Here is a 72,089-nt window from a genome sequence, read left to right as displayed (position 1 = left end):
TCTGTCACGGGATGTGCGTGCTTTTGTGCAGTCCTGTGGAATTTGTGCTAGGGCTAAGCCCTGCTGTTCACGTGCCAGTGGGTTGCTTTTGCCCTTGCCGGTCCCGAAGAGGCCTTGGACACATATTTCGATGGATTTCATTTCTGACCTTCCCGTTTCTCAAAAAATGTCGGTCATTTGGGTGGTCTGTGATCGCTTTTCTAAAATGGTCCATCTGGTGCCCTTGGTTAAATTGCCTTCCTCCTCTGATTTGGTGCCTTTGTTCTTCCAGCATGTGGTTCGTTTACATGGCATTCCTGAGAATATTGTTTCTGACAGAGGTTCCCAGTTTGTCTCGAGGTTCTGGCGAGCCTTTTGTGGTAGGATGGGCATTGACCTATCTTTCTCCTCGGCCTTCCATCCTCAGACTAATGGCCAGACCGAACGAACCAATCAGACCTTGGAAACATATCTGAGATGTTTTGTTTCCGCTGACCAGGATGATTGGGTGTCATTTTTGCCGTTGGCTGAGTTCGCCCTTAATAATCGGGCCAGCTCGGCTACCTTGGTCTCTCCATTTTTCTGCAATTCTGGGTTCCATCCTCGTTTCTCTTCAGGACAGGTTGAGTCTTCGGACTGTCCTGGTGTGGATTCTGTGGTGGACAGGTTGCAGCAGATCTGGACTCAGGTACTGGACAATTTGACCTTGTCCCAGGAGAAGGCTCAGCTTTTCGCTAATCGCAGACGCCGTGTGGGACCCCGACTTCGTGTTGGGGATCTGGTTTGGTTATCTTCTCGTCATATTCCTATGAAGGTTTCCTCTCCTAAATTTAAACCTCGTTTTATTGGTCCATATAGGATTTCTGAGATTCTCAATCCGGTGTCTTTTCGTCTGACCCTCCCAGACTCCTTTTCCATACATAATGTATTCCATAGGTCGTTGTTGAGGAGATACGTGGCACCTATGGTTCCATCTGTGGAGCCTCCTGCCCCTGTTTTGGTGGAGGGGGAATTGGAGTATATTGTGGAGAAGATTTTGGATTCTCGTGTCTCTAGACGGAAACTCCAGTATCTGGTCAAATGGAAGGGTTATGCTCAGGAAGATAATTCCTGGGTTTTTGCCTCTGATGTCCATGCCCCAGATCTTGTTCGTGCCTTTCATGTGGCTCATCCTGGTCGGCCTGGGGGTTGTGGTGAGGGTTCGGTGACCCCTCCTCAAGGGGGGGGTACTGTTGTGAATTCTGTGGCTGAGTTCACTTCTGTGGTCACAAGTGGTATTGCAGTCTCTGGGCTTCCTCCCTCAGGTGTTTTGGTGAGCTCGTTGGCTGCCTTGCTATTTAGCTCCACCTGAGTCTGTCTTCCTTGCTCCTTGTCAATGTTCCAGTGTTGGATCTGAGCTACTGCATCTTTCCTTGGGCCTGCTGCTCTGCTAGATAAGTGCTTCTAGTTTGTTTTCTGTTTTTTCTGTCCAGCTTGCTATTAACTTTTGCTGGAGGCTCTGGGAGGCAAAGGGGTGCACCGCCGTGCTGTTAGTTCGGCACGGTGGGTCTTTTTGCCCCTTTGCGTGGTTTTCGTTTTGGGGTTTTTTGTAGACTGCATGGTTCTCTTTGCTATCCTCGCTCTGTCTAGAATATCGGGCCTCACTTTGCTGAATCTATTTCATTCCTACGTTTGTCTTTTCATCTTGCTAACAGTCATTATATGTGGGGGGCTGCCTATTCCTTTGGGGTATTTCTCTGAGGTAAGTCAGGCTTGTATTTCTATCTTCGGGCTGGTCGGCTCCTCAGGCAGTGCCGAGTTGCGTAGGTAGTGATAGGCGCAATCCACTGCTGCTTATAGTTGTGTGAGGATAGATCAGGTACTGCGGTCTACAGAGATTCCACGTCTCAGAGCTCGTCCTATTGTTTTTGGTTGTTGCCAGATCTCTGTATGTGCGCTGATTACTGCACGCTGTGTTGCCTGATTGCCAGCCATAACAGAGGACACAGGGTTGCAGTGTCTTTACCTCTTTACTGAAGGGTTCAGGCATCCACAGTCCAGGGTACCGGATCACAGATGCTGGTATGGTCCGGCTGGCTTGGAAGCGAATCTGGAGTCCCCATTACCAGGTGGGGTTGGAAGCCTTCCCTCTAGCACTGTGGGGTAGTCCCTTGCTGCCTTAGGCCTCACACAAGGTCCTCACATTTTCTCTCTGTCCCCGTTTAAGTAGGACACTAACTCGTATGACAGGTAACTCGAACCTTTTTGCAGGATCTCTATCACGACCCGGGCTCTATCTCTCTATCTGCTACTGTGTCCTTGGGTGTTAATTGTGGACAGGTAACTTGCAATCTGCTGTCCGCTGGTTTCTGCTGTGAGGCATAAAGTACTGCACAAACTCTGTCTTCTGGCTACCGGTATCCACGCTCAGTGTGGAGGAAGCTCACTAACAGCTTCTCTCTCCAGCTCTTTCACTTCGCCATTGCTCCTTCCTCCTTTCAGTATCTTTACAAGTTGCTCTGCTCTCTTTTTCCTTCCCTGGAGCTGCAGAATCACTCGTCTGCACGACCCCAGCTTTCCTTCCTCACCCCTCGCTCTCCTCTCACCACCTGTCTAACAATCCCCAAATGCCTAGCAACTGACTTCTCCCAACCAGAGAGAGCAGCTCCCCTGAAGTTGGGTGTAGAGCTCCCCCTTCTGTCCTTGAGTCAGAACAGTGTTGTATGTGCTGAATACCTGTCAAAGAGATCCTTCCTTGCTTCCAAGCGTGACATCACTCTCCCAGTGAGGAAAGCAATGCCACTGCAACAACCGGTTACCTGGGGTGTTACAAGTATGCAGGAGAGGTTTTCTTCTGTTGACTCTTCCATAAAGGCCATGTTTGTGCAGGTGTTTTTGAACAGTAGAGCAATGTACCACAACTCCACAGTTTCCTAAAGTTTTCTAAATGTCTTTTGTAGTCAAGCGGGAGTTCTGATTTGCCTCTTTAGCAATCCTATGAGCAGCTCTCACTGAAATTTTTGTTTGGTCTTCCAAACCTTATCTTGACCTCTACTTTTCCTGTAAACTACTATTTCTTAATTATATTTCAAACTGAGGAAATTGAACTTGAAAATGCTTTGCTATCTTCTTATAGCCTTCTCCTGCTTTGTAGGCCTTCACCATTTTCATTTTTAGACTGCTAGGCAGCTGCTTAGAAGAACCTATGGCTGCTGTTTTTTGGCACAAGGTGTCACAGGTTTACTGTGACAGAGAGGAGCCAGAAGACCTCAGCATCTGATTTCTCCTACTTCTGCATGGATTAGAAGCACTTCACCTTCTTATTAAATGGTGTAAATTTCTTTGGGCAGTGCAGGCGTTAATGTGCTCTGTTGAGAGCTCCTGGAGCTAAGTCTCTTAGCTGTGCACGGTTAGCCACTCCCATCTCCTATATAAATTGAGCCATAGATGACTTTCCTTCATTAACCATCTGAACACAATAAAAAGCTAGTTATTTGAGATGGTTTAGATAGTCGTTAGAATTATTTTCCTAGCTGGATGTATCCTCCAAGAAAAGATACAGAAATTAATGCATGCTTATACAGATTATTAGAATTTATTATATTCATATTTCTATAATGGAATTCTTTATTTCTCCAACTATAGAATTCTAACTGAATAATATGATATAAAAAGTCTACTTCCTTCTTTTGTGTTTTAGAACATCTCAGTTTTTATACTACAATGTAGCTCAGTATTGCTTCATTATTATAGCATTCATATTTTTATTCCAAATTCATCTGAAAACAAATAAAATTTAAAACTTACAAAATGTGCTTTGATCAAAAGAGCATAAAAAGCCATCAACCACTGAATATTTAAACTTATCTCTCTATGGGTTCATCTAGACCTCAAACTGGGAAGGAGAGAGGATCCGGCTAAGTTCTAATTACAACCTGTCAAGATGGGTGAATAAGGACCACAATGGGGAACAACCCCAAAAAATCAATGGAAAAAACTAAAACAAGGCCCGTACTCCTATTGTATTAAATTCATATGCAGGTGCACAAGGCCTCAAATAAACTGGAAAAGAGTTAAGATCAGGCTTAGCTCTAATTAAAACCTGTCTGGCAAGGCTGGGTGGTTAACACTGCACATCCCCATGTCACTTTCCATTACTCGTGCACTGGCTACCGGTCTCCCAACCAGAACTCATCAGCCTCATAGGTATCCATATGAGTAAGTCTAATTCGGATAAGGAAACGCGTGGCCAGTCTGTGCTTTGTGGCCATGCTTAGACCGCAATATATGGATGTGTGAATCTGGCCTAAAGATGCACGGCCAACAATGGGGGACACTCCACAATGTTCAATACAGAAAAAAGGGCAAGGCCAGCACTCTATAAATTAGATTAACGTCCAGGTACACATACTGCGCAGCCAACATAACACAATAAAAGCTTTGTTAAGCACATAGAGAGGGTAATAAAAGATTCACGGACAATCCGTATCAAGGTCACTTTGTCATGGCCCAGTGGCTTATACTCTTTTTGATAAAAAAAATGTTAACTAATAACCTTAAGTTCTTCTATCTATAGCAATAGCAGAATTCATGTATTCATTAATCACAATGTGCTGACACATAGTGTGTATTTACAGTACATATACAGACAAATATATATATTCATATGTATATCTATATATATAATTGTCTAAGGGTTTTTCCGTCTGTCTGCCTGTCTGTCCTGGAAACCCCGCGTCTCTGATTGGTCGAGGCCGCCAGGCCTCGACCAATCAGCGACGGGCACAGCATGGCGACGATGATGTCATAAAGGTTGCCTCGACCAATCAGCGACGGGCACAGTCTGCCGCGAATTCGCCTCGACCAATCAGCGACGGGCACAGTATCGACGTAGATGTCATAATGGTTGCCATGGCAACGATGATGTCATAAAGGTTGCCTCGACCAATCAGCGACGGGCACAGTCTGCCGCGAATTCTGGAATCATCATTGCCCATATACTATGGGGACATGCATATTCTAGAATACCCGATGCGTTAGAATCGGGCCACAATCTAGTATATATATATATATATATATATATATATATATATATATAAATATATATGTACATATCTATATATATAAACACTATTGTTCATAAATGTTAATTAAATACGGAGCATTGTATGACTCTAATAGTGACGACTCTAGATACTTCAGTACTGTCCAGAATCTGCCTAAAAAGATATTATGTGCACATGCCCTAAATATTTTATGAAAAGAAACCTTTGTTTGAGACAAATGTCATTCAACATGATACAATAAGGCTAGGTTCACATTCGCACGCCTGCAGAGGTATGACATGTCCAAGTGTGTGCCATAGCTTGAACTATAGTTGCACTCTGTAACGCTATAGCATGTAAACATGAAACATATGAAATTTGAATTGTATTTCTGCTCTAGACTATAAGAAAAAATGGAGATGCTTGGCACATAATTTGGCCAATACATGCTCAGCAGCCAACAACAAGGAGATCTCCTGTTGGTGGGAACCTATCAAATGTGAATCCTCTCCTATGAGCCTGCATTTATTCGTAGGTAGGTCCCTGCTGAATTAAAACTGCCATATGCTGATGGGTGGAGTGTCGGTCAGAGAGCCAATATACAAATAAAAGACTGACCATCACTTCCAAGCAGAAAGCTAGTATGTACAGGTGCGAACTAAGAGTAGCCATCTTTATACATAACAAACAAAGCAACAGGAGATCACCTTGTCGTTGGCTGCTGGGCACGTATGAATTGGCCAAATTATGTGCTAAGCATCTCCATTTTTTCCTATTATCTACTGCAATAATACAATTCAAATTTCATATATTTCATGTTTACATGCTACAGCTCTACAGAGTGCAACTTTATTTGTTATGTACATAGATGGCTACTCTTAGTTTGCACCAGTACACACTAGCTTTCCGTTTGGAATTGACAGTCAGTCTTTTCTTATAATTAATATGATCTATGTCTGTTTGAATTCTGACAAATATGTCTATATACATTAAAAAATGTTTTAATTCTTTTCTCAACAAGCTTTGAAAGGACAGGAAAACTTATACATTTAGACATATTAAAATATAATGCTATAGGTTTTAATTTATCTCCCACTTAGAATAATGGAGAAAAAAACAGATACGTCTTAAATAATTTTTTGGGAGAACCAAAAACGTAGTCAACTATGTCATTGCACATTAAAGTTTTGGCCTATATGAAGTAAGGCCACCACCTTTCGGGGCTGATATACAGCATTCTATAATGCTGTATATCGGCCCCCAACCCGACCTGTAAGAGAAGAAAAATAACTTTTATTATACTCACCTGCGGGGCTGTCCGAGGGGTGTTGAAGGTCTTGGTCCTGCCCCTCCCATCTTCTTGTGGCCGTCCTCTTTCTTGGTTCTTGTGGATGATGGGTCCCTCCATCATCCACAGTGTTTCCTCGACATCATGCTCCTGGTCAATCGTACTTCTCTGTCCTGTTGAGGGCAGATCAAGGTGCTGCAGTGCGCAGGTGCTGGGGCTCTTTGACCTTTTCCAGCACCTGCGCACTACAATACTTTTCTCTGCAGTCAACAGGGCAGATATGTACACCTGTGCAGTAGCGCAACGCCGGGGAGATTGTGTGGATGATGCAGAGACGTGTCATGCACATGAAGCAAGCAGAACGGCGATCGTAAGAAGATGGGAGGTGCGGAAACTAAGAAGAGCGACACCCCTCGTAGCGGACCGCCCCGCAAGTGAGTATAATTTATTTTTCTTCTTCCCCCAGGTCGGGTTGGGGGCAGATATACAACATTATAGAATGCTGTATATCAGCCCTGAAAGGTGGTGACCTTACTGCATATCAGCCATAACTGGTGACAAGTTCCCTTTAAAAATAAAACACAATATGATGTAAACCTGATAAAACTTTACACATACCTTAGCCATACAGTACACATACTGTATGTATACAGTTTTTTGCAATGCATGAGTATAGATCCAGCTGAATGACCTGTACAAATGTGAAGCTAACGTATGGAATCTATGGAATGCTTCTGGAAATTAAAGGGAATCTGTCACCCCATGAACGATTTTGAGCTATTATTATGGGCATACAGGTAATAGAATGGTTAAGCCTGTTTTACCTGTATGCCTCAAAGCTGCGGTGTAGATCTTGAGAAATGCAGTTATAATGGTTTATGTTAATGATTTCTTTCAGGCTCCGGGGCGTGCGGTGCCTGGAAGAAATGCCTGCCTCCTCTCTTGATTATAACGGCATCCCCCGCACATGCACGTCACACTTCATCTTCACTGTTCTTCTGCGCAGGCGAGTCTCTGCGCAATAGCCTGCGCAGAAGATCAACGAAGAGCGGAAAATTTTCACATAACCGCACGAGTGGATGGGGCATGTGAGGGATTACAGCGCCACAGCTGCACGTCACAGGTCTGTATGACATGCATGGGAGGGGGGTGCCATTATAATGAACAGAGAAGGCAGGAATTTCTTCCAGGCACCGCACGCCCCAGAGACTGGAAGAAATCATTAACATATAACATTAACCCCTTAGTGACCGAGCCACTTTTGACCTTAATGACCAAGCCAAATTTTACAATTCTGACCAGTGTCAATTTATGTGGCAGTAACTCTAGAACACTTCATCGTATCCCACTGATTCTGAGACTGTTTTTTTGTGACATATTGTTCTTCATAATAGTGGTAACATTTCTTTAATATGACTTGTGAAATTGTGTTTATTTGTGAAAAAAATAGAAATTTGGCAAAAATATGGAAAATTTTGCCATTTTCAAACTTTTAATTTTTGTGCCCTTAAACCAGAGTTATGTCACACAAAATGGTTCATAAGTAACATTTCCCACATGTCTACTTTACATCAGTACAATTTTGGAAACATAATTTTTTTTGTTAGTAAGTTGTAAGCATTAAAAGTTGACCAGCGATTTCTCATTTTTCCAACAAAATTTACAGAACCATTTTTTTAGGCACCACATTACATTTGAAGTGACTTTGAGGGGTCTATATGACAGAAAATGCCCAAACGTTACACCAATTCTAAAAACTGCACCCCTTAAGGTGCTCAAAACCACATTCAAGAAGTTTATTAACCCTCCAGGTGCTTCATGAGAACTGAAGCAATGTGGAAAGAAAATGATAACATTTAACTTTTTTCACAAAAAAATTACTTTAGACCCAAACTTTTTTATTTTCACAAGGGTAACGACCTTAATGGACCATGTGGTAATGGACCACAAAATTATTGTGCAATTTCTAACGAGTACTCATATACCCCATGTGTGGGGAAAAACCACTGGGCACACGGCAGGGAAGGAGCACCTTTTGAGTTTTTGAACGCAAAATTGGAATCGACGGCGGGCACCATGCGTTAGGCGTCGGGATTCTCCCGCCGCGCGGGATAGATCTCAAGCATTATCTGCTTCTGCAGTCTCCCATTCAGGTCTGGTCACTGCGAGTGCTGCTCAGCACAGACATTTGTCCCAGCGTCTAGCTCAGGCTCATAGTATACGTTTGGTTACTGCTGCCTCTCCAGTCAGGTCTATGGTAACCAGTGGTATACAGGTGCAGCCTTGCACTCTGGAGTCTAAGTCCAGAGATCACCCTACTGAACATGTCCGTGATGTGGCGTCTTCTCATTGGTGGTCGGACGTTAGCTGTTCGGATGATGAGGCAGCTCCGGATTGGCCAGAGGGCGATATCTCGGCAGACTGGGCATGAGTGTTTGGGGTGGAGCCTAGCGTATAAAAGGCTCTCAGTGGTGCACGCGGGCGTGCTAGTGTCATTTATACTTGGTGTGTGTGGGTGGATACTCTACCACTCTGATTCCACGTGTGTGTCTTTGCTCAGAGACTGTACACGTTGGCAGGCTGAGAGGCGTTAATTCAGTGTTCAAGGTAACGCGCGCTGTTTTTTTCGTCATTGTTTACACTAGAAGCAGAGTTAATCTCTGCACGGTGGACGCTGGTTTGCGATTGCACTTTATTTTATACTTTATTTAGTGCAATCCGCCAACCCTAACACCAGGTTGTGTTTGGAGAGCGCCCTGGATGTGCCTAAACAGTGGAAATCCCCCCACAAGTGACACCATTTTGGAAACCACACCCTTCAAGGATTTTATCCAGTGGTACAGTGAGCATTTTGAATCCACAGGTATGACACAGAATTAGATAACATTAGGTTGTCATATTGAATATCGCAGGTTTTTTTTTACTTTTGAAAAAAAACCTATTCTAACTGTAACCCTAACCCTAACATAACCCTAACTCCAACCCTAACATAACCCTAACCCCAACCCTAACATAACCCTAACCCCAACCCCAACTGTAAAGAATGGAAAAAATACAAAAAAAATAATTCTAGAATTTTTATTTAACTATGGGGGTGACAAAGGGAGATTTGATTTACTTTTTTTTTTTTTATTGTGATCACTGTGGTGGGGTCTATCACAGTGATCAAAAGGAACCAGGAAAAATGCCCTATTGTTGCTGGGTACCGGCCAGCAGATCTCAGGGGGTGCAATGCCCTTGCGCCCGCCATTTTCTTCCAGGAAGATGACGCGGAGGGCCAGGGGATGGAGCAGGACAAGAGGGCGGAGGTACCGGAGGCACGGGGGACCCCATTTCTCTATTCTCTGATATGCTAGGTCATATTAGAGGAGAGAGAAATGAATTGTAAATTGGCCTTTTTTGTGATTGCAATTATTCAGTAAATAATGGCGATCATGTGACAGGGGACCTTAAAAAACAGCCGTAATCATATTCTCCAGGGTCTCAGCTATCCCAGAGATTTTCCAATGCTGGAGGGTGCTATACCCTTATTTCTTAGCACCATTAAAAAGTGGCGCTGCTGAATGAGTACTCTTAACTGCTGCGATTAAAAGGAGTATCAATGGTGGTTAGGGGTTAAAACTGCATTTCTTAACATCTACACCGCACCTATGAGACATACAGGTAAGACTGGTTTAACCATTCTGTTACCTGAATGCCCATAGTAATCGTCCAGGGGTGATAGATTCCCTTTAATTTCACTTGCTGCTTTGCATACCATAAAGATAGTCTATGTAACTTTCACTCTACTCCCACCTAGTGGCTATGGTCCATTATCACAACTAAGGAAAAGTTTGACCTTGTTTAAACCTGAAATTTACTGTTCAACCAAGGACAAAAACTGCTTGGAGTTTGCATGATTCCTTTATGCTAAGATCGGTTTCTGTACAGAGCTGGGGAAGCTGCTGGTGCATGTTCCACAAAAAAACCACTGAAAACTTTTTTTTAACTGCAAATGTGTTGAAAAATTAGACTATTCACATACACCTTTAGGCTATGTTTCCATGATGAGTTTTTGGTGTTGCCGAATTTCTGCACCATTTCCAAACCTATTATTTAAATGAACTTATTTGCGTCTTTTCGTTGCTTTTTAACATGCCTTTTTATCACGTTTTTGACGCTGCGGTTTTTGTCTCTGGTGTGTCATGCTTTAACCCCTTAGCGACCGCCGATACGCCTTTTATCGGCGGCCGCTAAGGGTACTTAAACCACAGCGCCGTTAATTAACGGCGCTGTGGAAAAAGTGAATAGCGCCCCACAGTCGGATTTTCTCCGGGGTCTCGGCTGCCGGGGGTAGCCGAGACCCCAGAGAACATGATTCGGGGGGTTATGTACCGACCCCGCATTTGCGATCGCCGGTAATTAACCGTTTACCGGCGATCGCAAAAAAAAACAAACCGCGATTTCTTTTTCATTTCTCTGTCCTCCGATGTGATCGCACATCAGAGGACAGAGAAAAGGGGTCCCCGATCGCCCCCCGACACTCACCTGTCTCCCCCGGTGCTCCTCGTGGCTCCCGATGGGCGCCGCCATCATCAAAATGGCGGGCGCATGTGCAGTGCGCCCGCCGGCCGGCCCCGGGAGCATGATCCGGGTCGGTTTTACCGACCCCTGTTTTGCGATCGCCGGTAATTAACTGTTTACCGGCGACCGCAAAAAAAAAAAAAAAAAAAAAGCAAAGTGTAATTCTCTGTCCTCTGATGTGATCGCACATCAGAGGACAGAGAAAGAGGGGGATTCGGGGACCCTATCATACTCACCGGTGTCCCTGGGTCCTCCTGCAGCTCCTCCTGGCCGCCGGGGAAAAGAAAATGGCGGGCGCATGCGCAGTGCGCCCGCCATCTGTCTCCATCTGCCGGCCGGCAGGAGAAGAGCAGTTGGGGCTAAAATTAGGGTTAGGGATAGGGTTAGGGCTAGGGTTAGGGTTAGGGCTAGGCTTAGGGCTGTTGTGAATTCTGTGGCTGAATTCACTCCTGTGGTCACAAGTGGTACTGCAGCTTCTGAGCTTCCTCCCTCAGGTGTTCTGGTGAGCTCGTTAACTGCTTCATTACTTAACTCCGCCTGATGCTGCTATCCTTGCTCCTTGTCAATGTTTCAGTGTTGGATCTGAGCTTCTCCTGATTGTTCCTGTGACCTGCTGCTCTGTATAGCTAAGTGCTTTTTGCTTTTTTGTTGCTTTTTTTCTGTCCAGCTTGTCTTTTGTTTTGCTGGAAGCTCTGAGACGCAAAGGGTGTACCGCCGTGCCGTTAGTTCGGCACGGTGGTTTTTTTTTGCCCCCTTTGCGTGGTTTTGCTTTAGGGTTTTTTGTAGACTGCAAAGTTCGCTTTACTGTCCTCGCTCTGTCCTAAAATATCGGGCCCCACTTTGCTGAATCTATTTCATCCCTACGTTTTGTCTTTTCATCTTACTCACAGTCATTATATGTGGGGGGCTGCCTTTTCCTTTGGGGAATTTCTCTGGGGCAAGTCAGGCCTATTTTTCTATCTTCAGGCTAGCTAGTTTCTTAGGCTGTGCCGAGTTGCCTAGGTAGTTGTTAGGCGCAATCCACAGCCGCTTTTAGTTGTGTTTAGGTTAGGATCAGGTGTGCAGTCTACAGAGTTTCCACGTCTCAGAGCTCGTTCTTGTATTTTTGGGTATTTGTCAGATCACTGAGTGCGCTCTGATCGCTAAGCACACTGTGTTTCTGGATTGCCTTCATAACACCTGTCATTAGCAAACATAACAGTACAAGGAGCCCTAACTAATGATTCTCAATAGAGGGAAAGAAAAAGTTCTGACATCATTTTTTTTTTTTCTGCTCTGTGTTCATTTTTTTTTTTTCCCCTAGACATTTGGGTGATTCTGGACACAGGTGTGGACATGGATATTCAGGGTCTGTGCTCTTCAATGGATAATCTCGTTATAAATGTACAAAAAATTCAAGATACTATTGATCAGAAATCTATGTTAGAACCAAGAATTCCTATTCCTGATTTGTTTTTTGGAGATAGAACTAAGTTTCTAAGTTTCAAAAATAATTGTAAGCTATTTCTGGCCTTGAAACCTCATTCTTCTGGTAATCCTATTCAACAGGTTTTGATTATTATTTCTTTTTTGCGCGGCGACCCTCAAGACTGGGCATTTTCTCTTGCACCAGGAGACCCTGCATTGAGTAGTGTCGATGCGTTTTTCCTGGCGCTCGGATTGCTGTACGATAAGCCTAATTCAGTGGATCAGGCTGAGAAAAATTTGCTGGCTTTGTGCCAGGGTCAGGATGATATAGAAGTATATTGTCAGAAATTTAGGAAATGGTCAGTACTCACTCAGTGGAATGAATCTGCGCTGGCAGCTTTGTTCAGAAAGGGTCTCTCTGAGGCTCTTAAGGATGTCATGGTGGGATTTCCTATGCCTGCTGGTTTGAATGAGTCTTTGTCTTTGGCCATTCAGATCGGTCGACGCTTGCGCGAGCGTAAATCTGTGCACCATTTGGCGGTACTGCCTGAGGTTAAACCTGAGCCTATGCAGTGCGATAGGACTATGACTAGAGTTGAACGGCAGGAATACAGACGTCTGAATGGTCTGTGTTTCTACTGTGGTGATTCCACTCATGCTATTTCTGATTGTCCTAAGCGCACTAAGCGGTCCGCTAGGTCTGCCGTCATTGGTACTGTACAGTCCAAATTCCTTCTGTCCATTACCTTGATATGCTCTTTGTCGTCGTTTTCTGTCATGGCGTTTGTGGATTCGGGCGCTGCCCTGAATCTGATGGATTTGGATTATGCTAAACGTTGTGGGTTTTTCTTGGAGCCTTTGCGGTGTCCTATTCCATTGAGAGGAATTGATGCTACACCTTTGGCCAAGAATAAACCTCAATACTGGGCCCAGCTGACCATGTGCATGGCTCCTGCACATCAGGAAGTTATTCGCTTTCTGGTATTGCATAATCTGCATGATGTGGTCGTGTTGGGGTTGCCATGGCTACAAACCCATAATCCAGTATTGGATTGGAATTCCATGTCGGTATCCAGCTGGGGTTGTCAGGGGGTACATGGTGATGTTCCATTTTTGTCGATTTCGTCATCCACCCCTTCTGAGGTCCCAGAGTTCTTGTCTGATTATCAGGATGTATTTGAAGAGCCCAAGTCCGATGCTCTACCTCCGCATAGGGATTGTGATTGTGCTATCAATTTGATTCCTGGTAGTAAATTCCCTAAAGGTCGATTATTTAATTTATCCGTGCCCGAACACGCCGCTATGCGCAGTTATGTGAAGGAATCCCTGGAGAAGGGACATATTCGCCCATCGTCATCACCACTGGGAGCAGGGTTCTTCTTTGTAGCCAAGAAGGATGGTTCGCTGAGACCGTGTATTGATTACCGCCTTCTTAATAAGATCACTGTTAAATTTCAGTATCCCTTGCCATTGTTATCTGACTTGTTTGCTCGGATTAAGGGGGCTAGTTGGTTCACTAAGATAGATCTTCGTGGTGCGTATAATCTGGTGAGAATCAGGCAAGGAGATGAATGGAAAACTGCATTCAATACGCCCGAGGGTCATTTTGAGTATCTAGTGATGCCGTTCGGACTTGCCAATGCTCCATCTGTGTTTCAGTCTTTTATGCATGACATCTTCCGTGAGTATCTGGATAAATTCCTGATTGTTTACTTGGATGACATTTTGATCTTCTCAGATGATTGGGAGTCTCATGTGAAGCAGGTCAGAATGGTTTTTCAGGTCCTGCGTGCTAACTCTTTGTTTGTGAAGGGATCAAAGTGTCTCTTCGGTGTGCAGAAAGTTTCATTTTTGGGGTTCATCTTTACCCCTTTTACTATCGAGATGGATCCAGTTAAGGTCCAAGCCATCCAGGATTGGATTCAGCCGACATCTCTGAAAAGTCTGCAAAAGTTCCTGGGCTTTGCTAATTTTTATCGTCGCTTCATCTGTAATTTTTCTAGCATTGCCAAACCATTGACCGATTTGACCAAGAAGGGTGCTGATTTGCTTAATTGGTCTTCTGCTGCTGTGGAAGCTTTTCAGGAGTTGAAGCGTCGTTTTTGTTCTGCCCCTGTGTTGTGTCAGCCAGATGTTTCTCTTCCGTTCCAGGTCGAGGTTGATGCTTCTGAGATTGGAGCAGGGGCGGTTTTGTCACAGAGAGGTTCTGATTGCTCAGTGATGAAACCATGTGCTTTCTTTTCCAGGAAGTTTTCGCCCGCTGAGCGTAATTATGATGTGGGCAATCGAGAGTTGCTGGCCATGAAGTGGGCATTCGAGGAGTGGCGTCATTGGCTTGAAGGAGCTAAGCATCGCGTGGTGGTATTGACTGATCATAAGAACTTGACTTATCTCGAGTCTGCCAAGCGCTTGAATCCTAGACAGGCCCGTTGGTCGTTATTTTTTGCCCGCTTCGACTTTGTGATTTCGTACCTTCCGGGCTCTAAAAATGTGAAGGCGGATGCTCTGTCTAGGAGTTTTGTGCCCGACTCTCCGGGTTTATCTGAGCCAGCGGGTATCCTCAAGGAAGGAGTCATTGTGTCTGCCATCTCCCCTGATTTGCGGCGGGTGCTGCAAAAATTTCAGGCGAATAAACCTGATCGTTGTCCAGCAGAGAAACTGTTCGTCCCTGATAGGTGGACTAATAAACTTATCTCTGAACTTCATTGTTCGGTGTTGGCTGGTCATCCTGGAATCTTTGGTACCAGAGAGTTAGTGGCTAGATCCTTCTGGTGGCCATCTCTGTCACGGGATGTACGTACTTTTGTGCAGTCCTGTGGGATTTGTGCTAGGGCTAAGCCCTGCTGTTCTCGTGCCAGTGGGTTGCTTTTGCCCTTGCCGGTCCCAAAGAGGCCTTGGACACATATTTCGATGGATTTCATTTCTGACCTTCCCGTTTCTCAAAAAATGTCAGTCATTTGGGTGGTCTGTGATCGCTTTTCTAAAATGGTCCATCTGGTGCCCTTGGCTAAATTGCCTTCCTCCTCTGATTTGGTACCTTTGTTCTTTCAGCATGTGGTTCGGTTGCATGGCATTCCTGAGAATATTGTTTCTGACAGAGGTTCCCAGTTTGTTTCAAGGTTCTGGCGAGCCTTTTGTGGTAGGATGGGCATTGACCTATCCTTTTCCTCGGCTTTCCATCCTCAGACTAATTGGCCAGACCGAACGAACCAATCAGACCTTGGAAACATATCTGAGATGTTTTGTTTCTGCAGACCAGGATGATTGGGTGTCCTTTTTGCCGTTGGCTGAGTTCGCCCTTAATAATCGGGCCAGCTCGGCTACCTTGGTTTCTCCATTTTTTTGCAATTCTGGGTTCCATCCTCGTTTCTCTTCAGGACAGGTTGAGTCTTCGGACTGTCCTGGTGTGGATTCTGTGGTGGATAGGTTGCAGCAGATCTGGACTCAGGTAGTGGACAATTTGATCTTGTCCCAGGAGAAAGCTCAACTTTTCGCTAATCGCAGACGCCGTGTGGGTCCCCGACTTCGTGTTGGGGATCTGGTTTGGTTATCTTCTCGTCATATTCCTATGAAGGTTTCCTCTCCTAAATTTAAACCTCGTTTTATTGGTCCGTATAGGATTTCTGAGGTTCTCAATCCTGTGTCTTTTCGTTTGACCCTCCCAGACTCCTTTTCCATACATAATGTATTCCATAGGTCGTTGTTGCGGAGATACGTGGCACCTATGGTTCCATCTGTTGAGCCTCCTGCCCCGGTTTTGGTGGAGGGGGAATTGGAGTATATTGTGGAGAAGATTTTGGATTCTCGTGTTTCTAGACGGAAACTCCAGTATCTGGTTAAATGGAAGGGTTATGCTCAGGAAGATAATTCCTGGGTTTTTGCCTCTGATGTTCATGCTTCCGATCTTGTTCGTGCCTTTCATGCGGCTCATCCTGGTCGGCCTGGGGGCTCTGGTGAGGGTTCGGTGACCCCTCCTCAAGGGGGGGGTACTGTTGTGAATTCTGTGGCTGAATTCACTCCTGTGGTCACAAGTGGTACTGCAGCTTCTGAGCTTCCTCCCTCAGGTGTTCTGGTGAGCTCGTTAACTGCTTCATTACTTAACTCCGCCTGATGCTGCTATCCTTGCTCCTTGTCAATGTTTCAGTGTTGGATCTGAGCTTCTCCTGATTGTTCCTGTGACCTGCTGCTCTGTATAGCTAAGTGCTTTTTGCTTTTTTGTTGCTTTTTTTCTGTCCAGCTTGTCTTTTGTTTTGCTGGAAGCTCTGAGACGCAAAGGGTGTACCGCCGTGCCGTTAGTTCGGCACGGTGGGTTTTTTTTGCCCCCTTTGCGTGGTTTTGCTTTAGGGTTTTTTGTAGACTGCAAAGTTCGCTGTACTGTCCTCGCTCTGTCCTAAAATATCGGGCCCCACTTTGCTGAATCTATTTCATCCCTACGTTTTGTCTTTTCATCTTACTCACAGTCATTATATGTGGGGGGCTGCCTTTTCCTTTGGGGAATTTCTCTGGGGCAAGTCAGGCCTATTTTTCTATCTTCAGGCTAGCTAGTTTCTTAGGCTGTGCCGAGTTGCCTAGGTAGTTGTTAGGCGCAATCCACAGCCGCTTTTAGTTGTGTTTAGGTTAGGATCAGGTGTGCAGTCTACAGAGTTTCCACGTCTCAGAGCTCGTTCTTGTATTTTTGGGTATTTGTCAGATCACTGAGTGCGCTCTGATCGCTAAGCACACTGTGTTTCTGGATTGCCTTCATAACACCTGTCATTAGCAAACATAACATAGGGCTAGGGTTAGGGCTAGGGTTAGGGCTAGGATTAGGGTTAGGGCTAGGGTTAGGGCTAAATTTAGGGTTAGGGTTGGGGCTAAATTTAGGGTTAGGGTTGAGGCTAAATTTAGGGTTAGGGTTGGCGCTAAATTTAGGGTTAGGCTTCTTTCACACTTACGTCGGTACGGGGCCGTCACAATGCATCGGCCCGACATACCGACGCACGTTGTGAAAATTGTGCACAACGTGGGCAGCGGATGTAGTTTTTCAACGCATCCGCTGCCCAATCTATGTCCTGGGGAGGAGGGGGCGGAGTTACGGCCACGCATGTGCGGTCAGAAATGGCGGATGCGACGTACAAAAAAAGGTTACATTGAACTTTTTTTGTGCTGACGGTCCGCCAAAACACTGATTCAGTGCACGACGGACGCGACATGTGGCCATCCGTCACGATCCGTCGGCAATACAAGTCTATGGGCAAAAAACGCATCCTGCGGGTACATTTGCAGGATCCGTTTCTTGTCCAAAACGACGGATTGCGACGGATGCCAAACAACGCAAGTGTGAAAGTAGCCTTAGGGCTAGGGTTAGGGCTAACGTTAGGGCTAGGGTTGGGGCAAAAGTTAGGGTTAGAGTTGGGATTAGGGTTAGGGTTTGTATTAGGGTTAGTGTTGGCATTAGGGTTACCCTTGGGATTAGGGTTAGGTTTGGGATTAGGGTTAAGGTTAGGGTTGTGATTAGGGGTGTATTGGGATTAGGGTTAGGTTTGAGGTTAGGGTTGAGATTAGGATTAGGGGTGTGTTGGATTTAGGGTTTTGATTAGGGTTATGGTTAGGGTTGACATTAGGGTTGTTTTGGGTTGTGATTATCGTTAGGGTTAGTGATTAGGATTATGGATCGGGTTGGGATTAGGGTTAGGGGTGTGTTGGGGTTAGGGTTGGAGCTAGAATTGGGGGGTTTCCACTGTTTAGGTACATCAGGGGGTCTCCAAACACGACAGCCAATTTTGCGCTCAAAACGTCAAATGGTGCTCCCTCCCTTCTGAGCTCTGCCGTGCGCCCAAACAGTGGTTTACCCCCACATATGGGGCATCAGCGTACTCAGGATAAATTGAACAACAACTTTAGTGGTCCAATTTCTCCTGTTACCCTTGTGAAAATAAAAACTTGGGGGCTACAATATCTTTTTTGTGGAAAAAAAAATATTTTTTATTTTCACGACTCTGCATTCTAAACTTCTGTGAAGCACTTGGGCATTCAAAGTTCTCACCACACATCTGGATAAGTTCCTTGGGGGGTCTAGTTTCCAAAATGGGGTCACTTGTGGGGGGTTACTACTGTTTAGGCATCAGGGGCTCTGCAATCGCAACATAACGCCCACAGACCATTCTATCAAAGTCTGCATTCCAAAACGGCGCTCCTTCCCTTTCCGAGCTCTGAGCAAACAGTGGTTTACCCCCACATATTGGGTATCAACGTACTCAGGAGAAATCGCACAACAACTTTTGTGGTCTAATTTCTCCTGATACCCTTGTGAAAATAAAAATTTTGGGGCAAAAAGATCATTTTTGTAGAAAAAATGCGAGTTTTTTTTTTCACGGCTCTACGTTATAAAAGTCTGTGAAGCACATGGGGGTTCAAAGTGCTCACCACACATCTAGATAAGTTCCTTAAGGGGTCTAGTTTCCAAAATGGTGTCACTTGTGGGGGGTTTCCACTGTTTAGGCACATCAGGGGCTCTCCAAACGCGACATGGCGTCCAATCTCAATTCCAGCCAATCTTACATTAAAAAAGTAAAACGGCACTCCTTCTCTTCCAAGCTCTGCGGTGCGCCCAAACAGTGGTTTACCCCCACATATTGGGTATCGACGTACTCAGGAGAAATTGCACAACAACTTTTGTGGTCTAATTTCTCCTGTTACCCTTGTGAAAATAAAAATTTGGGGGCAAAAAGATCATTTTTGTAGAAAAAATGTGATTTTTTATTTTCACGGCTCTACGTTATAAACTTCTGTGAAGCACATGGGGGTTCAAAGTGCTCACCACACATCTAGATAAGTTCCTTAAGGGGTCTGGTTTCCAAAATGGTGTCACTTGTGGGGGGTTTCCACTGTTTAGGCACACCAGGGGCTCTGCAAACGCAACATGGCGTCCGATCTCAATTCCAGACAATTCTACATTGAAAAAGTAAAACGGCACTCCTTCCCTTCCAAGCTCTGCAGTGCGCCCAAACAGTGGTTTACCCTCACATATGGGGTATCGACGTATTCAGGAGAAATCGCACAACAACTTTTGTGGTCTAATTTCTCCTGTTACCCTTGTAAAAATAAGAATTTGTGGGTGAAAAGATCATTTTTGTGTAAACAAAAGCGATTTTTTATTTTCACGGCTCTACGTTATAAACTTCCGTGAAGCACTTGGGGGTTCAAAGTGCTCACCACACATCTAGATAAGTTCCTTAAGGGGTCTAGTTTCCAAAATGGTGTCACTTGTGGGGAGTTTCCACTGTTTAGGCACATCAGGGGCTCTCTAAATGTGAAATGGCGTCCGATCTCAATTCCAGCCAATTCTGCATTGAAAAAGTCAAACGGCGCTCCTTCACTTCCAAGCTCTGCGGTGCGCCCAAACAGTGGTTTACCCCCACATATGGGGTATTGGCGTATTCAGGAGAAATTGCATAACAAAATTTATGGTTACATTTCTGTTTTTACACATGTGAAAATAAAAAAAATGGTTCTGAATTAAGATGTTTGCAAAAAAAAGTTAAATGTTAATTTTTTCCTTCCACATTGTTTCAGTTCCTGTGAAGCAAGTAAAGGGTTAATAAACTTCTTGAATGTGGTTTTGAGAACCTTGAGGGGTGTAGTTTTTAGAATGGTGTCACACTTCATTATTTTCTATCATATAGACCCCTCAAAATGACTTCAAATGTGATGTGGTCCCTAAAAAAAATGGTGTTGTAAAAATGAGAAATTGCTGGTCAACTTTTAACCCTTATAACTCCCTAACAAAAAAAAATTTTGTTTCCAAAATTGTGCTGATGTAAAGTAGACATGTGGGAAATGTTATTTATTAACTATTTTTCGTGACATATCTCTCTGATTTAAGGGCATAAAAATACAAAGTTTGAAAATTGCAAAATTTTAAAAATTTTCGCCATATTTCCGTTTTTTTCATAAATAATCGCAAGTAATATCGAAGAAATGTTACCACTAACATGAAGTACAATATGTCACGAAAAAACAATCTCAGAATCAGCGGGATCCGTTAAAGCGTTCCAGAGTTATAACCTCATAAAGTGACAGTGGTCAGAATTGTAAAAATTGGCCCGGTCATTAAGTACCAAATTGGCTCTGTCACTAAGGGATACACATATATATAACAGTAAACATATGGCGTGCATTACAGAATAATACTAAACCTATAAGAATGATGCACAACTCACAAAATCATGATAAACATAATTTTATTAATCATAAAATTTAAAAAAAATAATAAATAATCACATAACATATATGAAAGGGAAAACGAAAAACCGGGTGGAAAAAAGGTACGGGGTAACACAGAGACCAATAAGGTATATATTGTGGCTCAAGAAATCATATGGTAAGTATGGGAAAAACCCCAATAAATACAGAATATATGCACACCATAATTTCCATACTAGTATCCACAGAATATAGGAATAACAATCACGTCTGTAGTGGAGTCACCAGCTATAAAAAACAGTATGATGTTACAAAAATAAATCTAAATATAGATATGACTGTAGCAGCATAATGCAATTTTCTATATGGCAACACAGCATAGACAATGCAATTGCATTATGCTGCTACAGTCATTTGTGCACACAGCTTGAGATTTTTAGACAGTGTATCTTGGTTCTATTTATATCCTTTAGTATTGAATAGCATTTTTTGGCACTTTTTTCTATGTATTATACACCTTATGGCATCATATTTATATTTATGAATGGTTTACGGGCTCTAGGTGTATTGGTATCGTTGTAACTGTACTTGTTGATATACTAATGACCATATTGTGCTGCTATTTATATTTTGCTGCTATATAAATGTTTATTATGTGCTGTTAGATAGATTCAATATACGCTGTCTATGCTATGTTGCCATATAGAAAATTGCATTATGCTGCTACAGTCATTTGTGCACACAGCTTGAGAGATTTTTAGACAGAGTATCTTGTTTCTGTTTACATCTTTTTTGTATTGAATAGCATTTTGGCACTTTTCGATCTTTTATTAATTATACACCTCACGGCACCATATCTATATTTAGATTTATTTTTGTAACATCATACTGTTTTTTATAGCTGGTGACTCCACTACAGACGTGATTGTTATTCCTATATTCTGTGGATACTAGTATGGAAATTATGGTGTGCATATATTCTGTATTTATTGGGGTTTTTCCCATACTTACCATATGATTTCTTGAGCCACAATATATACCTTATTGGTCTCTGTGTTACCCCGTACCTTTTTTCCACCCGGTTTTTCGTTTTCCCTTTCATATATGTTATGTGATTATTTATTATTTTTTTAAATTTTATGATTAATTAATGATTAATGAGTTGTGCATCATTCTTATAGGTTTAGTCTGTCACTAAGGGGTTAAATAAAGTTACTTTGTTGTTTAAACTTCCTGGTATTTTGATTTAATTAAGCTTTATTGACATACTTGCGGTGCGGATTACATGAGTAATGGGTGGGGTGGAATTTATACAGTGCTCATGAATATGGAGGACTACATGGCAGCAGGTTCACTAGTTCTCTAGTGATAATCTCCTGCTGATTAAACTGCGGTTTTATGAAACCTGCGGCAAGTAGCACATTAAGTGACACATCGCTGGGGTCAGGGGCTCTGTCTCTGCATTATGCCAGTCTCAGATTAGGTGAGGCACCTCAGGAGAAAAAATGTTCATTTTCTCTCATGGATTTAAGAATGTAATCTCACAGACAGCAACGGGGAGGTGAAGGCTGTTGTCCATGGTAGATCACAGTTTACATAGTGGGGAAAGAAACTTTATACTAAAGGAGGGCAGAGAAAACAGGCTATGGCAGGAAGGTACATGAAGAGAAATGAATCTGTGGCGATACATGAGCGCACTGGCAGACATAGACCAAAAAGGCCCGGTGCAAGAACACCATTTGGCCCTTTGCAGTTTGATAGCTCATCATAGTGCAAAATCCCACCTGCTTTGAAGGTGGAAATGGGCCCCTTTACTTTTTGGGCATCTGTGCTGTTGCACCAATGATTTGTCCGCCCCTGCATGAGAGCAGCATCCTGGACACACCAAACACATATCTAGTATATATTTTTGGCAGACACAACATACCCTCAAGAAAAAAATCTGAAACTAGGAGTGGGTTGCAAATTTCATATTGGGGGCTGAAATGAATGGATGAATAACGTTTACCACTTGAAAATTTAAAGGAACCTGTCAGCTGACCTATCACCCTAAACACCCATCATGTCTCTACTGCACCCTATTTCTACAGTCTATTAAGCACCTTCTGATAGTTTAGCAATTGGTATATGATTATCAAATCAAATTGCTAGTGCAAATCTGTGAGGACTAGTATTGCAGGGCATTGTTTCCCCTAGACTAATTCTCCTTTCCATTTTGTTAGCAAGACCCCCGTTATGTGAGAGAAATGAATTGCAAGAGCGCTAACATTTTAGGCTCTTTGCAATTAACAATAAATAATAATAATCTTTATATAGCGCCAACATATTCCGCAGCACTTTACAGTTTAACATTATCAAACACAACAGTCATAGGTAACAACGTTAACAATACAATAATTAAAGCAAAATAAGATGACCCTGCTCGTGAGAGCTTACAATCTACAATGAGGTGAGGGAGATACAAAGCACAGGTGTATTTACAATGATGTATTTACAATGATGGTCCAGCCATTTTCAGAGGGTGGGGGATAGATGGAAGTAGTGGATCGGCTACACACACACACAAACCTAAAATGACTTTGATTAGTGAACGTGGTAGGCCGCTCTGAACAAATGTGTTTTGAAAGAACACCTAAAATTATGCAAATTGTGGATGGTCCTAATATCTTGGGGTAGAGCATTCCAGAGAATTGGCGCAGCACGGGAGAAGTCTTGGAGTGCGGATTAGTGCAGAGGTTAGTTGCAAGTCGTTTGCAGAGCGCAGTGGTCAGGCCGGTAGACAGAAATGAGGGAGATGTAAGGGGTTGCCGCACTCTGGAGAGCTTTGTGGGTGAGAACAAGTACTTTGAATTGGATTCTATAATGAATGGGCAGCCAGTGTAACGACTGGCGAAGAGCGGACACGTCTGAATACCGATTAGCTAGATCAGGGGTCCCCAACTCCAGGCCTCGAGGGCCGCCAACAGTGCAGGTTTTCAGGATTTCCTTAGTATTGCATCGGTGGTAATGTGATCATCTGCACAGGTGATGATTCCAACCCCTGTGCAATACTAAGGAAATCCTGAAAACCTGCACTGTTGGCGGCCCTCGAGGCCTGGAGTTGGGGACCACTGAGCTAGATAGACAACCCTGGCTGCTGCATTAAGGATAGACTGGAGAGGGGAAGTCGAGTAAGGGAGAGGCCAATTAATAGAGCATTGCAGTAGTCCAGGCGTGAGTGGATCAGGGCGACAGTGAGGGTTTTTGTTGTTTCCATGGTGAGAAAAGGGCGGATTCTAGAGATGTTCTTTAGGTGTAAGCGGCATGAGCGGGCAAGAGATTGTATATGGGATGTGAAGGAGAGATTGGAGTCAAACATAACACCGAGACAGCGCGCCTGCTGCCGGGGTGTTATTATGGTGCCACCCACAGAGAGGGAAATGTCAGATTTAGGGAGGTTAGTAGATGGCTGGAGCAGAAGAAGTTCAGTTTTGGAGAGGTTGAGTTTCAGATAGAGGGCAGATATGATGTTGGAGACTGCGGACAGACAGTCACTGGTGTTCTGTAGTACAGCTGGGGTAAGGTCAGGGGACTACGTGTATAGTTGTGTGTCATCAGCATAAAGATGGTACTGAAAGTCAAATCTCCTGATGGTCTGTCCAATTGGGGCCAAGTAGAGAGAGAAGAGAAGGGGGCCAAGGGCTGAGCCCTGAGGTACCCCGACAGTGAGAGGAAGAGGAGATGAAGTGGAGCCAGCAAACAAACCACTGAAGGAGCGATCAGAAAGGTAGGAAGAGAACCAGGAGAGAGCAGTGTCCATAATGCCTAGTGACTGGAGCCTAGAGAGTAGGAGAGGGTGGTCAACAGTGTCGAAAGCTGCAGAAAGGTCAAAAAGAATGAGTTGTCACCGTTACATTTTGCTGTCAGAAGGTCATTGGTCACCTTGTCGAATGTAGGGGGCGGAAGCCGAACTGTGTAGGGTCTAGGAGGGAGTGAGAAGAGAGGTAACAGGTAAGGCGGGAGTAGACTAGGCGCTCCAAGAGTTGAGATGAAGGGGAGATTGGAGACTGGTCTGTAGTTATTTGTGCAGGATGGATCGAGAGAGGGTTTCTTTAATAATGGAGTAATGATATAGTGTTTGAAGGAGGATGGGAAAATGTCTGAGAGGGAGAGATTAAAGATTGTAGTTAGGTGAGTTGTGACGACTGGAGAGAGAGACTGGAGGAGATGAGAGGGAATGGGGTCAGTAGTGCATGTAGTGAGACGAGAAGAAGAGAGAAGCCTGTAGACTTCTTCTTCTGTGATGGGATCAAATATGGAGAGTGAGCCAGGGGAAATGCAGGGATGTTTCACTCTGTGTTTGGAGATTCTGAGGGAGAGGGGCGCTACTTGGTCAAGGGTGCTTCTGAGAGTGTCATTGTAGTGGTGTACAGCCAGATCAGGACAGGAAAAAGAGATTGGGAACAGTGATGAGTGTAGGGATTCTAAAAGTGTATGAGAGTTAATGGCTTGTAGATTTCTGACTGAATGGAAGGTAAGAGTGTGCTGGGGTGGGCGAGGCTTTGTGAGCGTGAGGTAGAGAATGTTGTGGTCAGAGAGGGGAAGCAGTGAGTTATTTGGGTAGGAGAACGTGCACCCGGTGAAAGCAGAATTCGGTATACTTGTGCCAGACTTGCAAAGAGTTGACCCCAGGTGATTTGTCTGGTGTGAAGCTATATTATACAACTGATGCCTACCTACAACTCCCCGGACCAGAGATACGTAATTCTGATTAATAAAAAACAAGCTCTTGTATATCTTTGTTGAAGGCATAAATAAACAGCTATGGTTCTAAAAATATGGTAATAAAAAAAACCAGAAAAAGTTGCCATGTCCTCAAGCACAGATAGTGTTAGAAGAAAAGGAAACCAAGAGGTTAAAAAGTAGTAAAGACTTAGGCCGAGATTCATCAGTGTTTATGTGGCGTAAAACACTTTGAAAAGTCATAGTGCAGCGCCCCAGAGTCCTGGTCGTTGCAGTAATGTCGTTCTTCCACCAGGGGGAGCGATGATACGTCTGTTGGCACCAAAGGAGTTCACCCTGCCAGGTATCACAGCCACACACACACTTCACACGCCGGCCACCAGGGGGAGCAAAAGGTTCTATCTATTAGGCCACTCCTCACACTTGGGTAAAACTGGAGGTTGGTTAGGAAGTCAGAGAGTTAGAGTCGGGAGTTGGAGCCAGGAGGAGAGGAGAGGAGCAGACTGGGCTCGCCACAGGAAGGGAAAGAAGGACATGGAGCTGCGCCTGCAACCCATGCGGCAGCCTCCTAAGAAAGGACAAGAAAGGAAGTGTGCCATAGTGAGTGAGCACAGAAGTCGTAGCAACAGGAGTAAAACACCAGTGGGAGACCAGCTAGGAGCAGGCTGCCTCCAACTGAGCGCAGATCCGGTAGCCGGAACACCGAGGGAGTAATAGACTCTACGCTTTACTTCAGAGACCGGCAGGACAGTCGATTCCAAGTCAGCTGCCCGACCTAAGAACCTAAGCAGACAAGGTGGCAACGCGGAGGAGGGGCGACGCTAGGGTCCCTATAAAATAGCCTCAGGCCACCACCATCATACGGGTTTGTCCTATCCATCTGGGGGACAGAGAGAAGAGTAACAAGAGTGAGGACCCTATGGGAGCTAATGCACGTAGGGACCTACTACGTTACTGTGCGCAAGGGGAAGGCTACTGATTTCCACCTGGATGGGGGGTGTTGTGAATTCTGTTGTCAAGCTCCCTCCTGTGGTCATGAATGGTACTTCAGCTGGTTCTGTCCATGGGCTTCCTCTGGTAGTTGTGAGTGGGGCTGCGGCTTCTGAGGTTCCTTCCACAGGTGACGAGGTTAATTCGTTAGCTGGCTGCTCTATTTAACTCCACTTAGATCTTTGCTCCATGCCACCTGTCAATGTTCCAGTATTGGTCAAGTTCTCTCCTGGATCGTTCTTGTGACCTGTCTTCCCAGCAGAAGCTAAGTTACTGCTTGTTTTTCTCTGGTTTGCTATTTTTCTGTCCAGCTTGCTATTCTGATTGTTGTCTTGCTTGCTGGAAGCTCTGGGACGCAGAGGGAGCGCCTCCGCACCGTGAGTCAGTGCGGAGGGTCTTTTTGCACCCTCTGCGTGGTCTTTTTGTAGTTTTTTGTGCTGACCGCAAAGCTGCCTTTCCTATCCTCTGTCTGTTCAGTAAGTCGGGCCTCACTTTGCTAAATCTATTTCATCTCTGTGTTTGTAATTTTCATCTTTACTCACAGTCATTATATGTGGGGGGCTGCCTGTTCCTTTGGGGAATTTCTCTGAGGCAAGGTAGGCTTTATTTTTCTATCTTTAGGGCTAGCTAGTTCCTTGGGCTGTGACGAGGCGCCTAGGGAGCGTCAGGAGCGCTCCACGGCTATTTCTAGTGTGTGTGATAGGATTAGGGATTGCGGTCAGCAGAGTTCCCACGTCTCAGAGTTCGTCCTATATTATTAGTAACTATCAGGTCATTCTGTGCGCTCTTAACCACCAGGTCCATTATTGTCCTGACCACCAGGTCATAACAGGGGGGACTCTGGAATTGCCATCAGACCGGCCGGACTCTGCCTACCCTGTCATCCGGCACCCTGGACTGTGGATGCTGAAGCCTTCAGTAAAGGTAAAGAGACTGCACCCATTGTGTCCTTGTTATTCACCGCGTTTTGCACCATCCACCATCACCATCTACACTTTTGGGAAGCCCTGAGGATATACTTCACCTGTGGGAAGGTATACCATCTAGCTGCCATAACATCACCCCAGCGGACCCCTAAGCAGCGTCGGTCACCCTGACCGAATACCACAGGTGGCGTCACGAACACTACCGTTATCTACAAACTCTCGCCCCTTTTATTGGGCGCCCCTCATAGGGCCACGGTCTGGGTCGGGCCACCGTGACATCCCAGCTGAGGGAACTGAAGGACCCGGTACAGAGTACCCCATTGCCCTTACGTGGGGGCGATCCAATAACCTTTTTGCTCAACGTAAGGCTGCGCAAAAATTTAGCTATTTTCTCGTCCTCACTCCAGTTTTGGCAGACTCCTCCAAAATGGGCAGACATAGGGAGGGATAGGTGTGGCTACGTCCATTAATCTCATTTATGACCAACTATAGCATACCTTACACAAGAAATCTTACTCCAGTACCAGAATGGAATTTGTGATGAGGGGCACGGGACTTTGTGTCATACAAAGGAAAAGTAACTTGTGACATGTTAAATGTAAATTAAATAAGGTGATTTCATTACTGATATCTATGAAACTAGTGAGATGAGCTGTTAACATGCCTTTCATCACGTACTTCTTTTTTATTTAAAGACCTTAATGATGTAACTCCTGATAGCACATTTACGTTTGTTGTGACTTGGTTTACAAAGAAATTTCAATGTGAAACTTGTTGACCCTTCTGTACATATTCCTTTACACACTACTGTTGTGTAAGCAGGCTACTGGGATGTAACATGCAGATAAGGACAAGGTGGAAGTGACTAACTTGCTAGAGGAAAAAAAAAAGACCTCCTCCAAAATGGCGCCGCCAGCACCTGCAAAGTAGCAGCTATCAGGGATCGCCAATAGCTGCTACTGCGCCGGCGACGCCATCCTGGAGGAGGAGCAAATAATTATTTTTTTCTTCTGGGAAGATGGCGCCACCGATAGCTGCTACAGGGCAGGCACTGTGCTTACCATTTTCAAACGGATTTTTTGAGGGGAACTTCAGGATTACATCAAACAAATGTGTATATAATTCATTACATATGCGATCATGCTGCAGTGCAGGTGCTGAGCCAGCGCCTGCCTACAGAAGGTGTTTTTTTTACCAAGACATATATAATATTAATTATGTAAACTAGAGCGCAGGTCACAGAGTGATCAGTGACCTGTTAGAAGCCACATTTGTGAATACCTAATCAGAACACCACATGTACACCCCACTACACAGGTCGCCCCGGAGCACGAGCATATTATTAACTCAAAACTGAAATTACAGATTAAACAATAACCACAAGACAGATTTCATCAACCAAGGTATCATTTTAATTTGTATAACGGTACCGACCTGACACTGTCTGTAGGTTGCTGTGCACAATCCTGCTGACAGGTTCCTTTTTCAGTTTATACACAGATATAGGAGGGGTAGTTTTGAATAGGAAGTAAATTGTGTGCAAACAGAATATGGATAAAGGTGTCATTAACTTGGTTCTACTCCATTTACAGGGTCTAACGGGAGTCACTGGGTTTTGCCGTTAGGCCGTCTTTATAACTAAGTCAATTAAAGCTTTCTGGGCCTTTCTCACACTGTCCTGCCCCGTCCCATCTGCTGCACCGCCCCTGACACGAATCTTGTACTGTACGTCAGCGTAGGATGAAACAGCCCTGCTCACTCACGCCTCGCGATCACCGTAGCGGACGTCCACTTCCAGATTGGAGCCCACACTCAACCTTCAGTGCTCTACTTGCAAGTCATCTGTGAGGCCTAGACAGAAGAGGGCTAGGCCTCAGGACTTGACAGGAATAGTCGGGCTTACATTTCTTGACCAAAGCAGGACTAGGCTTCAGGTCTTGAAAGGCGTAGTCTGGCTCACAGGTCTTGACCGATGCAGGGCTAAGCCTCAGGTCTTGACAGGCATAGTCTGGCTCTTGGGTCTCGACCATCTGGGTCCCACTCACTGGCGCATGACGCCCCTGAGCCCAAGTGACTCGGCCGCGGTGTCCTTCTCACCACACATCCTGCTATTCTCACTTATTGGTGCCAAACTGACTCCCGCCTAGTCACTCTGGTCTTTTATATCAGAGAGGTGCGTCACAGATGTCACCTGACCCGGTACTCCCTTTGGACTCATCCTTTCCGCAACAGTTCCTCTTTTTTCTGACTACCCAGGATTACGTTGGAGCAGTAAGTGGCAGTCTCCGATTACAAATGGTGTACACTAGTGATGAGCGAGCATACTCGTTGCTCAGGTTTTCCCGAGCACGCTCGGGTGATCTCTGAGTATTTGTAAGTCATCGGAGATTTAGTTTTCCTTGCTGCAGCTGCATGATTTACAGCTACTAGACAGCTTGATTACATGTGGGGATTCCCTAGCAACCAGGCAACCCCCACATGTATTCAGCCTGACTAGTAGCTGTAAATCATGCAGCTACGTCAACAAAAACTAAATCTCCGAGCACTCAGAAATACTCTGAGACCACCCGAGCAAGGAGTACACTCACTCATAACTAGTGTACACCGCTGGGGAATCTCATCTTCCATTGTACACTCTCTTACAGATACACAGTCTGCATCTGGCAGTCTGAAAAGGGATACTGCTATTTTGGAGGACAGAAGAGAGTTCCAGGCATCAGCGGCAGAAGCACGCAAATAGATGGCACCTGAAAATGTTACTGAACAACCCCTAGATAGCATTACAATTTGACATGAAATCAGAGGATTGCTTTAAAGGGACACTGTCACCTGAATTTGGAGGGAACAATCTACAGCCATAGGGGCGGGGTTTTTGTGTGTTTGATTCACCCTTTCCTTACCCGCTGGCTGCATGCTGGCTGCAATATTGGATTGAAGTTCATTCTCTGTCCTCCATAGTACACGCCTGCGCAAAGCAAGATTGCACCTTGCACAGGTGTGTACTACGGAGGACAGAGAATGAACCTCAATCCAATATTGCAGCCAGCATGTAAGGAAAGGGTGAATCAAACACCAGAAAACCCCGCCTCCATGGCTGAAGATTGTTCCTTCCAAATTCAGGTGACAGAGTCCCTTTAAGGAGCTGAAACTCCTAAACCCTTCATCCAATTTTAATGTGGATACCCTCAAATGAAAGCTGAAAGTCTGAACTTCAACTGCATCTGAATTGTTTTGTTTAAAATTCATTGTGGTAATATCTATAATCAAAATTAGAAAAATGTCTCTATCCAAATATATATATGCATATATACATATAGCTAGTACGGAACACATACTACTGGGCTACCCGGCCGTACGTGACTGCTCTCACTCATAACATCTCCAATCTCATACTGCTTGCAATTAAAGTAAAATGGCGACACAACCTTTTTGGTCAGCTTATCTTTCCGTACTAGTGGGCGGAGCGCCGCGCGGTCACGTGATGTAAACAGTGGGCTCCTATTAGATAGCGGTGCACGGATTATTTCGCTCCTATCACGTGTCCGCTTCCGGCTCCTGCTTTGTTCTCTGCAGGATCAACCAATGCCCGAGTAATAAGCCGCCATAGATCCTGCGCCGCCTTCCACTGCGGCAGCTCCCTCCTCCCGCCTTCGTCCCATCGATGACGTCATGGAAGCAGGTGTCGGAAGGAAACGTGGTGAGAGGACCAAGATGGCGACTCCCTATGTGACCGACGAGTCCGGTGAGTGTTGCACCGGGAGAGGGACGGTGTGAATGAGCCGGTTTCTGTTTCAGCTGCAGGACGAGTTTAAGCTGGTGGCGCTGCACGTGTGGTAAATGGCGCCTATGGGCTCCTGTCCATCCACCAGTGGGCGCTGCTGCAGAGAGCTCCAGCACCGTCCCCTCCTGCAGATATATGTGTGTGTTCTGTATATTATTACCCCCGTGCAGGGACTTGGTGCTGCATATGATATTATGGCGGGGTCTCCAGCAGCCCTTATTAGCAGCTATGGGGGTCAGTCCTGCAGCATGGATATAGTCCTGCTATGGGGGTCAGTCCTGCAGCATGGATATAGTCCAGCTATGGGGGTCAGTCCTGCAGCATGGATATAGTCCAGCTATGGAGGTCAGTCCTGCAGCATGGATATAGTCCTGCTATGGGGGTCAGTCCTGCAGCATGGATATAGTCCAGCTATGGGGGTCAGTCCTGCAGCATGGATATAGTCCTGCTATGGGGGTCAGTCCTGCAGCATGGATATAGTCCTGCTATGGGGGTCAGTCCTGCAGCATGGATATAGTCCTGCTATGGGGGTCAGTCCTGCAGCATGGATATAGTCCTGCTATGGGGGTCAGTCCTGCAGCATGGATATAGTCCTGCTATGGGGGTCAGTCCTGCAGCATGGATATAGTCCTGCTATGGGGGTCAGTCCTGCAGCATGGATATAGTCCTGCTATGGGGGTCAGTCCTGCAGCATGGATATAGTCCTGCTATGGAGGTCAGTCCTGCAGCATGGATATAGTCCTGCTATGGAGGTCAGTCCTGCAGCATGGATATAGTCCTGCTATGGAGGTCAGTCCTGCAGCATGGATATAGTCCAGCTATTGGGGTCAGTCCTGCAGCATGGATATAGTCCTGCTATGGGGGTCAGTCCTGCAGCATGGATATAGTCCTGCTATGGGGGTCAGTCCTGCAGCATGGATATAGTCCTGCTATGGGGGTCAGTCCTGCAGCATGGATATAGTCCTGCTATGGGGGTCAGTCCTGCAGCATGGATATAGTCCTGCTATGGAGGTCAGTCCTGCAGCATGGATATAGTCCTGCTATGGGGGTCAGTCCTGCAGCATGGATATAGTCCTGCTATGGGGGTCAGTCCTGCAGCATGGATATAGTCCAGCTATGGGGGTCAGTCCTGCAGCATGGATATAGTCCAGCTATTGGGGTCAGTCCTGCAGCATGGATATAGTCCTGCTATGGGGGTCAGTCCTGCAGCATGGATATAGTCCTGCTATGGGGGTCAGTCCTGCAGCATGGATATAGTCCAGCTATGGGGGTCAGTCCTGCAGCATGGATATAGTCCAGCTATGGGGGTCAGTCCTGCAGCATGGATATAGTCCAGCTATGGGGGTCAGTCCTGCAGCATGGATATAGTCCAGCTATGGGGGTCAGTCCTGCAGCATGGATATAGTCCAGCTATGGGGGTCAGTCCTGCAGCATGGATATAGTCCAGCTATTGGGGTCAGTCCTGCAGCATGGATATAGTCCTGCTATGGGGGTCAGTCCTGCAGCATGGATATAGTCCTGCTATGGGGGTCAGTCCTGCAGCATGGATATAGTCCTGCTATGGGGGTCAGTCCTGCAGCATGGATATAGTCCAGCTATTGGGGTCAGTCCTGCAGCATGGATATAGTCCTGCTATGGGGGTCAGTCCTGCAGCATGGATATAGTCCAGCTATTGGGGTCAGTCCTGCAGCATGGATATAGTCCTGCTATGGGGGTCAGTCCTGCAGCATGGATATAGTCCTGCTATGGGGGTCAGTCCTGCAGCATGGATATAGTCCTGCTATGGGGGTCAGTCCTGCAGCATGGATATAGTCCTGCTATGGGGGTCAGTCCTGCAGCATGGATATAGTCCTGCTATGGGGGTCAGTCCTGCAGCATGGATATAGTCCTGCTATGGGGGTCAGTCCTGCAGCATGGATATAGTCCTGCTATGGGGGTCAGTCCTGCAGCATGGATATAGTCCTGCTATGGGGGTCAGTCCTGCAGCATGGATATAGTCCTGCTATGGGGGTCAGTCCTATGGAGAACACAAGTGTCCCAGTTGTCCCAGATTTGATTGAAATCTATACTTTGTTTCATTCATCTAAAGGGGTTGTTTGCTCACAATCTGCTTCGCAGAGAACCGCATAAACCCAGTGCTGTCTATCTGCAGTAACCCTCTGTATGGCCGGGAAAGCTCCACTGTACACATGTAGGTAACGTGCAGAGACCGTGTGGACACATCGTTATCCAGCCATTTATAATTGATGGCCATCAGTATTCGATCAGCAGCAGTCAGAGACTCCCCTCCCCCATTCAGCACTTTCGTCAGCGCTTCCACCAGGTTGTAGACTGGTTTGCTCTGTAATATTTTGTTCTACAGCGCCATCAATTTTATATGGCTGCATTCTAGTCATCAGGTAGTATCTTCTAGTTGCTAACTACCTGCCAATTTTGCCCGTCACCATCCTCTGCCGGCCTAAAGCAGTGACAGACAGCTCCTTCTGCTGGCGATTATACAGTTTCCTTTTATTTCACATCCAGAAACCAGCTCTTTCTCTTCTAGTCTGCTTTGCGGAAGCGGTGTCACTGCCAATCCCATGCTGGTTGACAGTTGGCTCCCTGCAGTTGGGCAGCGGGAAGCTGGCTGTGAATCGTCATGACATCGGCTGTCGCACCCCACCGACTGAGCAGAGCGGAAGAGATGCAGATGCTCTGTTAATGTGAGGCCACCATAAGCCTCAGGAGCGCTCTGAGCCGGCAGAGATCTGCGCTGGACAGAAGAGGCCAGTATAACAGTATGAACTACCTGCTTGTAAGTCTTTGGTCCCATAAAAAATAAAATAGTTCCAGAAAACCTTGTTAACTTGTGTACAGAAAACAAGAACCTTTCTGCCAAGCCTTTTACACTTAGATGGTCAGCATGTGTGCAATAACCGTGTGCCCCCGCTGAGTGTCCAGTCAGGGACAAAGGAATGTTAAAAGTGGTTGATTGTAGCGCGTTTTTAAGTCAGCAGACTCCTTCTTAAAGAGGAACACAAAGGCTGTTGACTGTGAAACGCGTTATCAATCACCTGCTTCTACCATTTCTTGGTCCCTGGATCCTTGGCTGGAAATTCAGCAGCGCAGAGTAAAGGTACCGTCACATTAAGCGACGCTGCAGCGATGTAGACAACGATGCCGATCGCTGCAGCGTCGCTGTTTAGTCTTTGTGTGGTCGCTGGAGAGCTGTCACACAGACAGCTCTCCAGCGACCAACGATGTCGCAGTCCCCGGTAACCAGGGTAAACATCGGGTTACTAAGCGCAGGGCCGCGCTTAGTAACCCGATATTTACCCTGGTTACCATTGTAAATGTTAAAAAAAAAAAACACACTACATACTTACATTCTGGTGTCTGTCGCGTCCCCCAGCGTCAGCTTCCCTGCACTGTGTAAGCGCCGGCCGTAAAGCAGAGCGGTGACGTCACCGCTGTGCTCTGCTTTACGGCCGGCCGGCGCTGACACAGGATGCAGGAGGAGTGCAGGGAAGCAGACGCCGGGGACGTGACAGACACCAGAATGTAAGTGTGTAGTGTTTGTTTTTTTTTCTACATTTACAATGGTAACCAGGGTAAATATCGGGTTACTAAGCGCGGCCCTGCGCTTAGTAACCCAATGTTTACCCTGGTTACAAGTGAAGACATCGCTGGATCTGCGTCACCCCCGCCGATTCAGAGATGTCAGCGGTGATCCAGCGACAAAATAAAGTTCTGGCCTTCTAGCTCCGACCAGCGATGTCACAGCAGGATCCAGATCGCTGCTGCGTGTCAAACACAACGATATCGCTATCCAGGACGCTGCAACGTCACGGATCGCTATCGTTATCGTTCTAAAGTTGCTCAGTGTGAAGGTACCTTAAATCCTCCTTCCTGGCACATTCACCGTGGATCCTACAGCAGCGGACATCAGACACCCTACAATGGTAGTGCCACACAACCTCACCATGTGAGCATAGCTTATATTTACCCATCCTGCCTGGATAAGCCCCTATTCGTGCCTTACGTTCCCTTATAGCATCTTAAGTGCGAGAGTATGCTAGTCATTCTATATATAGCACACATGACACCTATGGTTGCAGCATATGTCTGATGACGGCGAACGATCGGGCATGTTGATATCCAACATGCCTTTTTTTTTTTTTTTTTCTTCTCCCCTCAGTCCGTTATTTTCTTTGGGGATGTCTCCTTACACATTAGGCTATTGGCTGCCATCTGCTTGATCTAACGTGTATGACCAGGTTTAATCGATTCCTCTTTTTCTTCTTTATTTTGTTTGTGGCCAGCGCCACGTTCCATTCAAACTAAAGTGCTGAGGATCCTGTAAATAAATGATGTGCTTCTCGTTGTTTGTAGGTACAGGTTCAATGAAATGAAATTCAATCCATGTAACACTACAATGCTACGGAGAAATCAATATACTTACAGGGAGTGTGTGCCGGAGACATCTCACTTACTAACGTACAGAAAACACTGGAAAAGAGACAACATAAAGTATATTTGTATTAAAGGTTTATTCTCTGTCCTTTTTTGTAAAATTACAAAGTGTGTGTAAATTAAACAACTCTACAATTTACTTATTTAAAAATCTTCATTTTCAAGAGTGAAGGATTTTTTTTTAGTTTTATATTTTACTGTTGGAGCTTAGGTTACTGGTTGCGTCGGCAGTCCTTACAAGCTTGTTCCAGTAGAGCTTGTAAGCGCTGATCTGCAGCTGGCCAGAACATTAGAGTGCAGTGTTAGCTCCTGATCTGGCCAGCAGCTTTGACACTGCAGCATTAGAGGAGCGCCATTTCAGGCCAGCGATTTTATTATTACACAATGATCACAACATTAAAATAAGGGAACAGACCACCACCGTTCCGGTTATTTGGCTCCATAGCACTGACTGCCGTCATTTCCGGTCATGTGACGCGCTCCATGGAGACGCGTCCCTGGTTCCCATGCATGGTAATTCAATTCTGCCGCTCACCTGTTCACTTGCACTATGCACTTTTTTGATTGGCTCCGGTCTATATAAAATGCAATGCGACGGGCTCCTTCTCAGTCTCCCTCGTTAAAGCTGAAGCGAAACGCGCGTCGGGGCCGTGCGGGCTTACCATCGGGGTATGTACAATTACGGCAACGCAATACCGCAGGATAATCATGTCTGATGCACTAATATGGCGTGCATCCCAGTAACTAGGCTATTTTGTATTTTATATCCCCTATCTTTATATTAATTATTCTATTTATTTATTTTTCTGGGGTCATTTATTATTCATGCACAGCACTCACTTTATCCTAAATATTTATTTGGTATATGTATTTTAAATAATGAAATTGGAGATGTGAGTATTGAGTGCATATTAGTCTTTTTTTTATATAGCTAATTAGTGTCTTTTTTTTTTTTTTTTGTGCGGAGTAAAATAGTGATATTGATTATTTCTTTATTGATTAAATCTATTGTCAACTTGATGTGTGTATTTATTGCCCATATGGTACCTTGCACTTTATTGCCATCTGGTGGTCTGTTCCGTTATTTTAATGTTGTGATCATTGTGTAATAATAAAATATATACAGTTTTGAAGATTTTCTTGTTTATGTATCATATTTGTAGGTGTTGAATACATACAAAGGAAACAAAACGTGTAATTGCCATAATTTTCTGGGAGAAATACTTAACTTTCTGGAACAATTTCAAGCTTGCCAACACTTTTGGCAATGTCTGTAAGTGATTAAACAATTGCTGTAAGACGGGTGTTGGCTGTATTAATCAGCAGGAACCTGCCTGTCCTGTATAGATTGGGCTCAATTCTTGAGCCTGCTCCTTACACCTCCTCCTAGCATTTAGTGCACATGTACTTCTGGAAGGGGTTAATAATAAATTTCTTTTTTAGCTGGAGATGATACTTTTTAACATGCGAGACTCGGCCATATTCCTCGCATGTGTGATCCCGGCCTCAGACATCAATCTGATGAGGAGAATTCACTGATAAAAAAATGCCTATACATTTTCTCTAGTCACCTTCCACGACAGCATAGGAGGATGTCTCCATTCCCTAAAGGGGGACAGGAAGCACGAGAGGTTAAAAGCCCCTCCTCCTTCCAAATCGCCAGTGTCTTTCCTGTCCCCCATGGGGCATGGAGAGGTTCTGGTATGCTGTGTGACCGGCGACTGCAGTATACCTGTATTTTTTTCTGCTGGGCAGTTGTGGTCGGGGCTCTGCCTTCCTCCTCGTTATACTGCTCCCGTCTCCCCCGGACTCGGGACCTTCCTGGCCCACCTGCGCCTCTGCGGAGGTGAAGCAGGCCAGTGATCCCCAGCGGTGGCCTCCCTGAGCTCACCGCTTCATCCTCCTCTCCTGTGCGGCGTTCTGGAAGTGACGTCATTGTTGCGCACGTCACTTCCGGTCCTGCGCTCTCTGCTGGAACGCACGCCGGAGTGCATTGACTTCCTGGTCCGGCCTCCTAGCACCCCCAGGACTACCGACACCACACAGAGCACGCCTTTCCACGTGGAGGCCTGCTCCAGGACCCGGGGAGGAGGAGGGGAACCTGATTCACCTGCGCTGGGGGCTGGATTTATTTCTATATAAACCAGCCTGAAGACACCTCCAGGTAAGACTGATCCCTGTCATAATGGATGGTGCTTCCTGCCCTGCATCTGCAGAGCCCAGCGCTGTCCCTGCTCCAGTAAGTCTGTTGCGGGGTGGGTCCGAGGCTAGGATTAGTGGGGCCCTTCTGATCCTTGCACCACTCTCCCTCTCTTTGCAGGGAGACAAGTCTGCCCAGAAAATCCCGGCCAAAAAGACGCCTAAATGTGCAATCTGCAATGTAAAGCTTCCCTCTCTATGGGAGAAGAAGCTGTGTCAGGGGTGCACGGATAAAGTTGTCAGAGCCGAACAGCCTTCCCTCCTTGACGAAATCCGGGCCCTAGTCAAGCATGAAGTATGAACTTCTCTAGCTGCCTTCAATCCTCTTCCTCCTCCACAGCATCAAGGTCCTTCTAAAAAAAAAAAAATACAATTTGAGGATTCTGCCTCCGAGTCCGATCACTCGTTTTCATCCTCTTCTGAAAAATGGGGTGAATCTTCGTCTCCTAAATTTACGGAAGCAAGAAAATATTTTTTTCTCCTCTGATTTATACTGAAGAGTTGATTATGGCTGTACGTAACACGATGGGGTTACATGAGGAATCTGTCCCACAATCTATACAGGATGAAAGGTTTGGAGGATTGAAGTCAGAGAGACAAATAGTTTTATGTACCGGAAACCCTATCTTGGATTTAATATCTCAGGAGTGGGAGCTCCCGGAGAAATGCATATCCACCCCCTCTGAAATGAAACACGGGTTTCCCTTAGAGGCAGGTTCCCCTTCAAGGGACATACCTAAAGTGGACATTCAGGTGGCGAGGGTAGCAAAGAAAACCTTTCTCCCTTTGAGGCCTCCTCACAATTGAGAGATCCGCTAGACAAAGATGGAAAGCTTGTTAACCCCTTCCTGACATTTGACGCAGCGTATGCGTCATGAAAACCTGTGCCAATCTGACCTGTGACGCAGCATATGCGTCAAGGTCGGATCGTGCAGGCCGGGTGAAAGGGTTAACTAATTTCACCCGGCCTGTAGGGACAGGGGGAGTTGTACTTGAGCCCAGGGGGGGTGGCTTCCCTAATGAAAATTGGTGAAATATTACAATCCAGCCATGGCCGAAGCTGCAATAGCATCAGCCATGGCTGGAGATCGTGATCTGACCACCGCCACCGATCTGCTTCCCTCCGTCCTCTGTCCTGTCATTTGCTGTCCTCCGCTCCCTCCTGTCGGCTCCCCCCACAGTCCGATCTCTCCCCCCCCCCCCCCCCCAAAGCTGTCCGATCCCCTCATACTTACCGACCTCCTGTGTCCCTCCCGGTGCCCGTCCGTCTGTTCCATGGGCGCCGCCATCTTCCAAAATGGCGGGCGCATACGCAGTGTGCCTGCCGAATCGGCCAGCAGATTCGTTACAGGTACATTTTGATCGCTGTGATAGGTTCTATCACAGCGATCAAAATAAAAAAATAAATAAACCCCCCCCCCCCCCCCCCCCTTTATCACCCCCATAGGTAGGGACAATAATAAAATAAAGAAAATATTATTATTATTTTTTCTTTGCCCCACTAGGGTTAGGGTTACGGCTAGAATTAGGGTTAGAATTAGGCTATATGCTCACCGCTCTTGTGATCATTCTGACCCCACAGGGTGGGATTTTGCGTGGAGCCCCAGATCGAGGGAGATTATCAGTGGTCTTGTATGTCTTCCATTTTCTAATTATTGCTCCCACTGTTGATTTCTTCACTCCAAGCTGGTTGGCTATTGCAGATTCAGTCTTCCCAGCCTGGTGCAGGGCTACAATTTTGTTTCTGGTGTCCTTTGACAGCTCTTTGGTCTTCACCATAGTGGAGTTTGGAGTCAGACTGTTTTGAGGGTGTGCACAGGTGTCTTTTTATACTGATAACAAGTTTAAACAGGTGCCATTACTACAGGTAATGAGTGGAGGAAAGAGGAGACTCTTAAAGAAGAAGTTACAGGTCTGTGAGAGCCAGAAATCTTGATTGTTTGTTTCTGACCAAATACTTATTTTCCACCATAATATGCAAAAAAAAAGATAAAAAAACAGACAATGTGATTTTCTGGATTTTTTTTTTCTCAGTTTGTCTCCCATAGTTGAGGTCTACCTATGATGTAAATTACAGACGCCTCTCATCTTTTTAAATGGTGGAACTTGCACTATTGCTGACTGACTAAATACTTTTTTGCCCCACTGTATGTAGTGTTTGTTTTTGTTTTTTTTACATTTACAATGGTAACCAGGGTAAACATCGGGTTACTAAGCGCGGCCCTGCGCTTAGTAACCCGATGTTTACCCTGGTTACCAGTGAAGACATCGCTGAATCGGCGTCACACACGCCGATTCAGCGATGTCTGCGGGAGATCCAGCGACGAAATAAAGTTCTGGCCTTTCTGCTCCGACCAACGATGTCACAGCAGGATCCAGGTCGCTGCTGCGTGTCAAACACAACGATATCGCTATCCAGGACGCTGCAACGTCACGAATCGCTAGCGATATCATTAAGTTGTTCAGTGTGAAGGTACCTTTAGGGTTAGGGTTGTGATTAGGGTTATGGCTAGAGCTGGGATTAGGGTTAGGGGTGTGTTGGGGTTAATGTTGGAGTTAGAATTGAGGAGTTTCCACTGTTTAGGCACATCAGGGGTCTCCAAACGCAACATGGCGCCACCATTGATTCCAGTCATCTTGCATTCAAAAAGTCAAATGGTGCTCCCTCCCTTTCGAGCCCCGACGTGCGCCCAAACAGTGGTTTACCCCCACATATGGGGTACCAGCATGCTCAGGACAAACTGGGCAACAATTACTGGGGTCCAATTTCTCCTGTTACCCTTGTGAAAATAAAAAATTGCTTGCTAAAACATCATTTTTGAGGAAAGAAAATGATTTTTTATTTTCACGGCTCTGCGTTATAAACTTCTGTGAAGCACTTGAGAGTTTAAAGTGCTCACCACATATCTAGATAAGTTCCATGGGAGGTCTAGTTTCCAAAATGGGGTCACATGTGGGGGAGCTCCAATGTTTAGGGACACAGGGGCTCTCCAAACGCGACATGGTGTCCGCTAACGATTGGAGCTACCTAATTTTTCATTCAATAAGTCAAATGGCGCTCCTTCCCTTCCAAGCCTTGCCGTGTGCCAAAACAGTGGTTTACCCCCACATATGAGGTATCAGAGTACCCAGGAGAAATTGCGCAACACATTTTATGATCCATTTTATCCTGTTGCCCATGTGAAAATGAAAAAATTGAGGCTAAAATAAATTTTTTGTGAAAAGTACTTTTTCATTTTTACGGATCAATATGTGAAGCACCTGGGGGTTCAAAGTGCTCACTATGCATCTAGATAAGCTCCTTGGGGGGTCTAGTTTCCAAAATGGGGTCACTTGTGGGGGAGCTCCAATGTTTAGGCACACAGGGGCTCTCCAAACGCAACATGGTGTCCGCTAAAGATTGGAGCCAATTTTTCATTGAAAAAGTCAAATGGCGCTCCTTCCCTTCTGAGCCCTGTCGTGCGCCCAAACAGTGGTTCCCCCCACATATGGGGTATCGGCGTACTCAGGACAAATTGTACAATAACTTTTAGTGTACAGTTTCTCTTTTTACCCTTGGGAAAATAAAAAAAATTGTTGCTAAAAGATCATTTTTGTGACTAAAAAGTTAAATGTTCATTTTTTCCTTCCATGTTGCTTCTGCTGCTGTGAAGCACCTGAAGGGTTAATAAACTTCTTGAATGTGGTTTTGAGTACCTTGAGGGGTGCAGTTTTTAGAATGGTGTCATTTTTGGGTATTTTCAGCCATATAGACCCCTCAAACTGACTTCAAATGTGAGGTGTTCCCTAAAAAAAATGGTTTTGTAAATTTCGTTGTAAAAATGAGAAATCGCTGGTCAAATTTTAACCCTTATAACTTCCTAGCAAAAAAAAAATTTGTTTCCAAAATTGTGCTGATGTAAAGTAGACGTGTGGGAAATGTTATTTATTAACTATTGTGTCACATAACTCTCTCGTTTAACAGAATAAAAATTCAAAATTTGAAAATTGTGAAATTTTCAAAATTTTAGCCAAATTTCCATTTTTTTTCACAAACGCAAAAATTATCGACCTAAATTTACCACTAACATGAAGCCCAATATGGTCACGAAAAAACACTCAGAACCACTATGATCCGTTGAAGCGTTCCTGAGTTATTACCTCATAAAGGGACACTGGTCAGAATTGCAAAAAAAGGCCAGGTCATTATGGTCAAAATAGGCTGGGTCATGAAGGAGTTAAAAAAGTCATGGGTAAAATCCACCTCGGGGTTAAAATCTAATATTGCTGCCTCCTGTGTTGCCAGAGCCCTGTCTTGTTGGATGAACGAGCTGGAAAAGCACATTGCTCAGGGTACCTCCAGAGGGGAACTATTGGACTCTCTTCCCATGCTCCAAAAAGCCTCAGCTTTCTTTGCGGACGCCTCTATGGAGTCTATCGGAATTGCGTCAAGATCCTTAGTTCAATCTAATTCCGCCTGCAGGGCCCTCTGGCCTAAAATGTGGAGTGGTGACATTACCTCCAAAATTAAACTGTGCTCAATTCCCTTTAAGGGTATGTGCACACGATAAAAACGCGATAAAACCGCATTAGAAGCTGCAGACATATGCATCCTATCCTTTAGAATGCATTCTGCAACTTTTGTGCACGTGTTTTGTTTTTTTTTTCGTGAAAAAAAACGCATCGCCGTAAAAAAGCAGCATGTTCATTAGTTTTGCGGGTTTTTCCCGCTATTCTATGCATTTGGAAAAAACACAAGAAAAAACGCGCAAAAAAACGCAAGCGTATTTCTGGCAGAAGGCTATGTGCACACGTCAGGATTTCTGGCAGAAATTTTCCTGACAAAAACCTGACATTTCTGCCAGAAATCCGCATGCATTTTTTTTTGCGAGTTTTTGATGCGTTTAATCGAAAGTCATTTGCAGAGTGCAGCGGTCGGTTAGGCCGATAGACAGAAATGAGGGCCGCACTGTGGGTGCCGCACTGTGGAGAGCTTTGTGGGTGATAACAAGTACTTTGAATTGTATCCTGTAATGACTGGGCAGCCAGTGTAATGACTGGCGAAGAGCGGACGAGTCCGAGTAACGATTAGCCATATGGACGACCCTGGCTGCTGCATTAAGGATAGACTGGAGAGGGGAAAGTCGAGTGAGAGGGAGGCCAATTAGTAGAGCATTACAGTTGTCCAGGCGGGAGTGGATCAGGGCGACAGTGAGGGTTTTTGTTGTTTCCATGGTGAGAAAGGAGCGGATTCTAGAGATGTTCTTTAGGTGTAAGCAGCACTAGCGGGCAAGAGACTGTATATGGGAGGTGAAGGAGAGATCTGAGTCAACCATAACACCCAGACAGCGTGCCTGCTGGCGGGGTGTTATTATGGTGCCACCCACGGAGAGGGAAATGTCAGATTTAGGGAGGTTAGTAGATGGCAGGAGCAGAAGAAGTTCAGTTTTGGAGAGGTTGAGTTTCAGAAAGAGAGCAGACATGATGTTGGAGACTGCAGACAGTCAGTGGCGTTCTGTAGTACAACGGGGGTAAGGTCAGGGGAGGATGTGTATAGTTGTGTGACATCGGCATAAAGATGTTACTGAAAGCCAAATATGCTGATGGTCTGTCCAATTGGGGCCGTGTAGAGAGAAGAGAAGGGGGCCAAGAACTGAGCCCTGAGGTACCCCGACAGTGAGAGGAAGAGGAGATGAAGTGGAGCCAGAGAACAGAACACTGAAGGAGCGGTCAGAAAGATAGGAGGAGATAGGAGTGTCCTTAATGCCAAGTGACTGGAGCCTAGAGAGTAGGAAAGGTTGGCAGAAAAGTTGAGAAGAATGAGCAGAGAGTGGTCACCGTTACGTTTTGCTGTCAGAAGGTCGTTGGTCACTTTGAGTGCAGTTTCTGTCGAATGTAGGGGGCAGAAACCAGACTGTGAAGGGTCTAGGAGGGAGTGAGTGGAGAGGTAACGGGTAAGACGGGAGTATATCAGTCGCTCCAAGAGTTTAGAGATGAAGGGGAGATTGGAGACTGGTCTGTAGTTGTTTGTGCAGGATGGGTCGAGGGTGGGTTTCTTTTGTAATGGAGTAATAAGTGTTTGAAGGAGGAGGGGAAAATGCCAGAGGAGAGGGAGAGATTAAAGATTGTAGTTAGGTGAGTTGTGACGACTGGAGAGAGAGACTAGAGGAGATGTGAGGGAATGGGGTCGGTGGTGCATGTAGTCGGAAGAGGAGAGGAGCCTGGAGATAGACGGTCCGGTTCATCTGCCGGTAGATGCCGACCTTCTCCTGCAGGGACCCTTCCAGCACCAGAATCCCCAAAGATTGAACTTAGCGGCCTGGTTACTGAGGCCCAGGTCCTAAGTGCTATAGAGGGCTGTCGCATGCTGTAATCTCTACTTTGCAAAAATCCAGGAAGCCTGTCACTAATGCAATTTATGCTAAAGTGTGGAAGACTTTCTCTGCTTTCTGTCTACCTAATAAACCAGATCCACTTCATCCGAACATATCTCAAATATTGGACTTCCTTCAGCGTGGGTTAGAGTTGGGCCTTAGGCCCAGCACTCTAAAGGTTCAAGTTTCCGCTATCAGTGCTGTTTGTGACCAGGATCTGGCCAATCACCGTTGGATCAGAAGATTCATGGTATCGGCTCTAAGATCGCAGCCTAGGAAACAACCCGTGATACCCTCATGGGACTTGAATCTAGTCCTCAGGGGGCTCACACAAGCACCATTTGAGCCTTTAACTTCCTGTTCTCCTCAACACCTGTCATACAAGGCTGCCATCCTGGTAGCAATTACCACAGCAAGACGTGTGGGGGAGCTTCAAGCCTTATCGGTTAGAGAACCCTACTTGATAATAACAGATGACTATAATTCTCCGGCTTGATCCATCTTTTCTGCCGAAGGTGGTGTCTGATTTTCATCGTTCTCAGAACATTATTCTTCCTTCCTTCTGCCATAACCCGGCAAACCCAAAAAAAGAGTTCCATTATCTCGATGTTAGACGGACTATTCTATACTAACTCTTTCAGAGTTGATCAAAACCTGTTTGTCCATCTGTCGGGTCAGAATAAAGGAAGGAAAGTGTCAAAAAGTACTATTTCTAGTTGGATCAAAAGAGCCATACATGAAGCCTATCTGGCCCAGTACTTGACTCCTCCAATCAAGGTCATGGCCCATTCTACAAGGTCTACTTCAGTGTCATGGGCAGAAAGAGCAGGCGCTTCCATCAAGCAGATCTGCAGGGCTGCAACTTGGTCTTCACCACATACCTTTACCAAACACTACAGATTGGACTTATTGTCCAATAGAGATCTAGTCTTTGACCAGGAAGTTCTCCAGGCTATTGCCCCCCACCCAGTGCAGAATTGGTTGGTACTCCTCCTATGCTGTCGTGGAAGGTGACTAGAGAAAATAGAATTAGACTTACCGGTAATTCGGTTTCTAGGAACCTTCCACGACCGCACTAATTCCCTCCCTTTCCTTGGATTAATCCTGGGTTCATTAAGGTAACTAGTGCTATGGTATCTGTTGTAAGTCACTGGCGATTTGGAGGGAGGAGGGGCTTTTAACCTCTCGTGCTTTCTGTCCCCTGTCCCCCATTAGGGAATGGAGACATCCTCCTTTGCTGTCGTGGAAGGTCCCTAGAAACCGAATTACCGGTAAGTCTAATTCTATTTTTTTTTTTTAACATGAAAAACTGATACATTTTTTCCGTTAATTTCATCACGGGAGAGGGAAAAAGTTATTCACCTCCTATCAGTCAGTCAAGAATGGACAGCAGACAGATGCTGTACCAAGTGCTGTCCAATTTAGTTTTTTTAGTTTTTTTTTCGCGTACCCATAGGCTTTCATTGCAGAGTTTGATCCGACACTTGGATCAATATTGGACGTATTTGCACGATTTTGCACTCACCATTCTATCCCCCAAAAAATCACTGACAGCGAACAGGTATGAGTGCTTTTGTGAAAAACTGTGTGACTGAGCCCTAAAATCACATGTAATCCACATGGGACATTATCAATAATGTTTTATGAAAGCTAAATAACAGGAAGTATCTCATCAGCTGTATGTGAAACATGACCTACTAAAAATACAAACTGCAGCTGAAAAAAAGTAACTTAAGGGGTTGTCTACTACTTGGACAGCCCCTACTTGATCTAAATGTTTTGCCCGGATAAAAATAAATAAGCTTATACTCTCCTCCTGTGCTGGCAGCATTCCAGTGATGTTGGCACTCACGGTCCCGGGGCTCTCATGTGGTGGTTGTGACATGTAACCCTGATGATGCTTTATTAGAGCTGGCATCACGGTCCCCACCTTCGGACAAATCGAGCGTGAAGAGGAAGTTCTGGCTGCAGCTGATCTCATTTCCTCTTCATGTTCGATTCAACAGGAGGCAAGGATAGTTACACCAGTGCTGATTGGGCGTCAGAGTCTCGTGTCACAACAGCACGGGAGCCCCGGGAGAGCAAGTACTGACACCGTAGGAATGACGCCGGCAGGGGAGGGTAGTGTAGGCTTTATTATGTTAACTGGGGCCAGGCGTGGGGTATGAGAAGTTGTCCAAGTAGTGGACAACTCTTTTAATTTAACTGATTGGAGTAGAAATGCTGTGAAAAATCTGCAACATCAAAAATGCACTGAATACTCATCGTGAGAACATAGCCTAAGAGTCCCTACGTTTTCTCTGTGCGTAAAGTGGGTCAGACATTGGGGAGATCTATGGTGCACTTCTTATTACTGAATTTATCACAGAAGAAGCTCCTGATGGACCTGGTATTGTTCTCAGACCCTTTAAAATTTAAAAAGATGCAAGGGCTTCAGAAATTAGGCATTTCCATCTGCCACTATCTTTGCAATATATTTACTCTAAAAAAAATGGAATTAAAGGGAACCTGTCACCCCCAAAAATCGAAGGTGAGCTAAGCCCACTAGCATCAGGGGCTTATCTACAGCATTCTTGTAGTGCTGTAGATAAGCCCCCGATGTATCCTGAAAGATGAGAAAAAAAGTTAGATTATACTCACCCAGGGGCTGTCCCAGTACGATGGGCGTCGCGGTCCAGTCCGGGGCCTCCCATCTTCTTATGATGACGTCCTCTTCTTGTTGTCACGCTGCGGCTCTGGCGCAGGTGTACTGTCTGTCCTGTTGAGGGCAGAGCAAAGTACTGCAGGTGCCGGGCCTCTCTGACCTTTCCTGGCGCCTGCGTACTGCAGTACTTTGCCCTGCCCTCAACAGGGCCCTCAACAAACTGCGCGTGAATACAAGAAGAGGATGTCATCGTAAGAAGATGGGAGGCCCCGGACCGGACCACGACACCCATTGGACCGGACCGCAGCGGGACCTCCCCTGGGCGAGTATAATCTAACCTCTTTCTCTTATCTTTCAGGATACATCGGGGCTTATCTACAGCATTACGGAATGCTGTAGATCAGGGGTCCCCAACTCCAGTCCTCAAGGCCCACCAACATGTCATGTTTTCAGGATTTCCTTAGTCTTGCCCAGGTAATAATTGCATCACCTGTGCAATGCAAAGGAAATCCTGAAAACATAACCTGTTGGTGGGCCTTGAGGACTGGAGTTGGGGACCCCTGCTGTAGATAAGCCCCTGATACTGGTGGGCTTAGCTCACCTTCCATTTTTGGGGGTGACAGGTTCCCTTTATGTAATAAATGCATCTCAGTGTTTAACTGATCAGAGAAAGGATAATGGCTTACTAATGATAAAAGTGGAGCCATAAAGCGCCAGCGATGGGGAATAACGACAGGCAGCTGAGCAACGTCACTGCTTTCTGTTCATGTGATAAAATCTTTTCTGCGTCACTAGCACTGTGATATGTAAGGCCACGTGCACATAATGAGTATTTGGGGAGTTTTTTTACCTCAGTATTTGAGCCAAATACTTACTTTTTTTTTTTTCCTACTTTCGCATTTACAGAGTCATAATATTGTTGTTTTCCCTTTTGACGTTGAGCCCTGGGTACCTGAGCCTTCACCACCACAGTGGAGACATACAATTACATCCATTTGTGCTAAAGGGTTAAATGTTCCTGCTTTCTTTTTTTTTTTTTTGCATTTTCAGCTAAAGAATTTTTTTTGGCCTCATTTGTGGAATTTGCAAGACATTGCACAATCCCTTAACCCCTTTCTGTCATTAGACGTACTATTCCATCCATGTGGGGTGGGCCCTACTTCCCAAGGACGGAATAGTACGTCATGCCCTTTAATGCGACACTGCGACTTAAGTCACAGTGATTGCATTTAAATTCCGACGCCATCTTACCTGGAGGAAGATGGTGTCGGCATCCTAGGGCCGTGAGCTCCGATCATAGGCTGGTGCCTAGCAACACTGGCGTCACCAGGGCCTTCTCTGATTGGTGGGATCGATGTGATCACAGGACTGGTCTCCTGTAGACGCAGTTGAAATTATGCAGTTTTGGGGCATGATGCTTCATATGGGGCTCCTGAAGAAGCCAGAAATTCGGCAATATTGGAGTGTTGATATTTTATACAACACTCCAGTGTTCCGAATGGTGATGGTCCGAAAGCGTTTTGAGGCCATCCATAAGTTCCTGCATTATTCCGATAATGCACAGTGTCCCGCACGAGATGACCCCAACTTTGACCGTCTGTTCAAAGTTCGGCTGGTCATCGAACACTTCAACAAAAAGTTTGGTGAAGTGTACGTGCCCAAAAGGGACATCTGCGTGGATGAGTCCTTGGTTCATTTTAAGGGGCGGCTCAGATTCCGTCAATACCTGCCCAGCAAGAGGGCCAGGTACGGAATCAAACTCTACAAGATGTGTGAGAGTACCTCAGGGTACACCTACAGCTTTAGAGTGTACAAGGGGAAGGACAGCAGGATTGAACCGCCTGAGTGTCCCCCTGTCCTGGGAGTGAGTGGGAAAATAGTGTGGGATTTGGTGCACCCACTGCTGGATAAAGGTTATCACCTCTACACCGATAACTTTTATTCCAGCATCCCACTCTACAAATCCCTCTCTGTGTGAGGTACCGCAGCCTGCGGTACTGTCCGCAAAAATCAGAGAGGCCTCCCAAAGACGCTACTTGGGCAGATGCTCAGCAAAGGTGAGAGCAGAGCCCAATGTAGCGACCACCTGCTGCTGGTCAAGGACAAGAGGGATGTCCTTCTCTTGACCACCATACACGGTGATGGCAATGCCCTCAGCACTGTACGGGGTACCTCTACACAGGTCAGCAAACCTGACTGTACTGGGGTACAACAAAAACATGGGGGGCGTTGATCTCTCTGATCAACTTCTCCAACCGTACAGTGCTTTGAGAAAGGCCAAGGTGTGGTACAAAAAGCTGTCCGTGTACATCGTACAAATGGCAATGCTCAACGCTTTCCTGCTGTCACGATGTGCACGCCACACCGATACGTCGTACCTTCAGTTCCAGGAGGTAGTGTTTAAGGCCCTGTTATTTGGCACGAGGGAAGGAGCGGGCCCCAGTACTTCTGGAACTGAAGGTGGTCGTATCGTACCAGGTCATCATTTCCCGGGGAAGGTCCCGCAAACTGGAAAAAGAGGTAAGTCGCAAAAAAGGTGCAGAGTGTGCTACAATAGAGGAGTACGCAAGGACACCATTTATCAATGCGACACCTGCCCCGAAAAACCTGGCCTGTGTATGAAGGATTGCTTCAAATTGTACCACACCTCCATGCACTACTATTTACTTTACAGGAAACAGTAGATTAGTTCCAAAAGGGGGCACATCTATGTAAGTTCATTGGGGGTCTAGTTTACAAAATGTACCTTGTGGGTTTTGTTTTTTTTAACTGTTTGGGCACATCAGGGGCTCTGCAAACGGAACATGACGCCTGCAGACCATTCCATCAAAGTCTGCTTTCCAAAACGTGACCACATCCCTTCCGTGCCCCGACGTGTGCCCAAACAGTATTTTTTCCCACATGTGGGGTATCAGCGTTCTCAGGACAAATTGGACAACAACTTTTGGGGTCCAATTTCTCCTTTTACCCTTGAGAAAATAAAAAATTGGGGACTAAACGATCATGTTTGTGGAAAAAATAGGATTTTTTATTTTCACGCCCGGGAGTTATAAACTTTCGTGACGCACTTGGGGGATAAAAGTGCTCACGACACATCTAGATAAGTTCCTTAGGGGGTCTAGTTTCCAAAATGGGGTCACTTGTGGGGGTTTTCCACTGTTTAGGCACATCAGGGGCTCGCTAAACACGACATGGCGTCCGATCTCAATTCCAGCCAATTTTAGCTTGAAAATGTAAAACGACGCTCCTTTCCTTCTGAGCCCTGCTGTGCGCCCAAAAAGTGGTTTCCCCTCACACGTGGGGTATCGGCGTACTCAGGACAAATTGGACAACAACTTTGAGGTCCATTTTCTCTTTTTACCCTTGGGAAATTAAAAAAATTATTGCTGAAAGATCATTTTTGTGACTAAAAAGTAAAATGTTAATTTTTTCCTTCCATGTTGCTTCTGCGGCTGTGAAACACCTGAAGGGTTAATAAACTTCTTGAATGTGGTTTTGCGCACCTTGAGGGGTGCAGTTTTTAGAATGGTGTCACTTTTGGGTATTTCCTGCCATATAGATCCCTCAAAATGACTTCAAATGTGAAGTGGTCCCTAAAAAAATGGTTTTGTAAATTTTGTTGTAAAAATGAGAAATTGCTGGTCAAATTTTAACCCTTATAACTTCCTAGAAAAAAAAAATTTTGTTTCCAAAATTGTGCTGATGTAAAGTAGACATGTGGGAAATGTTATTTATTAACTATATTGTGTCACATAACTCTCCGGTTTAACAGAATAAAAATTCAAATTTGGAAATTTTCAAAATTTTCGCCAAATTTCCGTTTTTTTTCACAAACGCAAGTTTTATCGAAGAAATTTTACCACTATCATGAAGTACAATATGTTACAAGAAAACAGTGTCAGAATCACTGGGATCCGTTGAAGCGTTCCAGAGTTATAACCTCATAAAGAGTCAGTGGTCAGAAATGTAAAAATTGGCCCGGTCCATAACGTGCAAACCACCCTTGGGGGTAAAGGGGTTAAAATGTATTGAAATAGATGGATGCTAGAGATTTTTTTAATATCTTTGTAATAATGTACATGAATTATACACATGCGTTATTTATTGTGTAATGTGTTTTTTACATCTTCTTAAATAAAAGGGAAGTACATAGCAGCTACCCAGCGACCCGATGGCACCTGGAGGAAGCAGAGAAAAGTGAAGGAGGGATATGTACCTCAAGAAGAAGTTCCTGTGTATGTATCGGTTGTTCCATATCCAATATACCTAAAAGTACTATGACTTGCAACCAAAAATTAAAATGTTCAGAAGTTAAAACAATCCAATATGTCTTATTGTGTGAGAAAAACTCATAGATATGTTAAGTCTCTTATGGAGCATGTGTACAACAGTAAGGCAGAAAGCCATACGGGGGTTTTCTCTTTAGAAGCTCTTGGTCCCTTGACACTGCCCCCTTGAGTAAATTGACCCTTTTTTTTCACGGACCGCACTCACACCAAGAATACAGTTGTGTGTGTTCCAGCCCTAAATGTCAGGCCCTTCAAAATTTCGGATAATACAAATTTCTGTATGCCCTCATAACCAGAGTCAGGTGTTTTGAAAGTCTGTTCAGGGGTCTCCTGAGATACATATTTCTTTATACCACCGTAAATCCGTGTCCATTCCTCCACAATGCACAACATCTGGTCCTACTTCTATAGGACCAGGAACAATCCAACCATAATGTGAACATCCTTCCTGTTTCACACAATGGTTGGATGTTTGTCCCGTAGAAGTAGCACTGGAGGATAATACCCTTAGATGCAGGGTCGGACTGGGCCACCGGAGAACGGGAGGATTCTCCGGTGGGCCTAGGCACTGACACCTGCTGGCATACTGGCCAGCAGCTGCCTAGGGCTCCTGTTATGATCAGGTAATTCAGTACCACAATGGACATAAAAGTCAGAGCACATACAGTGGCCTGACAGTAACCCAAAAACATAGAACGAGCTCTGAGACGTGGGAACTCTGCTGACCGCAATCCCTAATCCTCTCCAAACAACACTAGAGGCAGCCGTGGATTGCGCCTAACGCTCCCTATGCAACTCGGCACAGCCTGAGAAACTAGCTAGCCTGAAGATAGAAAATAAGCCTACCTTGCCTCAGAGAAATACCCCAAAGGAAAAAGCAGCCCCCACATATAATGACTGTGAGATAAGATGAAAAGACAAACGTAGAGATGAAATAGATTTAGCAAAGTGAGGCCCGACTTTCTGAACAGAGCGAGGATAGGAAAGGTAACTTTGCGGTCAACACAAAACCCTACAAATAACCACGCAAAGGGGGCAAAAAGACCCTCCGTACCGACTAACGGCACGGAGGTACACCCTCTGCGTCCCAGAGCTACCAGCAAGCAAGAAAAAACCAAACAAGCAAGCTGGACAGAAAAAACAGCAAACAAAAATAACAAAAGCGGAACTTAGCTATGCAGAGCAGCAGGCCACAGGAACGATCCAGGAGGAAGCAAGTCCTATACTAGAACATTGACTGGAGGCCAGGATCAAAGCACTAGGTGGAGTTAAATAGAGCAGCACCTAACGACTTCACCACATCACCTGAGGAAGGAAACTCAGAAGCCGCAGTACCACTCTCCTCCACCAACGGAAGCTCATAGAGAGAATCAGCCGAAGTACCACTTGTGACCACAGGAGGGAGCTCTGCCACAGAATTCACAACAGGCTCCCCACTGCTCCAGGGGGCCCCCGGTGCCTGCGGAGCAGCAGTGGGTGACAGGAAGCAAAATCCCCTGTCCCCTCTGCTAAAGGGAAATGAATATTAACTGCTTCCCACGCCCACTTGGGCGTGGAGAAGGGTGAATATTAATTTCACTTTAGCAGGGGGCAGTGTTTGCTGTAGTCTGCACATGAGTGTTTTTTAAACTTACAACTCCTGAGCCGCAGGTTGCAGCAGAAGCAGCTGAACATGTCAGCTGTAATCAGTGACACACGCACTGCTCTCTCACTAACTGTGGGAGGAGCCACGAGCAGGACGTCCTCCCAGTGTGATGTCACCACTACTCATGGCTCTGGCACTCAGAGCTAGGCAGAGAGCAGTGCAGGCATCACTGATAACAGCTAACATGTTCGGCTGCTGCTGCAGCCTGCAGCTCAGGATTTGTAAGTACCACAGCGCTCCTGTCCTCATCACTTTTTCTGTCACTCACCACTCTTCCCTGCGGTGGAGCAGGTCTTAAGGTTTAAGGTAACACTGATTGGCCACAGCGCAGCCAATCAATGTTAGCTTTGTTTGTGTCCTCATCTCCCCAGCCGTACAGCACAGCTCAGGTAAGGAGCTGCTGTAATCTGTAACACGCGCTCCCCTCCCACACAGTGTAAGCAGCAGAGAAGTGTAAATGGGGGGCTTTAGTCTGGGGTGAGAGAGGGGTAGGGGCTAAGTTACTTACTGACTGCACCCCCTCCCCCTGTTTCACCCCTGTCTGCGCCAGCACTCCCTGTATCGCCCCTGACTGCACTAGCACACCCTGTATCGCCCCTGACTGCGCCAGCACCCTCTGTATCACCCCTGACTGCGCCAGCACCCCCTGTATCACCCCTGACTGCGCCAGCACCCCCTGTATCAGCCCTGACTGCGCCAGCACCCCCTGTATCAGCCCTGATTGCGCCAGCACCTCCTGTATCAGCCCTGACTGCGCCAGCACCCCCTGTATCAGCCCTGACTGCGCCAGCACCCCCTGTTTCAGCCCTGACTGCGCCAGCACCCCCTGTATCAGCCCTGACTGCGCCAGCACCCCCTGTATCAGCCCTGACTGCGCCAGCACCCCCTGTATCAGCCCTGACTGCGCCAGCACCCCCTGTATCAGCCCTGACTGCGCCAGCACCCCCTGTATCAGCCCTGACTGCGCCAGCACCCCCTGTATCAGCCCTGACTGCGCCAGCACCCCCTGTATCAGCCCTGACTGCGCCAGCACCCCCTGTATCAGCCCTGACTGCGCCAGCACCCCCTGTATCAGCCCTGACTGCGCCAGCACCCCCTGTATCAGCCCTAACTGACTGCATCACCTCCCCCTGCATCACCCCTGACTGACTGCATCACCTCCCCCTGCATCACCCCTGACTGACTGCGTCACCTTCCTCTGTATCACCCCTGACTGCATCACCTCCCCTTGTATCACCCCTGACTGACTGCATCACCTCCCCCTGACTAAAACTTTTCTTTCCTTGCTACTAACAAAATGAGGCCCTTTATAAAAAGTTATGGCCTTATAGGTGGCAGAGAAATTTCTGTAGAAAGTGTATGAGCGATGTGAGAGAAAACTCTTTCGATATTACTCCAATGTCATAAGTGATCTAGGACCCCCAGCACTGATGGGGCATTCACATAATGTGTTTGTTTATTTTCTGTTAGAACTCTGCAGCAGTGGAAATATACACAGACATTGTGCAGATATTGCTGCGTTTACTACTACCGCCATGGATTTTCTCAGAATATAGATGAGATGTCATAAAATCCCCTCCTGTACACTGGTGCTATAACACATTGGCCTAGTGGTTAATAAACACCAGGGAACATTTATTATTGAGTTTGAACCAAAATGTGGGCGCCAACCCCTGCTCTATCATTAAGACGTGCACTACCTTATGTTACGCCCTGATATTAGTGTATTTTACCGCACAATTGGTGGTCTTGTATTTATTTCTATGTAGCTACATAGTGGGCCCCAAGAATGATTTTCTCTGGTGGGCCCAAAGTGCTCCAGTCCGACGCTGCTTAGATGTAAGGCATTGTGGAGGAGCTGACACCCATTCATAAAACACTGACTCTGGTCGTAAGTGGATATCTGGTGTACCTCCTGCAAGATGTTCAACTACAAGAGCCCCAGAATGTGTTCTTACAGAGTTACATATGCATCATTAGTGGCTTCATTTTGTTTTTTATTAGTGATGAGCAAATATACTCGTTACTCGAGATTTCCCGAGGACGCTCGGGGGTCCTCTGAGTATTTTTTAGTGCTCGGAGATTTAGTTTTTCTTGCCACAGCTGGATGATTTACATCTGATAGCCAGCATAAGTAGATGTGGGGATTCCCTAGCAACCAGGCCACCCCCACATGTACTTATGCTGGCTATAATATGTAAATCATTCAGTTGCGGCAAGAAAAACTAAATCTCCGAGCACTAAAAAATACTCGGAGGACCCCCGAGCGTGCTCAGGAAATCTCGAGTAACGAGTATACTCGCTCATCACTATTTTTTATCAATTTTTTTTGTTACAGGTTTGCATTTTTATAATGGAAGGAATGAGAGAAAGTAAGTGGACCTAACAGCCATCAAGTCCGAATTAAAAACAAACAAACAATCAATTAGCTTAAAGTTACCAGTCATTCACCAAGCTGAGGTTTGATGTGAATTGGTGAGCCGCAGTTTATCATCTGTGGTTGATACTAGCGGGTAGTGTTGGGGACTGTTCTCCTGCAGGGTGATGGGTCATACATAGGAGAAGGGAAATGCATCTTTCTGTTGCGATGAGAAGGTGGGACACATTGTATCCCTGGGTTAAAAAAAAAGAAACCCTCAGGAATTTATCCTAATTGCTGTAATTGACGTATCAATGTCATGCACTTGGGTAGAAGTAATAAGATGTATAATTATGTGCTTAATTCTAAAACTCTGGGCAAAACTGTCAATGCAAAAGACCTGGGTGTATGGGTGGATGACAAACTCATATTCAGTGGCCAGTGTCAGACAGCTGCTACAAAGGCAAATAAAATAATGGGATGCATTAAAAGAGGCATAGATGCTCATGAGGAGAACATAATTTTATCTCTATAGAAGTCACTTGTTCGACCACACTTAGAATACTGTGTACGGTTCTGATCTCCAGTGTATAAGAAAGACATAGCTGAACTGGAGCGGGTGCAGAGAAGAGCGACCAAGGTTATTAGAGGACTGGGGGGTCTGCAATACCAAGATAGGTTATTACACTTGGGGCTATTTAGTTAGGAAAAACAAAGGCTAAGAGGTGATCTTATGTTAATGTATAAATATATGAGGGTACAGTACAAAGACCTTTCTGATGATCTTTTTAATCATAGACCTAAGACAGGGACAAGGGGGCATCCTCTACGTCTGGAGGAAAGAAGGTTTAGGCATAATAAGACGCGGGTTCTTTACTGTAAGAGCAGTGAGACTATGGAACTCTCTGCCGTATGATGTTGTAATGAGTGATTCATTACTTAAATTTAAAAGGGATTTGGATGCCTTTCTTCAAAAGTACAATGTTATGATTATTACTGGTTATATACACTTGATTCCTTGATATTGCGTTGATCCAGGGAACTAGTCTGATTGCCGTATGTGGAGTCGGGAAGGAATTTTTTTCCCCAATGTGGAGCTTACTCTTTGCCACATGGGTTTTTTTTTGCTTTCCTCTGGATCAACATGTTAGGGCATGTTAGGTTAGGCTATGGGTTGAACTAGATGGACTTAAAGTCTTCCTTCAACCTTAATTAGGACAATTCTTGACCTCTGAGAAGTCCGGATTATTTTTCTTTTGGGCCGAAGCAATTATTTGCTTTATTAGTATGTGTTCAATTTTTTTGGTTGAGTTTCTGATGTAATTTTTTTAGGTAAGATAGTTGACCCAAAGTCACTCAACATGGGGGCTGAGCCTCTGGGTGTGTACCATGTCACCAGGAGACTGACTCTCGCCCTGAAACTGTAACAAAGCTCTGTACCTTGTTCCCATCTTATAGACATTTGACTGCTGTAGCCAATCACTGTCTGCAGTGGTGACACGTAGGCCACCAAAATAACTAGTAGCATCACCTGCCCATACCCGCTGAAAAAGGACAAGTGGAGATTTGCAGTGGGCGATGTAGGATGCACTGCAGTGCAATGGGCAGGTGAGTATACCTAATTTTTTATTTTTTTTTATTTTTATACAGCTGCTGGCTTCTAGACACATGTATAAACCTTTACAAACAATTGGATCTGCAAGGGTCTAGCAGTGGGGGCAAGTTCATTAGATGTATTAATCTATTCCTCCAATGTTGTATACTAGTATCTCTGTACTGTCTGTTTAAAGGGAACCATCACCAGGATTTCACACCCTAAACTATTTTCATACGCATGTAGCTCTTTCACAGATAAGTCCGGCAACACCATTCCATGGCCAGTCCATTACTGAAAAATCGGAGTTTAAATTGATATGAAAATGAGGCTATTGTAAATCTAAAACCTTTGTCACTCCATCTCTATTTTTCGCCCATCGCTTCCTCTTCCTGCTTAACTCGCATCTGTGTGTTGTCGAGCAGCTGGAGGCATTGGTGAGTAGGGAGCAGAGCTGGAGTGACAGAGGCTTTATATCTACAAATGGCTCTTCAGCCTAATTTGCATATCCATCAAAGCGCTGAATTCCCAGTAACAGAGGAATGAACTGGTCATGTGAAGGTATTTGCTGGACTTGTCTGTGAACCAACTTTATGCACGTATAAATATTTTTGAATTTCGGATTAGGGAAATCCTGCTTAAAGATTATTTTTACGTGAATGTGGCTGTGCGTTAATGCCAGTCCGAGCCCATGGACAAGTGTGGCGCGGTTTGTAAAGAAAAGTGGAAGTTTTCTCCATCTCATAAACCTTTATTGACTCCTAAAGACGTATGAGTACAACAATATCCTTCTGTTTTTAATTTTGTACACAGTAATAATAAATGCATTTTTTTGTGTAATATAATTATTTCTTTAATTGAAACCATTTAAGCATTTTGTAAAAGCACACAGTACAACCCCCCACTGCCAACATGTGCGTAGAGAAAAAGTAAAAATAACATTTCCATCTACAGACCCACTACGGTGAGAACAGCCCTTAATTTGATTATGTACTTATTCTTGCAGGTATGAAAACAAGTATGTCAAGTTTTTCAAAAGCAAACCCTCACTTCCCCCTGGACTTAGCCACATTGAACCAACGACTAACAAAACTCAACAGTCCACCAAGCCAGAGACGGAAACCACTCCTCTGTCTAAAACGGCCAAAAGGAATATGAAGCGCAAAGAAAAAAGGAAGCAAGAAAAAGGAGAGCGAGGAGCAGTGGAAGAAGTCAGGCAGGACATGGAGAAGATTAGCATTTCACAAACCGAGGTGCAAAAGGACACGGCAAATAGTGAAAACGCTGATGCCGAGAAGGCCAAGAAACTCAAGAACCTGCGTAAGAAGCTTCGTCAGGTTGAGGACCTACAGCAGAAAATAGACTCCGGGGAGATAAAGCAGGCTTCCAAAGAGCAGCTAGAAAAGCTGGGTAGGAGGAAAGCACTAGAGGAAGAGATCGAGGACCTTGAACTGGACTTGTAGAAGAGATGGCATCCATCAGTGGCTAGACCACCAGAGGACACACACAAAAGGCGTTTCATGTTTTCTTTGTTTTACATTCAGTCCATGTTCAATTGTAGGTTCACGGGAAAAGTAGGGACATCTAATATTGGAGATCTGATTTCCAGCTCATTAGCACTTTGGTTAAGGAAAAAGATCCCATCTCCAGAGACCAATGTAAAACGGCTATCACATGTAGATATCTGAAGACCACGAGACCATGTATGGGTAAGTTCAGACAAGGTGATTTTTTTTGTTTGTTTGTTTTTCCCGCAGACCAGAAACAATTTTTGGGAAACAGCGGCATTTTATTATTTTATTTTTTTATTTTTTTTAAACCTTTTTCTTGGAGCATTTTATTAATGCTTTTTGTTGCCGTTTTCAGTTAAAGCTTTTGGGCCGATTTTTGAATGTTTTTTTTTTTTTTTTTTTTTTTACATCCATTAAGAAATTAATGAAACTCTCAAGCACATAGATGTTTTCCAGACATTCTATTTTTTAGCCTCCCCATTGGCTTCTACTGAGAAGCATGGAGTGGAGAAGAATGGCCAGGTCCCGTTTTTTTTTTTTTTTTTTAACCATTTTGGTGTTTTTGGAAACCTGAATTGGGTATAAGATGCTCAAGAGCTTGGACGTGTGAACAGCAAGTCGCTCTTCAACAGAAATGAATAGGAATCTTTGTATTTATTTTATTTTTTAGCATTTTTTTCCCGCCACAAACCTGCTAAATAAACAAATAGTGTGAACATACCCCGATAGAGCTAGATTTTGTAGTAACACTGAGCTTGTGTTATGCCCATTTCCTTTTTGTCTTTTGCCAATGGAAGATTAGTCTCTAGACTTGTCCGAAGGTCTTTGAATCGCAGAGAGTGCTTTGGACACGATTCAAGATTAAAGCAATAATTACTTTAAAGTACATTATGTATCTCTCCTACATGAAAATGGACTATTTACCTCCGTACCACATTTCTGGACGAATACTATAGGGGGAAAAAAACAATATCCTGCGAAAGAAAAACAAATCACATCTTCTGCTTGGCACATTGATGAGGATATATATTTTAGCAATAATGAAAGTATCATATGATATACAGGTACTCATCTTTTTGCTTTTATCAAATTGTGGAGATTTTTTTTTTTTTTTTTGTAGCAGGGAATTAACACGTAATCATCGTCATGTAATATAGTTTCATGCGTATACCTAAAGGGTTATTCTTATATTATGGCATGTTGCTGGAATATTGTCAGTGGTGGCCCGACCTTTGGATCACCTGCTGATCCTAAAACAATGGTTGGCTTTTCCTATTGATATGCTGTAGTAGGGTAAACACCTAAATGATGGTAAGCAGCAGATGACAGGTTCCTTCGCTGCCGCTAGGAGCGCCCATATATCAAATAATCTGTTCGTTCTGCCTTCTTTATCATCTGCCATTATATAAGGTAAGTATGTTCATGGTAATGCTGTCAAGACTAGCGCAATCTTCTGGACGTTTTTATTGGGGGGAATATAGTGGGCACAGGAGCTGGGGCTGCACTATTGGCATTCGGTATCAGCTGTAAATTAGGGCTGCACCATTGGCATTGGGTATCAGCTGAATATTGGGGCTGCATTTTTGGCATTGGGTATCTGCTGAATATTGGGGCTGCACCATTGGCATTGGATATCGGCTGAATATTGGGGCTGCACCATTGGCATTGGGTATCGGCTGAATATTGGGGCTGCACCATTGGCATTCGGTATCGGCTGAATATTGGGGCTGCACCATTGGCATTCGGTATTGGCTGAATATTGGGGCTGCACCATTGGCATTCGGTATTGGCTGAATATTGGGGCTGCACCATTGGCATTCGGTATTGGCTGAATATTGGGGCTGCACCATTGGCATTGGGTATCGGCTGAATATTGGGGCTGCACCATTGGCATTGGGTATCGGCTGAATATTGGGGCTGCACCATTGGCATTGGGTATCGGCTGAATATTGGGGCTGTACCATTGGCATTGGGTATCGGCTGAATATTGGGGCTGCACCATTGGCATTGGGTATCGGCTGAATATTGGGGCTGCACCATTGGCATTGGGTATCGGCTGAATATTGGGGCTGTACCATTGGCATTGGGTATCGGCTGAATATTGGGGCTGCACCATTGGCATTGGGTATCGGCTGAATATTGGGGCTGCACCATTGGCATTCGGTATCGGCTGAATATTGGGGCTGCACCATTGGGTATCGGCTGAATATTGGAGCTGCACCATAGGCATTGGGTATCGGCTCAATATTGACAAACAATAAATGGCCTTTAAAAAAGAGAGGTTTTATTTAGCAAAATATAATTTATATTAAGCCATAAAATAAAGTTTCATTGGATAACATAAAAATGGAATCTAAAAATAAAACCCCATCTATGGCTATATTGATATGGATATTTACAATGTATTTGTCTGTGAGCACAGTATTGAAAATTACTGTCTTCAAGGCTCAAAGTAGCAATGTCACAATGTCGTTAAAGTGAATCTGTCAGATCAACTCTCCCATCATCTCCCTCCCCCAAACTGCATATGTGGGCATGTAGGGCTTTCAAATGTAAATCCATTGACACCTTTACATTTTCTATCTGTTGCTGCATCCTAGAGTAATTATCATTTTCCTTCAATTGCAATATAGGCTGTAAGTGTTTCGGGCACTTGATTGCCTCCCGAGCACCTGTCCCTTCAGCTTGATTGATATCTCACTGTCTGTGTGACATCAAGTGCCAGGCAGGGAAATTGGACAGTGCTGTAGCAATCGGTCTAAAGAGGCTAGTGCTTGGCAGGAAAATGGCCTCAAGAGATGTTGGTTTAAGTGCTCTGTCACGCCTGGAGCACTTAACGCCTCACTTATGTATTAACAAAAACTCTAATCACTCGGGAACGGGGCAACATAGAAAAGATATAAAGGGGTCACTGGATAAGCAATTTGAAGACCTACATGCCCATATGAGATTTGCTGGTAGGGGGGTTGATTTCTTGAAAAGATTCCCTATAATGGGTCAAATTAAAGATGCTATGAGCCAGAGTCCTGATGACGAGGATGTAAATGTCTGCCCTAATATCCAGTCACCTTTTAAAAAAAAATATTTTTTTAAAATGTCTTTTTCTGTAACTTGTGTAACATAATAAAATGTATCCTGAAACATCTGGTCGGCAATATAACTACCAGTCACTGACTTGTCGATGAATGGACCTCGACCTCCCTTGTATTTGTAAATGAGGTGTGATGATGCTCCATGCACAGATCTCATCCATTATGATGGGAAACCTTAGGCAAAATCTGATTGTAGTACTTATTATCGCCCCAGATCCTGGGCCATACAATTCTGATCCTACCAGCAACAGTAATACAGGAGCACACAACCCTGCAAAGTCTTAATGTTAGGAAGCGGATGGCAACTGACAGTCAAGTTTTACATACAGTCCATCTATACATGTATATTTTACTGAAGTTACAACCATGTGATGTACATGTGAGTTCATATGCCGTGTCTGTAATTTAGGATCATCGAACTTCTTCATAATGTGCAGACCTCTTTAGTATCTTCTTGTCATTCATAGATTTCCCCTCTTTTTGTGTTGTGGGGTGGAGTCATCGTTGCATTTCCTCGAGCTGTATTGTACTGTTTGTTACTATTGTTTGTTGTATTTTTTTATAATATAGAAGGTGTAATAAACATCATGTTGCACCAAAGAGTTTTGTCAGTGTTCATTGTGTTGCACATACCATAATTAAGCACTAGGGGGAGCTAAATGTTTTTCGTAGTCTTAGGGTATGTGTCCACGTGCAGGATACGCTGCGTGTTTGACGCTGCATAGAGACGCAGCGTCAAACACGCAGCATCCAGATGTTACAGCATAGTGGAGGGGATTTAATAAAATCCCGTCTCCACTATGCGTGGTAACACGCACGCGGCGGCCCTGCGACTCCGGACATGCGGCGCGTCTTTTAAGATCGCAGCATGTCCGTATACCTTGCGGCGACGCAAGGTATAACACAGGGCCCTATGTGATGGGTGCGATGATCCCGGATGTGTGCTATGAACACATCTGGCATCATCGCGTCCCAGAAGGGGTGGAGCTTGGTGCAGAGCGGGTTTGCCGCTCCGACTAAACCGCCGGCCATCCTGAAGGTGGACACATACCCTTCAAGGACTTTTACACACAGCGATGATCACCTGATCGATTATTCACAATTATTGCCTGGTTTATGTCAAGGACTACTCGATTGAAGAACAATGGTGTGTTTTATGTAGATCACATATTTTGTGCTGACACAGATCAGTTTCTCAGCTTGTCATCGAACCTCTATAGGGATTAGCATTTATGCCAGTTACAGGGGTTCTTCTTGATCAGTTTACTATATTGTTGATTACATGCTCATTAGGCACCTCTTATGACAAAAAACCTTTTCAAAACTGAAAATAAAGATTAAACCACAAGACGGATTTCATCACCAGGTATCCCTGTAATCAGTATAACGGTGCCGACCTGACACTGTCTGTAGGTTACTGTGCACAATCCTGCTGACAGGTTCCCTTTAAGCCGATCCTGCCTCTTAATGAATTTGACTCTTTTCCTAATTGGTGTGTTCCTCCTTTGGCTGCTTGAGAAATACTAAATAAATAAATAAATAATCTTTATTTTTATATAGCGCGAACATATTCCGCAGCGCTTTACAAGTTGCACAGATTATCATCACTGTCCCCGTTGGGGCTCACATTCTAAACTCCCTATCAGTATGTCTTTGGAATGTGGGCGGAAACCGGAGTACCCGGAGGAAACCCACACAAACACGGAGAGAACATACAAACTCTTTGCAGATGTTGTCCTTGGTGGGGTTTGAACCCAGGACTCCAGCGCTGCAAGGCTGCTGTGCTAACCACTGCGCCACCGTGCTGCCCACAAGTCGGGGACTTAAGTAGCATTTCTGGCACTTTGATGAATATGATGCCTGGTGTGGCCATGTCCCCCCCAGCTCCACCCATTTTGTCTTAACTCATTCAAACTGATATGAACTCATCAAAAGTTGCAACATTTCTGCGACTTTACAAAGCTTTTATGCAAACGCTTCGCTGAAGTGGCCCAATAGAATACTAATGGAACAGGTAGGGAAAAAAATACTGTTCTGGATTTGAGTAACTTACTAGAATTGTATGGATGCAAGCAATTAGCCTGCATTATGGCAAAATTACTATTTCAGAAGCTTTTCTTGATCCATCAAAACCAAATTGAGCTTATAAGACAGTCTGGAAGGTGCATTTTACTGGTATTGTGAACCTGCATTCCATTGGGGACAAGTAGAACCAATAAGCGGGGTCTGCATTCCGAACATGCATGCACCTAAAAATGTCTCCATTTTCCCTTTAACTTAAGATCTCTAGTCTTCAAGTTAGAAAGTGATTCCGCTTCCAGTAGATTTTTCTGGCTTTTGTATGTTACAATACAGTACACTTATATTAGGTATTTACTTAAATGGTCACTGTCAAATAATCAAATGTTGCCTCAATTAATGGCATGTATACAGCGGGTTGAAATAAATATGAACACGTCACCAATAGTGATGAGCGAGCATGCACACCACACTCCTGCATCGAGTATCGTGGGTGCGAGTCCCAGACCCGCATGTTTTGCGCCTGTTGGCCAATAAACATTAAAAAATAAATTAATGTTGTTATTCTGACCTGAATAAGTAAACCTGAGATTTAAATTATTCTGATTCAGATAATGTAAAAAAAAAAAAACTGAAGCACCACTGTCATCACTGGATCAGATAAGGACGTCGTCCACATAGTGTCCGTACAATGCGATATCTGAATGAAAGTGATTATCTGAAAAAATAAAAATAAAAACCTCCCACCATGTTACGTATAATAGTCAACAAAGGGAAAAATGTGTGACCCCCCCCCCCCCATTGGTGCTCCTTTTGGTTTGGAGAAAAAAAATTAACATCCAATGACGTGCAGTGTCAGTCATTGAATGCCTCCCCCTGTTTGGTGCAGGCTCTGGCGATGAGCTCGCACCTTTTCTGGCACATGACAGCTGATCTGATCAGCTGTCATGCGCCCCTAACTACCCCTATCACAATCCACCCGCGGCTGTTAACATGTTAAATGCCACTGTCAAACTCTTGACAGCGGCATTTAACATGCGCACACAGAAAATGCGTCATTAACCCCCCGACTCCCCCATCGGTGCTTGTCACATGACCGCGGGTTGCAGATGTGCTGGCATGACAACCTGGCGTCTGCAGTAGACCCCTGTGGTTGTCATAACCAGATAGCCTTGAGCGCTGACCGCTGGGCATTTCTACTACATAGAGCAGGGCTGTAACACAAGTGATCAGATGATGAAGACTATTGAAGCAAGTAAAAAAAAAAAAAAAAAAAAAGTTTTTAAAAAATATATAAACGTTCAAATCACCACCCCATTCAAAATAAAACAATAATAAACAAAAAATATACACATATTTGGTATCACAGCATTCAGAATCGCCCTGTCAATACATAAAAAGATTCCAATTGGTAAACAATCTTGATCTTGAAAAATGGAGACACTAAGGGTCTCTGAAAAGAAGGCATCAAAACTATGAATTAACACATGTGGAATTATATACTTAACAAATAAGTGTGAAACAGCTGAAATTATGTCTTATATTCTAGGTTCTTCAAAGTAGCCACGTTTTTGCTTCATAGTTTTGATGCCTTCAGTGTAAGTGTACAATTTTCAGTCATGAAATGACAGAAAAATCTTTAAATGAGGTGTGTCCAAACTTTTGGTCTGTACTGTATAAATTTTTTTTTTTTCTTTTTATACAAACTTTGTATTTTTTTCACCACTTAAATAAAAAAGAACCTAGACATGTTTGGTGTCTGTGAACTCGTAATGACCTGGAGAATCATAATGGCAGGTCAGTTTTAGCATTTGGTGAACATGATGGAAAAAAAAAATCAAAAAACAGTGGTGAAATTGCACTTTTTTTTGCAATTTCACTTCACTTTGAATTTTTTCCCCGTTTTCCAGTACGCAATATGGTAAAATCAATGGTGCCGTTCAAAAGTACAACTCGTCCCGCAAAAAACAAGCCCTTACATGGCCATATTGACTGAAAAATAAAAATAGTTCTGGCTGTGGGAAGAAGGGGAGCAAAAAATGGAAATACCCCTGGTCTTTAATGGGTTAATGAAAGCGTGTCTTGGGAGATACGGAATTCTCAAGAATAAATTCTTCAAATTCTGGGCTATACCTACTGTATTTATTTAGATGGAGGGAATTTGCTTCCAATGCTCTGCAATGAGGAATACATGAATATAATTACATCACATGAAAGAAAAGATAAACTGAGACCAAACGAACTTATCCATAATTTTAAGAAAAGAAGTACTATCTCTCAAAAAAATCCTTATGTTCTAGCAACAAGTGTTTGTCAATCCAGATGATTATACCTTCATTTAGGGAATCAATCCTGTAAATAACTGGACGTAGAGGAGGTAAGAAAATAAGTTTGTGAGTTTTTGGAAGATCATGGAATATGGAAATTGTGGATAACTCTTTAATAAAAAGCATTTTAGTTTTTTTAATTAATAACACCCATCTCAATACCTTCTAGCACTAAGGATAAGTTAAGGGTACCATCATTTCTGTCCAGGCCTATTTCATGAGTTTTATTTATTTTCAATTCTGTGGAAGCATAGTTGAAAAGCAATGTCTGACTTTAATTTCATTTTCATAGATCTTTTATTTATTACTTTTGTCAAATTCAAGTTATTCCTGTGACCATTGTGGGTTTTTCTGTCATTAAATGAGGGGAACCAACAATATTGACCACGTGTGTGTATATAATGACCGGAAATAGTGAATATTGCTCATGTACATACACAACAGCTTATTCTGAAATGATAGGTCGCTTTAGGCCGAGGTTACTTAGTGACTTTAGCGAAAACAAAAGTTATGCAGATTGAGTAGGTGTCAAAATGTGCAGAAGGATGTGGGTATGGTGATATTCCCAATTCAGTGTCCTAGAATTTGGCTCCATTAACTTCAGCTGAAATGTAGCAAAAACTTCATATTACAGCCGACAGCCAAATAATACAACCCAACAGATTAGGCACTGTGCATATAATACCAGGGGAGTTCTTATAGGCATATGTTGGGAGAATCCCTCAATGTAAAGCCCCGACAAAAGGCTGCATCATATCCTGCTGGGTAGGCATACACTGGTACATGTCGCCAAAAGATTCCCATTGTAAAAGAAAGAAAAACAAAGTATATGTCATGGTATGTATTTTACCGTATTCATTTGGATGCAATAGAGGAGTCTGCTGCACTGTTCCGTACCACAAGTAATTGACATGACAAGAAGCCAGATACTTTGGGGCTTCCTTCTGGCGTATGGAGCCCAGTGGGTATATTTGACACAGGAGATTTTCTCGGTGTATATGGCAGACGTAGGTGCTTAATGTGATGTGAACACATACTAAATAATGCCTTCATACTCTGGTCCGTGACAATGTGGACACATACTAAATAATGCCTTCATACTGTGGTCAGTGACGCGGGTCAGCAGCCAGTTATGTTTCCTTCTTCAGCAATTATGGGCATTATTTTTTCTTCTTTCTGCTTTGATGAAATGTGCAGAGTTTTATGTTTTGTGGCTCGGCTGTCACATTTCCAGCTGTCACATGCTTCTTAAACTTAGAACATATAGTGAATTTCCTGTGCACACCATTGCCCTAAGATGTACAACTCATTGCTGCGGCTGCAAATATTTCACACTGCTATAATATGTCAGCAATCGTCCCATGGTGTCTCGCCATTGTGAGTCATGCTAAATATTGGCTTGAATGTTTCTGGTGCTGGCATTTTTAATTTTGCCTGATGAGATCCTGTGGGTTAATCACATTGCTACCAAGAGGATGTGGCCACGGTTTGCGCAATTTGTCTTTTACTTGGAAATCCTACTCAATGGGCAATATTTTTTTTTCTCTATTTTTTGATAATGTGCCGTATTTTTTAGGTTATTGAGTATGTACTTATAGGTAGACTATAATCTGGGATGTGAAAGGCTAAATATGTTATTTAGGAGTTCTGTGGCTCTCACTATATAAGAGGCATGTAGCTATAGCTGTGGCTAATACTTTATTTGTACCTTGTAACTGGCTCTCCCCCGGGTTTGTCAGTATGGACCATATCATAGGTACATAGTTGAAAAGCAGGTCCATCAAGTCCAACCTATTGTGTTGTTCAATAACTGAGAGCCAATTACCCCATATTGGGGGAATATATTACCCTCAAACTACATAGACATGCCATATCAGCCGTCTTCGTCAACCAACAGAGCCGTTCTCCACTACATTAGGCATTTGGACAGCAGAGGGCAAAGCCATCAATCAAATAGAGGAAGGTGGGACCAGGTGGAGAATAATGAAAAAGGCTGAGGCTCATTTACAGTTTGTGGGCTATTGCTATTCAGCCACAACAACTTGTACACTTATTTCATTTTGCTAAGAAGTGCTTGTTATCTTTGTTTTTTATTGTGTACACTAAGTCACTCTTAGTGTAGGCAGGCCCGGTTTTAAGCAAAGTAGGGTCCTAGGAAAAGTTTAATATGGGGCCCCAAATGCTAACATATTGCACATCACATAGAAGCATTTCGGTTGTATTTACAAGCGCTGAGTTCAGGCTGCTAAATGAGTGTGATCGACAATATTGAAATAGTTCAACGCTTGTTTCACGGCCTCTTTCCCCCGCCTGAGAAAGAATGATGGGGACAGAATGATCACTAATAGATCACTAACAGATTACCATACAGTATCATGTTATCAGCAGCATATCTACAGTTTACATCGGCGATGTGCTGCTGAGAACAATGATTTTTGTTCCGACAAACAATCCAATCACTTGATGAATATGCAGCATTTTGCTTGTTTAGTATAATACACACCTTAGTCCTCCACATAGTATAATGTGTCCTCCATATTGTAAAATGCACACTCCATAGTCCTCCATATAGCATAATATGCCCCATATTCCTCCATATAGTATAATATACTCCTCAGTCCTCCATATAGTATTATATACTTCTCATAGTCTTTCATATAGTATAATACACTCCTCATAGTCCTCCATAAATTAAATTACACTGCTCAGTCCTCCACATAGTATCATACACTCCTTATACTGCTCCATATAGTATAATGCACCACCATAGTCATCCATGTAGTACAATTCACTTCCTATAGTATGTTTTTCATATAGTATAACGTATTTCCCTTAGTCCTCGATACAGTATAATGCAGCCCACATATAGTATAATGCAGCCACCCCACAGAGTATAATGTAACCCCCCATAGACTATAATCTAGCCCCCCTCAGAGTATGATGCAATCACCCCTCATAGATTATAAATATACAGCCCCCTATAGAATAGAATGTAGCCCCAAATAGAATACACAGTGTGCAGAATTATTAGGCAAGTTGTATTTTGATCACATGATACTTTTTATACATGTTGTCCTACTCCAAGCTGTTCAGGCTTGAGAGCCATCTACCAATTAAGTAAATCAGGTGATGTGCATCTCTGTAATGAGGAGGGGTGTTGTCTAATGACATCAAAACCCTATATAAGGTGTGCTTAAATATTAGGCAACTTCCTTTCCTTTGGCAAAATGGGTCAGAAGAGAGATTTGACCAGGTCTAAAAAAAGTCCAAAATTGTGAGATGTCTTGGAGAGGGATGCAGCAGTCTTGAAATTGCCAAACTTTTGAAGCGTGATCACCGAACAATCAAGCGTTTCATGGCAAATAACCAACAGGGTCGCAAGAAGCGTGTTGGGCAAAAAAGGCGCAAAATAACAGCCCATGAATTGAGGAAAATCAAACGTGAAGCTGCCAAGATGCCATTTGCCACCTGTTTTGCCATATTTCAGAGCTGCAATGTTACTGGAGTAACAGAAAGCATGTGTGCGATACATGGCCAAGGTAAGGAAGGCTGAAAAATGACCACCTTTGAACAAGAAACAAGATAAGATATTTCTTGGCCCAGCCTTGACATTTTAAGACTGACTTTTCGTAGGTTTTATGGACTGATGAAATGAGAGTGACTCTTGATGGGCCAGAGACGGGATCAGTAAAGGGCAGAGAGCTCCACTCCGACTCAGACGCCAGCAAGGTGGAGGTGGGGTACTGGTATGGGCTGGTATCATCAAAGATGAACTTGTGGGACCTTTTCGGGTTATGGATGGAGAGAAGCTCAACTCCCAGACCTACTGCCAGTTTCTGAAAGACAAGTTCTTCAAGCAGTGGTACAGGAAGAAGTCGGTATCTTTCAAGAAAAACACGATTTTCATGCAGGACAATGCTCCATCACATGCCTCCAACTACTCCACAGCGTGGCTGGCCAGTAAAGGTCTCTAAGAAGAAAAAATAATGACATGGCCCCCTTGTTCACCTGATCTGAACCCCATAGAGAACCTGTGGTCCCTCATAAAATGTGAGATCTACAGGGAGGGAAAACAGTCCACCTCTCGGAACAGTGTCTGGGAGGCTGTGGTGGCTGCTGCACGCAATGTTGATCGTAAACAGATCAAGAAACTGACAGAATCTATGGATGGAAGGCTGCTGAGTGTCATCATAAAGAAAGGTGGCTATATTGGTCACTAATTTTGGGGTTTTTGTTTTTGCATGTCAGAAATGTTTATTTCTAAATTTTGTGCAGTTATATTGGTTTACCTGGTGAAAATAAACAAGTGAGATGGGAATATATTTGGTTTTTATTAAGTTGCCTAATAATTCTGCACAATAATAGTTACCTGCACAAACAGATATCCTCCTAAGATAGCCAAATCTAAAAAAAAAACACTCCAACTTCAAAAAATATTAAGCTTTGATATTTGAGTATTTTGGGTTGATTGAGAACATAGTTGTTGATCAATAATAAAAATAATCCTCTAAAATACAACTTGCCTAATAATTCTGCACATGGTGTATAATACAGCCCACCTCCCCATAGAATATAATGTAGCCCCATCAAAGAGTATGATGCAATCCTCCCTCATAAAATCTAATACAGCCCGATACAATATAATGTAGCCCCCATAGAATATAATACAGCCCACCTCCCCGTAGAATATAATGTAGGCCCCCATAGTATATAACACAGCCTCCCCCATAGAATATAATGTACCCCCATAGTATATAACACAGCCACTTTGTATATAACACAGCCTCCCCATAGAATATAATATACCCCCCATAGTATATAACAGCCTCCCCATAGAATATAATATACCCACAAAGTATATAACAGCCCACATAGTATATAGCACAGCCCACATCTCCCCCCCCCCCCCCCCCAAGAATGGCCCCACAGTGCAGTACTCACTGTTATAGTAAAAAACCCACAATCCTCACCTTTCCTCGTGCCCGCACTGCCTCCTGCTCTTGTCTGAGCGGCTGCTCTTGTCTGAGCGGCTGTTCTGTCTGGCACACAGTGAGTGCGCGATGACGTTATCTTTAACCCACAGTGTCAGAGGCAGAGTGGGGAATGATGGGAGAGGGAGCATCAGCTGACACTCCTCCATCATTGCTTTGAACTGTACCGGCAGACGCCGGTATAGTTCAAGGCAGTGGCGAGGGAATCGATGCTGGCAGCAGGGGCCCCATAGCAGCTGCGTGATGTGACACTAGCTGGGACCCCTGGGGAAGCGGGGGCCCTAGGCAGCTGCCTGGTCTGCCTGATGCTATCACCGGCCCTGAGTGTAGTCTCCCATCCAACCTGGATGTGCAGCGAGCAGCGTAAGAAAAGAGATGGAGAAGAACGAGTTCAGCCGCACACATGCCAACAGCATTCAGATAGTGCTCGCACTAGGAAGCGGAGGAAAGGTTAAAATATGCAAATAAGGAGGCATAATGGTGCACTGTACGTATTTAACATCGCAGAGTATAGTAGAAGGTTTGCAATATATTTCTTACACTTTTTTATTTTACTCACTTATATAGCGCCATTAATTCCACCGTGCTTTACAAACATCATCATTACTGTCCCCATTGGTGCTCAGAATCAGTATGTCTTTGGATTGGGGAAGGAAGCCCACAGAAACATGGGAAGAACATCAAAAATCTTTACAGATGCTATCCTTGGTGGGATTTGAACCCAGGACCCCAGCACTGCAAAGCGACAGTTCTAACCACAAAGCCACTACTCATAACATACTGATGGTAAAATCAGACACACGGATGACATTGGTACCTTTTTTTTTTTTTACATACTTGTTAAATTATTATTTATTATTATGTATTATAATAGTGCCATTTACTCCATGGCGCGTCACATGTGAGGAGGGGTATACATAATAAAAACAAGTACAATAATCTTATACAATACAAGTCACAACTGGTACAGGAGGAGAGAGGACCCTGCCCGCGAAGGCTCACAATCTACAAAGGAAGGGTGAGGATACGCTAGGTGAGGGCAAAGCTGGTCCTGCAGCAGTATAGTGAAGCGATGGTTTCAGCAGGTTGCACGCTTGTTGGAAGAGGTAGGTCCTTAGATTTCTATTAAAGGTTTCCAATGGAAGGCAAGAGGTTGGGGTACAGAGTTCCAGAGTAGAGTAGATGTGTGTAAGAAATTTTGTATGCAATTGTGGAAAGAGGAGTAAAGAGGGTAGTAGACGAGATCTTGTGAGGATCGCAGGTTGAGTCCAGGTAAGTACCGGGAGACTAGGTCACAGATGTATGGAGGGCACAGGTTGTGGATGGCTTTGTATGACATGGTTATGGTTTCAACTGGAGTCTATGGGCAATGGGGAGCCAGGGAAGTGATTGGCAGAGAGGAGAGGCCGGAGAATAGTGGGGGGCAGGTGGATTAGTGCGGTTACAGAGTTCAGGATAGATTGGAGGGGTGCAAGAGTATTGGAGGGGAGGCTGGAGATGATGAGGGCATGCACAAGTGTTTTTGCAGATTCTTCATTAAGGAATGTACAGATCCGCCAAATATTTTTGAGTTGGAGTCAGTAGGAAGTGGAAAGGGCTTGGATATGTGATTTGAAGGAGAATTCAGAGCCAAATGTTACCCCGAGACAGCGAGTTTGACTGGGGAGAGTGAGTACCACTTGATTTTCTTATTACGGAATGTTTTTTTCTTGTTTTGTGATTTTTTTTCCAGTTGTAAAAGCACTACATA

General features: G+C 44.5%; 1 protein-coding gene across 1 annotated transcript; it reads left to right on the top strand.

The window, feature by feature from the left end:
• Positions 1–30,569: 30,569 nt before the first annotated feature.
• On the top strand, positions 30,570–61,602 carry PYM1 (PYM homolog 1, exon junction complex associated factor). The gene is made up of 3 exons (XM_069758443.1): positions 30,570–30,825; positions 50,654–50,747; positions 57,406–61,602. The coding sequence occupies exons 1-3, from the start codon at positions 30,753–30,755 to the stop codon at positions 57,860–57,862; spliced, it is 624 nt and encodes a 207-aa protein (XP_069614544.1). The 5' UTR covers positions 30,570–30,752; the 3' UTR covers positions 57,863–61,602.
• The last annotated feature ends 10,487 nt before the right edge of the window (positions 61,603–72,089 follow it).

Source organism: Ranitomeya imitator, chromosome 3 (genome assembly GCF_032444005.1).
Source record: "Ranitomeya imitator isolate aRanImi1 chromosome 3, aRanImi1.pri, whole genome shotgun sequence".
Lineage (NCBI taxonomy): Eukaryota > Metazoa > Chordata > Amphibia > Anura > Dendrobatidae > Ranitomeya > Ranitomeya imitator.
The sequence above is the reverse complement of the archived record's forward strand: the minus strand, read 5'-3'. Positions and strand labels throughout refer to the sequence as shown.

Excerpts from the sequence above, each read along its gene's own strand:
- PYM1 (XM_069758443.1), top strand. The coding sequence starts at position 30,753 with ATGGAAGCAGGTGTCGGAAGGAAACGTGGTGAGAGGACCAAGATGGCG. Across the intron at positions 30,826-50,653 it reads CTATGTGACCGACGAGTCCG|GGAAGTACATAGCAGCTACC; the intron begins GTGAGTGTTGCA and ends CTTAAATAAAAG. Across the intron at positions 50,748-57,405 it reads CCTCAAGAAGAAGTTCCTGT|GTATGAAAACAAGTATGTCA; the intron begins GTATGTATCGGT and ends TTATTCTTGCAG.